Genomic DNA, 72,089 nt, shown 5'->3' with positions numbered 1-72,089 from the left:
TACAGATCCATAAGGGTCCATTTGGTTCCAAAATATAATTTAGCTGGGGACCCTCTGGAACCTCAGAAATCAGAATGGATCTTGCAGAGAGTTACAGCCCTCTAACAAGATGGCAATAATAATCAGTATGATTAAGTATTAAATCACCATTCATCATGTTCTGAAAATACATCTCAGCAGTGATCGTCACTACCACTCCTTCCATGTAGGGGCGTCAGATCTCTTATGTTCAGGGAATGCTTGTCCACTTCATGGTGCCAGGTAAATTAATTCACATGTTCATGACTCAGGCTATATTATGCACACATAATTTAAGTATATATTTTCCAATTGCTTGAACTTACTTACTGAACTTTATTTGTTTATTTTGATGGGGAATTTAGTGGCAAAGTGAGTTTAACATTGTTTAATGCAATCAAAAAGGACTTTTCTGTTTGAACATATGGGCTGTCAAGGCCAGAAAGTCATTTTTGCCAATCAAAACCATATGCTTTACACTAATGTCCATACAAATCATCAATCGATTTGAACAGTGATTTCAGAAATCAGAATGGATCTTGAAGAGGGTTGCAGTCCTCGACAAGTCGGAGATAATAATCATTCATTATCTCATGAATCGCCATTCATCATGTTCTGAAACTTCATTTCTGAAGTAACAGGTAAGGATGTACCTCACTGACAATACCTTCAAGGTGGGCGTCAGATCTATTATGTTCAGGGAATGGCTGTCTAGGTCATGGTGTTAAAGTCACCTGTTTTTACTCATGTATTTCACACATAATTAAAATATATTTCCCTATTTGCCAAATTGGTCAAGTAAAGCAGTGGTTCTCAACCTTTTCAAGCCATGAGCCCCAAAATAACCACATTGTTTTAACCGGGGACCGCCACCCTGACAGTACCACAGATACAAGCTCACACCGCCTCGTGTTGTGAGCTTGAAGATCGGCTATTTTCAAAATATTTGTCTCTTAAATTATTGCCAATGTTTGACCAGTTTTTATAGTATAGTTTGTTCATTACTTTAGATGCAGTAATGCATTTAGGTATTAAAAAGGTTACTTAATTTGTCACCTGGGGACCCCCCCAAAATCATGTGGGGACCCCATTGGGGGTCACGCCCCCAAGTAAAGGAAGAAAAAGGAAAAAAAAACTTTTAATGGCTAAAGATATTTCGTTATTACATCTCTATCATTTCACACTGTGGAAAGTTTTGCAATAGTAATATTTGTTGCATTACATTAATATGCATATTTGAACGCAGTAGGCTATTCGTTTTTTTACAGCCACCATGATAAAGCTCTGTTTACAAAATGCTGTAACCCCTCCAACTGCATATACTTTACCCATTTTCATCTGTTTTTATTGTATTGTGACACTTGCTTTGGCAATGTAAAAGTATGTTTTCTCATGCCAATAAAGCTCCTTTGAATTTAATTGATATAAAGTTATACATTGTGTAACGTTACGTTACTAATGTAACCACATTCTGACAGTACTGTTGAATAACTACAGGCTCAAATCACCACTATTTTTTTTAGTTCTGTCCATGAAGGGTTTCATAGCCACATAATGCTTTCAACAGTGATTTCAGAAATCAGAACAGATCCTGAAGAGGGTTGCAGTCCTCGACAAGTCGGAGATAATAATCATTAACTCATGAATCCCCATTCATCATGTTCTGAAACTTCATTTCTGAAGTAACAGGTAAGTATGTACCTCACTGACAATACCTTCAAGGTGGGCGTCAGATCTATTATGTTCAAGTGACAGTTGTCTAAGTCATGGTGCTAAATTCACCCGTTTAATCATGTATGTCACATGCCATTTCAATCTCCCTACACTATATCAAAACAAGGGCTATTAAGATTTTGTATTTTAAATATTTTTGAACTTTTTTGTAGGCTATAATATGGATTCGTTGTACCTGATGTTGTACTCTATATCAGTGGTTCTCAACCAGTGGTCCGGGGACCACCGGTGGTCCTTGAGCGGGTTCCAGGTGGTCCCCAGCTAAATGATGGAGAGTTGGTAACCAAATGGACCCTTTATAGATCTTTAACTCTTGAGAGTGTAAAGTGAAACCAAATGGACCTGTACATTTACGGCCTCAAGAGTTAAACTATTGTTAAACATTTGCATTACTTAATTTACAAGAAGTCTACACAATTAGAGGATGTAGAAGAATTATTATTTTGATCAATGCTTGCCTGTTATCTCTCCTAATGGTACCAACAGCATGGAATTATTATATTTATTGGCATTTAATGCCAATAAATATCCACCGTAGGCCTATCCTTCAAGCAACAATATTTACTTTAAATTCAAAACACCTTACCAGAAACCTAGTTTTCAAAACATTCTCAGAAATCAGAATGACAGTTTTAAATATTAGTTATAAGAAGGGTTTCAATAATCTTATAGTGCTTTCAACAGTGGTTTCAGAAATCAGAATGGATCTTGAAGAGGGTTGCAGTCCTTGACAAGTCAGAGATAATAATCATTATGTCATGTATCTCCATTCATCATGTTCTGAAACTTCATTTCTGAAGTAACAGGTAAGGATGTGCCTCACTGACAATATCTTTCAAGGTGGGAGTCAGATCTATTATGTTCAGGGAATGGCTGTCTAGGTCATGGTGCTAAATTCACCTGTTTTTTTACTCCTGTATGCACAAACAATTTCCTATTTCAAATCAATACAATCTTTTTTTAATAGCTACAATTATTTTGGTATTAAACAACTAACAATCATTTCACACTATGGAAGGTTTTGCAACAGTAATACTTGTTGCATCACATTAATAAACATAATTTAATGTAGTCTGATATTAGTTTTTGTTTGTATTTTTGCCATCATGAAAAAAGCTACACATTGTGTAACATAGCCACAATCTACCTTTGCATAACTAAATGCTGCCAAAATAACCAGAAGATTGTGGCTTTTGCTTAAACCTTGAAAAAGTAATAGAGAACGGTTTCAATAAGCATATTGCTTTTAACTGATTTCCGAAATCAGAACAGATCTTGAAGAGGGTTGCAGTCCTCGACAAGTCAGAGATAATAATCATTATAATTATATTCTTTCAGCAAACGTTTTAACTCAAATCTTTGCTCCTGGGTCCCTGGAACAACATATTTTCAGATGGGGGTCAGGGGACATACACATAATATTTGCGGGGTCCTTGACATGAAAAGGTTTGAGCACCACTGATATAGATAGATAGGTTTTTCAGAAAACTGTTAGGATTTAGAAGACATTTGCAGAATCGGGTCCTCAGGTCAAACCTCCAACAAGCACCAAATATGTGCTTTGTCTTATGAAGACAACCCAACTCCTACATTAAAACATAATTTGAGTTCATGCTTTCAATATTACTTCAGAAATGAGAATGGATCTTGCAGATAGTTAAAGCCCTCTACAAGATGGCAATAATAATCAGTATGATTAAGTATTAAATCCCCATTCATCATGTTCTGAAAATACATCTCAGCAGTGATCATCACTACCACTATCTTCCATGTGGGGCGTCAGATCTCTTATGTTCAGGGAATGCTTGTCTACTTCATGGTGGTAAATTAAATCATGTTTATGACTCGCGTAGGCTATATTATGCACACATAATTTAAGTATAGATATTCCTATTTCAAAACGAATAAATGTTTATATTACTTTAACTTACTTACTTTACTTTATTTGTTTATTTTGATGGGACAAGCATAACATTACAAATAAATGCAATGTAAATACACCGGAAATTAAACATCATTATAATAAATTTAAAGAAGAACAAAGTATGCACATGCATAAAGCGAATGGCAAATCGAGTGGCAAAGTGAGAGGAAAAGTGAGTTTAACATTGGTGACCAAATTTGACTGAGGGCCTGTCATCGCGCAAACTCCTGCTTTTCACCAGAAGAGAAACAATTTTTTTAAATTTTATTTTATTTTCGAAATTAGTTAATAGCACAGGCAGACTCTTCTAGAGCTAGAGCTTGTCTGAAATAAGTGTCAGAGCTCAAATGTAAATATGAAATAAATGCAGTTAGAGACCACAGAAGTGAACCTTTCAAGACTGTTTTCTCAACTCGCTGTTTCTCTGCAAGACATTACCCTATAAGCCATATCTCCAAAACTGGTGGGTCAAACTGAATAACCAATATAATGTCAATTTGAAGCTCCAATGGCAGTCCCTCAGTCAAATTTAGTCACATTATTTGTTTAACGTCGTTTAATGCAATCAAATAGGACTTTTCTGTTTGGATGTATGGGCTGCCAAGGCCAGAAAGTAGTTTTTTACCACTCAGTATGCGTTCCCGCATAACTTCCAGAAATGATGATGATGTCACACGCATACCCTTTATTACATTAATATGCCTGAGTGATATTTGTCTTTTTAGCCATCATGAAATTTGCCCACATTCTGACAATGTTGAAAAACCAACAGATCAAAACTGTATGCTTTCCACCAATGACCTGCTAAGGAATACTAATCAAAAAGTAGATTGATTTGAACAGTGATTTCAGAAATCAGAATGGATCTTGAAGAGAGTTGCAGTCCTCCACATTTAAATACATGTCCCTATTTGCCAAATTGGTCAAGTAAAGCAGTGGTTCTCAACCTTTTCAAGCCATGAGCCCCAAAATAACCACATAATACCCCCACCCTGACAGTAGCACAGATACAAGCTCACACCGCCTCAGATTGTGAGCTTGAAGATCGGCTATTTTCAAAATGTTTGTCTCTTAAATTATTTGACAATTTGGCCAATATTTGACCAGTTTTCTTATAGTATAGTTTGTTCATTACTTTAGATGCAGTAATACTCTTTTTTCCCCCTTTTATTTTTTAGGTATTAAGGTTACTCAATTTGTCACTTTACCATCACCTGGGGACCCCCCTAATAATCATGTGGGGACCCACCTGGGGGTCACGGCCCACAGGTTGAGAACCACTGAAGTAAAGGAAAAAAGAAAAAAAAAAACGTTATATTTTAATGACTAAAGATATTTCGGTATTACACCTCTATCATTTCACACTGTGGAAAGTTTTTCAATAGTAATACTTGTTGCATCACATTAAAGGACCACTTCACCACTTTTCAACTTATCTTCATATAATAGGTCCTCACTAATAATCATGATAAAATGGCACGATTTCTTCCTACTCAGTCTGTGTCTCATAGGACGGTTGTGGTCAGTTTAGAAACCCGTCCACCAGTGACATCAGAATTAGGCAGATTTTATTTTAGATTTGTATTATTTATCTATTTATATAGTTAGCAGCAATGTCAGCCTAATACGTAAATAAATACATACATAATGCTATAGCATTATCAAGTGTTTTAGACCAGTGGTTCCCAAACTTTTTCATGTCAAGGACCCCCAAAATGACACTAATTAGCCCACGGACGCCCCTTTGAAAAGATATGCCAGGGACCCCCATGAGAGAAGATTTTTACGGCTCTAGCAGTGATTCTCAACCAGTTTCATTTAAATTAAGGACCCCCCAGTTTGACATGCATTTGTCTACGGACCTCAATTTAATGGCATTTCTATCTCTAGGACCCCCAATTCATATTGTAAAATCAAAGTTAATTTAACTCTGAGAGTATAGCCTAGAAATGGAACGAAATGGACCCAGCAGTTAGGGTCCATTTGGTTACATCTGTAGTCTACACTCTCTGGGTTACAGAACCATAAGGGTCCATTTGGTTCCAAAATATCATTTAGCTGGTGACCCTCTGGAACTTCAGAAATCAGAATGGATCTTGCAGAGAGTGACAGCCCTCTAACAAGATGGCAATAATAATCAGTATGATTAAGTATTAAATCCCCATTCATCATGTTCTGAAAATACATCTCAGCAGTGATCGTCACTACCACTGCCTTCCATGTAGGGGCGTCAGATCTCTTATGTTCAGGGAATGCTTGTCCACTTCATGGTGCCAGGTAAGTTAATTCACATGTTCATGACTCAGGCTATATTATGCACACATCATTTAAGTATATATTTTCAAATTGCTTGAACTTACTTACTGAACTTTATTTGTTTATTTTGATGGGGAATTTAGTGGCAAAGTGAGTTTAACATTGTTTAAAGCAATCAAATAGGACTTTTCTGTTTGGACATGTGTGCTGTCAAGGCCAGAAAGTCATTTTTGCCAATCAAAACCATATGCTTTACACTAATGTTCATACAAATCATCAAAAAGTATATCAACTTGAACAGTGATTTCAGAAATCAGAATGGATCTTGAAGAGAGTTGCAGTCGTTGACAAGTCGGAGATAATAATCATTCATTATCTCATGAATCGCCATTCATCATGTTCTGAAACTTCATTTCTGAAGTAACAGGTAAAGATGTACCTCACTGACAATACCTTCAAGGTGGGCGTCAGATCTATTATGTTCAGGGAATGGCTGCCTAGGTCATGGTGTTAAAGTCACCTGTTTTTACTCATGTATTTCACACATAATTTAAATATATTTCCCTATTTGCCAAATTGGTCAAGTAAAGCAGTGGTTCTCAACCTTTTCAAGCCATGAGCCCCAAAATAACCACATTGTTTTAACCGGGGACCGCCACCTTGACAGTACCACAGATACACAGGTGTGAGTGTGAGATACAGCTCACACCACCTCGCGTTGTGAGCTTGAAGATCGGCTATTTTCAAAATATTTGTCTCTTAAATTATTTGACAATTTGGCCAATGTTTGACCAGTTTTTATAGTATAGTTTGTTCATTACTTTAGATGCAGTAATGCATTTAGGTATTAAAAAGGTTACTTAATTTGTCACTTTACCATCACCTGGGGACCCCCCCAAAATCATGTGGGGACCCCATTGGGGGTCACGCCCCACAGGTTGAGAACCACTGAAGTAAAGGAAGAAAAAGAAAAAAAAACTTTTAATGGCTAAAGATATTTCGGTATTACACCTCTATCATTTCACACTGTGGAAAGTTTTGCAATAGTAATATTTGTTGCATTACATTAATATGCATATTTGAACGCAGTAGGCTATTCGTTTTTTTACAGCCACCATGATAAAGCTCTGATAAAATGCTGTAACCCCTCCAACTGCATATACTTTACCCATTTTCATCTGTTTTTATTGTATTGTGAATTTGTGACACTTGCTTTGGCAATGTAAAAGTATGTTTTCTCATGCCAATAAAGCTCCTTTGAATTTAATTGATATAAAGTTATACATTGTGTAACATTACGTTACTAATGTAAGCACATTCTGACAGTACTGTTGAATAACTACAGGCTCAAATCGCCACTATTTTTTTTTAGTTCTGTCCATAAAGGGTTTCATAGCCACATAATGCTGTCAACAGAGATTTCAGAAATCAGAACGGATCCTGAAGAGGGTTGCAGTCCTCGACAAGTCAGAGATAATAATCATTATCTCATGAATCCCCATTCATCATGTTCTGAAACTTCATTTCTGAAGTAACAGGTAAGGATGTACCTCACTGACAATACCTTCATTCAAGGTGGGCGTCAGATCTATTATGTTCAGGGAATGGCTGTCTATGTCATGGTGTTAAAGTCACCTGTTTTTACTCATGTATTTCACACATAATTTAAATATATTTCCCTATTTGCCAAATTGGTCAAGTAAAGCAGTGGTTCTCAACCTTTTCAAGCCATGAGCCCCAAAATAACCACATTGTTTTAACCGGGGACCGCCACCTTGACAGTACCACAGATACACAGGTGTGAGTGTGAGATACAGCTCACACCGCCTCGCGTTGTGAGCTTGAAGATCGGCTATTTTCAAAATATTTGTCTCTTAAATTATTTGACAATTTGGCCAATGTTTGACCAGTTTTTATAGTATAGTTTGTTCATTACTTTAGATGCAGTAATGCATTTAGGTATTAAAAAGGTTACTTAATTTGTCACTTTACCATCACCTGGGGACCCCCCCAAAATCATGTGGGGACCCCATTGGGGGTCACGCCCCACAGGTTGAGAACCACTGAAGTAAAGGAAGAAAAAGAAAAAAAAACTTTTAATGGCTAAAGATATTTCGGTATTACACCTCTATCATTTCACACTGTGGAAAGTTTTGCAATAGTAATATTTGTTGCATTACATTAATATGCATATTTGAACGCAGTAGGCTATTCGTTTTTTTACAGCCACCATGATAAAGCTCTGATAAAATGCTGTAACCCCTCCAACTGAATATACTTTACCCATTTTCATCTGTTTTTATTGTATTGTGACACTTGCTTTGGCAATGTAAAAGTATGTTTTCTCATGCCAATAAAGCTCCTTTGAATTTAATTGATATAAAGTTATACATTGTGTAACGTTACGTTACTAATGTAAGCACATTCTGACAGTACTGTTAATAACTACAGGCTCAAATCGCCACTATTTTTTTAAATTATGTCCATGAAGGGTTTCATAGCCACATAATGCTTTCAACAGTGATTTCAGAAATCAGAACGGATCCTGAAGAGGGTTGCAGTCCTCGACAAGTCGGAGATAATAATCATTATCTCATGAATCCCCATTCATCATGTTCTGAAACTTCATTTCTGAAGTAACAGGTAAGGATGTACCTCACTGACAATACCGCTAAACAGTCCTCAAAACTCTCATGTCATCCAGTGACTGTCGTCACAGTCATGGTTGTAACACCGGATAGTTGTATCACTTATTTTCACACATAAACGCCAATACAACTAAGTTAGGTCGACATGTAACATTAAAACAAGTTTAACTTGATGTACTTTACGTTTATATTGTTATTTATGTGCGACACCCAGAATGCTTTGCGAATGTATTTGCATATCGTCAGGAACGCCTGACTTTTCATTGGTGTTTTATTACATAAACTAAAACTAAACGTTTCTCTTGAACGGAGCTTTCTAAAACCACTCTTATGTATCCTTAAACCACATTGTAACTTTATATGACCATTTAAACCACTTTATATCTTTATATGCCCGTTTTCACGGAGTTTTTTGGCGTCTTTTTGATTAAAACGCGACCCCGCTTCCACATCGACATGTGTGACCCATTGAATTGTGTGAACCCGGGACGTTGCCGTTTTGACGAAATCACAAAACAGTCACAGAATTCAATGAGTTACAAGTTACGGTGTAACACCCCGGAAAGAGCGGGGTTTTATAATAGACAACGTTGGGTCGAGCCGACTCTGTACCACAAGGTGTCGCTGTATCACATAAACCAGTGGTTCTCAAACGTTTTCATGTCAAGGACCACCAAAATATACACTAATTAGCCCGCGGGCCCCCATTTGAAAATATATGTCAGGGACCCCCATAAGAGAAGATGTTTATGGCTCTACCACTTTCATTTCAAGGGCCCCCGTTTGACATTTTGATGAATTGAACAAGGTGGACCCTCATGCTTAATTGGGTCGTCCACTCACAGTTAACAGTCTTTGTATTGAGTTTGTGCTTGAAATGTACTGTAATTCTGCAAACTGTTAATAAATATTTCAATCAATCAATCAAACATGCATCAGGCTACGCTCGGACCTCCACTTAACGGGACTCCAATTTATATTTTACATTTAAAAAACAATGTTAATTTAACTCTGAGAGTGTACAAATGGATATAATATAATTTAGTTGGGGACCCCGTGGAACTCCCTCAAGGACCCCTGGGGGTCCCCGGACCCCAACCATGCAATGGCAATGACACAGCCTACTCTATGTAATAGTTATAAAAGTAGTTTGCATAATTATTCTAAACGTGAACGCAGGTCATCTCTGACCCTGTAAATCATTTAAACATATATATGTCTGTGACGCAGATATAATAAACACGTCAAATATAGTGTTGTTTTGAACGGGTCGTCTCTGTCATTTTATTCTGTATATAGTTCATTGTGTAATAACAACAGAATACCTACCCTGCTGAAGCCTTCTCAGTTTGTGTGTCAGTTGGTCAACACTAGGCTCCGCCATATTTCCATCTCCTGCTGTGGGTCAATACAAATATATGAACGTTAATATAATAAAACACAAACAAACACGAACACATTCAAAACCAAAGCACAAGTCTTTAGGCTGTGGCAGAGTGTAGAGTAGCGACACGCTTTGATCTCACGCCTATTCCAAACATTGGAAGTTGGAACTATCCCATTGAGATAGAATGAGCACTTCCGCATTCCGTTGTTACAATGGGAGTCAACGCTAGTGTCGCCACTCTCTCACTATATTACTCTGGGCTGTGGTAACTTGTTTCACACTAAACAATAAAACCTAACCTGGTTTCAGCGGTGAAAAAAAGTCCTGGATGTCGAAACCTTGACGGGGAAATAATAAACAATAAAGTAAATTTGATATTTATGCAAACCATAATATGGAGCATTTCTCAAACATTCTGTCAGTGATATGTCAGCTAGCTTAATGTTACTATAAACAGTGTTGATGTGAAATTTTATCAAATATAATACAATTAATTTTCCGTCTAATGTACCTGCTGATTTGCTCATGTTTATCAGTTTATCTGTGTTACAGAGGATAGTCAGTCGTCTCTGTATGTTGTCTAATGTCTCGCGCCTAAATCTGTCTCACGTGCACGGTGCACCCCTAAAAACATCCGTCTAAAACAGTGGTTCCCAAAGTGGGGTCCGGGGACCCCTATGGTCCTTGAAGGAGTTCCAGGGGGTCGCAAGCTAAATGATAGTTTGGAACCAAATGGACCCTTATGGGTCTGTAACTCTGAGTGTACAAATGGAACCAAATGGACCCTCTAACGGCCGGGTCCATTTGGTTCCATTTGTAGGCTATAGGCCTACTCTCAAGAGTTAAATTAACTTTGATTTTACAATACATTGGGGGTCCCAGAGATAGAAATGCCATGAAATGGGGGTCTGTAGACGAATGCATGTCAAACTGGGGGTCCTTAATTGAAATTAAACTGGTTAAGAATCACTGCTAGAGCCGTACAAATCTTCTCTCATGGGGGTCCCTGGCATATATTTTCAAATGGGGGTCCACAGGCTAATTAGTATAATTTTGGGGGTCCTTGACATGAACACGTTTGGGAACCACTAGTTTGGGATACTTGATGCTATAGCAATTATGTATGTAGGCATATTTATTTACGTATTAGGCTAACATTGCTAATAACTATATAAATAGATAAACGCATAAAATATAAAACATTTAAGTCATGTTTTAATCCATTTTTCTCCCAAAACATATACATTAACAATATTTTTAATGCATCGAGAGCTTATCCATTTTGGAAGAATGTTCCAACTTTTCGCCTGCAGGCTATGACATGCCTAAATTAATTGCTTCCTATTTATATTGATTATCAGAAATCTCTATAGTATACACAAATATAGTTTATTCTGCTTTGTATAATAGACCTACTGCTTCAATTGATATAAATGACTAAATACACCGATTAACTGCTTGATGTTTATATACTACTAGTTTTGGATATAAATTGGTATATTGTACAAGATTATAAACACGTACAGTAGGCCTATGTCAACATTTTTTTGTCTTGTACCTTTTGTATCATAATAAATAAATACATCTGAATCCGTCATCAGAGCAAAGCATATAATGCACAGCTCGTTTTGTAGAGTGAAATGTAGTTTGCGCCAATCTAATATATCTAATTAAGACTTTGAAACTCGACAGCCCTGCAGTGTAGTTACTCTCTCTAGGTCGTCAGTACGTACAGTCAGGGAGTTTTCACATCATAGTTCTCCATTAAATAACCCTAAACTAGAACTATATCCCAGAGAGCAGCAATGACACTTTGTTGCATAAAACAATATCAAGTAGTTAATAATCAAGTAGTTAATAAACACACTAGAGACACCACTTTTACATTTCATTTAATGAAAAGCGAACAGCAGTATAGCGGAATGCAATTCCAGTTTTAATTTAATGCAAATATACAGTGCAAACAGACCAACGTAGCCCAAAGTGACTATCTCTATACACATCAAACCACTAGGAGTTGTATATACACGTACACATTAGTTGAGATACAAACACAAGAGTTAAAAAAGGGTTGTCAAAACAATACCGCCAACACCGTGTCTCTCTGAAACAGAAACATCGAGTGTGCCGTGTGTGTGTGTGTGTGTGTGTGTGTGTGTGTGTGTGTGTGTGTGTGTGTGTGTGTGTGTGTGTGTGTGTGTGTGTGTGTGTGTGCGCGCGTGTGTGTGCGCATTGGTAGCACATGCAAACATGAGGGGCGGTCATCATGCAACAGGTGAAAAATACAAGGTGAAATCACCGTTTAAAAGACATTTTGATATACATTTTGAAACGTACCATGTGTGTTGCACACGACCATGGCATTATCTTAACAGATCAATTCAATAATAATTGTTGTGGTACAGTACGACAGTACGTACTACAGTGGAGTGTAATAGTCGTTTGATGATTTCAAAATGGACCTCAATAACTATTCCTTCCAAACGTGACATTTTGAGATTTCCGGTACGTGACATGCTAATCCTCCCATGTTTTAAGCAGTCCTACCTGTGTGACATAAATTAAATCCATTCCATTGAAAACATGTTTTGTACATTTGAGTGCATTATTCCTCAGCTTTACAACAACAACCAAGCAACCCGCGGTATACTCTACAGCAACTTCCAATAAATAGATTCATAATTTATCACTGGCAAAAAATCTTCAACTCTCTACCCTTTCACTTCACATTAGTTCTTTAAAAATTACAAGCGACTACTAGCGATACTTTGAACAGCTGGGTATAAAAGTGATGAGAAATATTAATAATACTTAAAATTGTTCACATTATGATGAAAAGAGAAAAAAAAAACAGCACTTAGGTTCACTTTACATAAAAGATCAGACAAAGTGGGGTTAGTGGAAAAGAAAGAAAGAGAGGGAAAGAAATAAAATATAATACCAAAGGATGCTACTTTGAAGACACTCAGGTATTCATCATTTCAAATGATCAAAATCCGACTTCTTTAATAAAAGATATCCAGTAAGAATATATACAGAGACTATATATTCTGTGTGTGTGTATATTTGTGTTAGATCGTATACATCCAAAAACGAAACCCTCTTTTGTTTTCTCCTTTCTTTATACGCCATTTAAAAGAGGTTTGCTCTTCGCTAGCTAAGATGCAATGCCTGAGCTACGCCTCTCCCTCCATGCCTAGAGGTCAGAGATTAGGGGATGTGGTTAGCATCGTAGTATACGGTCAGGGAACACACGACTATTTACAGCAATGTGTACAAGCAAGCTAGGACAGGACAGGACAGGACAGGACAGGAACCCCCTCCGGTGCTTCTGAAGAAAACGTGGGACACATCTTTAGAGGTGTTTTGTTTGTTTGTTCAAAGTTGCCATGCAGAGTTACTTTACAAGTCAAGGATGGATAGGGAAACCTGGGGGATAAAGGACATATTTGTTGTTCTAAGTTAACAGCTTCTTCCCTTCAGACATTCGGCATGGCCGCACTGCACTCATCCGAGTGCCCTCCCTTCTTCGCTCTCTCGCTCTCTCTCTCTCTCTCTCTCTCTCGGTTCAATCTCTCCGCAGCAGCGCAAACACACGCTGCATGGCGAGGCAGAGTGCCAGGCACACAGGGGCATGGATGGGGATGGAGGGCTCCGCTAACCGGAGACCGATGGATGGGTAGAAGTTCGACAAGTCATCTGTGTTAGTAGAAGCCAAGAGGGCGGTTAGAGCAAGCACTATACTGGTCGATAATGGCCCAATGGGGGGGGGGGGGGGGGGGATAAAGGGAAAGGAAAAGAGCGATAGTAAAATGTTGTCATTAAAATGTTTTTCAAAATAAATAAACCAGTGTCGTTCTCCCAGCTGCATTGCCAGATACACCATTTTCTTCCTCCATAGCCCAACCCAACCTGCTTTCAAAAAAGGAAAGATAAAAACAAAGAGCTATGTGATGAAACAGGAACGTGAGGAGTGTGTGAGATGGGGGAGCGGGGAGGTGAAATTAAGAAGAGAAAACCAAAAGGCTTTGAGGAGAGGGGGGAGACTTATTATGATTCAGCATTCAACAACGAGGAGAGGTTTTCTCCGTCTCTCTCTCCCTCTGTCCGGTCTGCCAAAGGTCAGGAGGTCGCCGTGCCCTCATTCGCGGCGCCCCACGAGGGCGAGGATGTAGAGGAATATGTTGATGATGTCCGTGTAGAGGTTGAGGGCGGCGAAGATGTACTCCTCTGGACTCAGAGCAAGCTTCTTGTTGCCCAGGAGCAGCTGGGTGTCCACCGCCAGGAACTGGAAGAGAAATTAAAAGCAAGCAAAGTGTGGAATCAAGACCTTTTGCAAGGGAAATATAAATACATAAAGATATAACACTGGCAAAGGTCCCAACCTCACTTTGAGCACAGAGCACTTTATGAGCAATCAAAAAAATACAAATCAATTCTACTTTATTAACAAATTAACTGCTCCTGGCGGAACGTTCCGTTATAAGGAATCCAACTAGCAACTGCTTCTGGCGTAATGGCAGTCTGCGGTTGGCTCTGCGTCCAGCAGGAGGCAGTATATGGGTTAAGTCTCTGTCTAAGGAGTCTTTCTTAAAACTATACAGTACGCAAGCGAGCAAGTAGTTTTCCTTCATGTTGGGGCGGCAGTGGCTCAGGGTTACTTGAGTGGCCGGTAGAACAGCCAAATGGGAACCGCAAGGTTCCAAGTTCGATTCCGGGCTCCCCCAGAGTTAAGTGTCAAAGTGTCCTTGAGCAAGACGCTGAACCCCTAATTGCTCCCGATGTGCAGGTTGGTGCCTTGCATGGTTTCCTCCGCCATCTGTGTGTGAATGTGTGAACAAGTTTTTGAGACCACTGCACCTGTACTGAACCCAGAAGAAAGAAGGGCTCAACAGTTTACCCTGTCCTCCACTGAAGAAACATTTGTTTCACACCACACATTATGTTGACATGCACGGTTAATTGCAGGGTTAAATAGAGAAGAATGCAAGGTGCATTTTGTAAAATGACAAAATGACAAGAATTGTTGTATTTTGTGCGGTCGAGGTGACATGAACAAAAAGCCTGATAAGATGGGAGTGAAATGCAGAGACGTTGCTGTGTCAGTGAAGGAGAAAAAAAATCACACCTGTGTGAACTGAGTGGTGCAACTCCCCTCTCCTCTCTCTCTCTGTAATTAGCACTAGGCAACAGTGCAACACTATCTCTCTCTCTGTTTCTGGCACAACAGCGCCACTTTTGCCCCTACTGGTACTCATAGCCACACACAGGTTAACACATAGGTTAACACGGACATTGCTGTTCCTTGGAGTGGTTGCACCACTCAAAAATGTGTATGTTGATCCAAACATACTGAGCACAAACAATGTCTGTGGGGGAAAAAAAGATACAATCTGACTCGAATATTACTGTTGTTGCAAAAATAGCCGATCTACAAGCTTGAAATTGAAATGCTGAAATATGTTTTGCTATTTATCAATTGGAATCCTGAAAAGTAAAATGTTTATTTAATTTCAAATGCCTTTAATTATAGTTATGTTAACTTTATGAACTAAACTCACATTTACATTGGACACAAAAAAGACAATAACATTTTACTAGTCATTTAGCTACATATATAGACTAGAAGTAATTGAAGCGGGTCTTGTTTGCATGTTTGGAATTGTAACAGCTGAAATCAATATGTCGTCAGTATTCTGATATTAACCTGCGGGCCGCATTAAGTGAAGGTGGGGGCCGCATGTGGCCCCCGGGCTGCCAGTTGCCCATGTACTGAAATGTAGGTCAGACTCAAGACTTCAGCCTATTAACTTCTCTTCCAGCGCTGGAGTCAAATGGGTTTTTTCTTTCTGGCTTTGTGTGCTTTATATGCTGCCGAGGAAAGTTGTGACCTCGCTCTCTGATCTCACAGTAAACCATTCACTGCTTGGCGCTTCGCTCAGCAGCCTGACGTCATTGTGCACGAGCAGAATGTGAATGTGAGTGTGGAGCAGACATGTCTGAAAGTAGCTGAGGGAAAAAGCTATGTTATTTTAGCCACAACACCGTGTCCGTTGTCATTCTCAACATCTGCGGTGCAAAAGAGGATCAATTGACCGTATGCAGACCTCATGCGGCCATCTTGCCATATACGTTAATGGCAGGGTGGCAACTATAGCCTCAATTTGCCAACGACAGCCCATTCATCCATACAGAAAAGTCCTATCTGACTGTATTAAACTAGCCAACATTGCAGCTGTACGAGAAGCTTGAATTATCCTCTTTCTACCTACTGCAGAGTGTTTGTTTCATAAAAATCTACCGTAGACATGTTATGAGCTACTTCCGGTCAAGAAATTCATTGCAGGTGATTTTTTCCCCCCCCTAAATGTTGGAGTTTGGAAGCGCTCGTTGGATACCACTCAACGGCCCATGCGTACCACCTGTTTTCAATTTGCACATAATGCAGGAGGCAGCAGGATGTTGCTTTGCTGAAATCGAGCGCTTCCAAACTCTGACTCTGCACCAGTGTTGTTTTTGGCAGCGAAATTTGATTTTAGTTTTAGTCATAGTCTTTTGAATAGTTTTCACTTAGTTTTAGTCACATTTTAGTCACCTGGAATGTTTTAGTGTTAGTCTAGTTTTAGTCGACTAAATGTCATGAGATTTTAGTCGACTAAATCTACGGTTGATTTAGTCGACTAAAATGTATTTTGGCGGGGCTTGATGCCGTCGTAATGACTGTTTTTACACTTGCTGAAAATAGCCGATCTACAAGCTCACAACGCGTCGCAGCGCGACGCGTTGTGGGCTTGTAGATCGGCTATTTTCAGCATGCAACCAAGTGTAAAATGACTTATACTGGATATCTTGTCCACTAGTCCCTTCCTAACATTTTAGTCTAGTTTTTATTTGTTGACGAAATTGTCGATATATTTAGTCTTAGTTTTTGTCATCATAGATTAGTTTTTATTTAGTTTCTATTTATTTTTTGTCAATGAAAAAAGGTAGTCGACGAACATTTTTTTTTTAGTTTTAGTCGACGAAAACAACACTGCTCTGCACTGCCAAGACACTCAACTCTCCCCACCATAGATCAGTGGTTCTCAGCCTGGGGGGGGGGGGGGGGGGTCACCAGGGGTTGTCACCAGACTTTTTTAATACCTTTTAAAGAAGGCAAAGAAAAAAGACCATCACTGCATCAAAAGTAATCAACCAACTTTTCTATACTATGACAACTGGCAGAGATGGGCATGTATTTTCTGTATTTTAAAATACAATAAAAAAAGTATTTTAAAATACAAACAAAAAAAGTATTTAAAATACATGCATTTCAAATACATGTCCATCTCTGACAAACTGGTCAAACATTGGCCAAATTGTCAAATAATATAAGACGGAGGCAAAAGGTTGTGAGGTGTTGTGAGCTTGTAGATCTGCTATCTTCACAATATAACATCTGTGGAGCCGAGAACGGAACGTCCCGACTCCTACATTCCAAGTGCTTATCGATGAAGTGAATTCATTCTGTGCAGCCTTGAATGTGGCACAAAATGTTTTAAAAAGTGCATTCCATCTGGACACACTCGGGGAGCTCTTTCAGTCAGAAAGAGACTACAACAGAGCTCTTTCGTTGTTCAAGGGTCTTTTCTTAGATACGGAGAGCCACAGTGTATTGCTTAAGGCGCGCGAAACACGGTTCTTGTTTTTGAATGCAAGAGAAGTTTTTCATGCAAAAGTCTAAAGAGTCGAAATTGACAGTGAAAACAGAACATTCCAAAGAGAATGTTAAGAGAACTATGCGTTCCTCCTGCCCAGTTCCATCAATGCAAAGCCTTTGTGTAAAGGACAACTTTAGTTATTTTCAACCAAGGTTCATGTTTTAGGTTGTTATTAGAGGAAGTAAAAGATGTGTATTATTATTATATTTTTTTCATTTGCTGCTTTCTTTCGTTTTAGCGATTTTAGCTACTTTTGACAGTGGGGTGGGGGGCTAAATACATATTCTTTATCATAGTTCTTTATCATTATTTACCATAGAGCACCGGAGTCTGACGTCAATATCGGTAGAGGGCGCAAATCCACGGGTTCATGTACTTTTTATTTGCATTGTAATCCCCATAGTGGGATTTTAGATCGCCTCATATAAGTACTGCGTTTGAAAAACGCAGTACATAGTGAGTGAACCTTCTGATGACCTCTAAGCCACTGACAAGGTGTAAGCCACTGACAAGGTGACAGCACAACATGTCATTAACTGGATGCATTAAATGATGCATTTTGACAGCTCCCTTTGTCCAGCACACTTTACATGAGCAGTACAAATACATTCACCCATTCACACATGGGACAGCAGAAGGAATGGAAACCACGCAATAAGCCAACAAACAGGTTACCCTGCTCAACGGGAGGAGTTAACGGGGATTCGGTGTGTGTTTGCTCAAGGACACTTTTCCCCCCAAGCGGCCACTCTTACCTCTTGAGCCACTGCATCGCTGTTTGTTGCATGAATTACTTTGGTTATGCGTAAACCTTTCCACCTCGAGCAAACGTTTTAAAAAAAGGCTTTTGTTGCAACTTTACAGTATGTCAAAAATGTACCATTCCACACTTTGCTAAAGCATGTTGACGAGCCTTACACAGGTGAAAAGCAGGGCCCCCAGCGAGAGTTAACGAGGGTTACAAGGTTAGACTTATAGGGGTTAGTGTTCTAGGGTTTAGGGCCTTACACAGGTGAAGAGCAGCGCTCCCAGAGAGGCATAGTGTTAAATGGTTAGTGTTCTAGGGTTCTAGGGTTTAGGGCCTTACGCAGGTGAAGAGCAGCGCTCCCAGAGAGATATAGTGTTAGAATTATAGGGTTCCATTTTCGTCACCGCTAAACCCCTTATCCCTAAGCTACTTTGCAAAACATTTTTGAATAGTTAAAATGGCCAGTCTCAAGCTCACAACGTGTCAATGTAGATTGGCAAGTTGAACTATTCGAAAATATTTTTCAAAATAGTAACAAAAAGGCAAAGAAATTCAGGGATAAGGGGTTTAGCGGCGACGGAAATGGAGCCCATAGGGTTCTAGGGTGTAGGGCCTTACGCAGGTGAAGAGCAGTGCTCCCAGCGAGGCATAGTGTTAAATGGTTAGGGTTCTAGGGTTTAGGGTCTTACGCAGGTGAAGAGCAACGCTCCCAGAGAAGCATAGTGTTAGATTTATAGGGTTCTAGGGTGTAGGGCCTAGAGTTCTCAATCTCTGCCCGAACCCGACCCGGCCCGACATTTTCGGGTAGGGTAGGGCCCAAAAGGCACGATAATTAGTCGGGCCGGGCCGAGCCTCGGGCTCTGTGATGTTCCGTGATTATTATTATTTTTTAAATAACTGTATTATAACAAAATGAACAATTCTGTTGTTTGTGTAATGCATTTATTTAATATGAAGAGGGCTGAGCTGGTGAATGTTGGCGATTACCTTTTACAGTTTAGGCTGTTATACTATTATGTGACTGAACCGGTGGAGGAGGAGGCGATGATCAGCAGCAGCGCACCAGAGAAGTTACAGAATATGTGGTTGTTGAACTTGCTACTGCTGGCTGGCCTCTGGTTTGCGAGCCAAATGAGCTGCTTATTAGTGCTCAGCACCAAGTATATAACTTAAGTTAACTTGCCATATGCTTAAATGTTTTATAAGACCATCGATTCATCCGCAATAGAGCACCGAAGTCCTGACGTCACTGCCCTCTACTATCAGTAGAGGGCGCCAGTCCCTAGGTTTGTGTATTTTTTTATAAGCGTAATCTCCATAGGGGGATTTTAGATCGCCTCATATAAGAACTGTGTTTGAAAAATAAACCGATCACCCCAGCCTTTTCACTCATATGGATATGAAGCATCGACTGAAGGTGGAAATGTACAAATATACCCAAAGAGTAACAAAATAAGCGTTAGAAACGAGCCAAACAACCCAGAGACTACATTTCCGGGTAGGCTGCTTCTGCCCGCAGCCCGTCGCACAACAGAAACTGAACGTTAATTATGTTTATTTTAATTTTAATTGTATTGATATATAATGTATCGTGGTTAGTACGAGTCGAGTCACCACCAGCTGAGCTTACGTCAACGAGGAATCTCAGGAACGCAATATGTTGACAGCTGGGCGTGACGTATATGCTCAGCGACATTGCATTCATATGTAGTTTCAAGGCTTTTGCGGTCACATTAATTCCATTTTCTCCAGACACTGGCTGTATCAAATATGAATGGACATCATTAACGACGCACAGCCACTCCCATGACAGAAAGGCCGGGGTGGTCGGTTTATTTTTCAAACACAGTTCTTATATGAAGCGACATAAAATCGCCCTATGGAGATTTCAATACAAATAAAAAAATACACGAACCTGTGTGTTGGTGCCCTCTACTGAAAGTGACGTCAGACTCCGGTGCTCTATAGCTCGTTTTGGAAACGTCGGGGCTTAACGAGACACTGCTGTCTCGTTGAACCCAGCTGGGTGAATAAGCTAAATTAGGCTACCTAATCAACGTCACCACTCACCACGGTAAATGATCCATATAACTATATGAAAGCGCTAATGTTAATGTTCACTGCATAGGCTACACGTAATACAGTTCCATGATGACCAAGCAATGTTACAGTCACACTGTAGGCTACAGCTATTTGGTTTCCAAATCGTATCGCAGCGCGCTGTAGGCTACAGCTATTTCATTTCCCCATCGTAGCGCAGCGCGCCTCGTTGTGTGCCCGCTGCCCAAAATAAAAGATCTGCAAGCTGTCGACACGCCATCGAGCGGCATGTTGATTGTTTGTATGTCTGTTCTTTTGGTTAGGCAACGCACATTACGCGTGGTATGTGGGTTTGAGAGGCAATGATTAATGTAAACTATACAGTAACCTAGTACTAGTAGATTATAGCCAAGTTGACAGTTGTCATAATATTGTATAGCTCTAAGCTCTGAATCGGGACTGTTGCACAACTGTGAATGATGAAAAGGTAAATGGTAAATGGTGCATTTATATAGCGCCTTTATCCAAGGCGCTTTACATAGATTGTGAATTGTTAGAATGTTGGAAATGGAACATTATCAGCCAATTAACGTGAGTTACATAAATCCTTTATTTCGGCGACTTTTAGTGCGTTCTCTGACACACTCGTCTCAATAATCCACGGCGCCGCGGCCGTATAGTGGCATTTTTCTTTTTTTCTCTTTTTTTCACTCACAGGTTTTCGGGCCTGACATTATGGTACTTGTTAGGGTTGGGCCGGGCCTCGGGCCGACCCAGTTAGGGTAGGGTAGGGCCGGGCCTTAATTTTCAGGCCCGATGAGAACTCTAGTAGGGCCTTACACAGGTGAAGAGCAGCGCTCCCAGAGAGGCATAGTGTTAGATTTATAGGGTTCTAGGGTTCTAGGGTCTTACGCAGGTGAAGAGCAGCGCTCCCAGAGAGGCACAGTGTTAGATTTATAGGGTTCTAGGGTCTTACGCAGGTGAAGAGCAGCGCTCCCAGAGAGGCGTAGTTTTAGATTTATAGGGTTCTAGGTTTCTAGGGTCTTACGCAGGTGAAGAGCAGCGCTCCCAGAGAGGCGTCGTGTTAGTTAGATTTATAGGGTTCTAGGGTCTTGCGCAGGTGAAGAGCAGCGCTCCCAGAGAGGCGTAGTGTTAGATTTATAGGGTTTAGGGTCTTACGCAGGTGAAGAGCAGCGCTCCCAGAGGCATAGTGTTAGATTTATAGGGTTTAGGGCCTTACGCAGGTGAAGAGCAGCGCTCCCAGAGGCGTAGTGTTAGATCTATAGGGTTCTAGGGTTTAGGGTCTTACGCAGGTGAAGAGCAGCGCTCCCAGAGAGGCATAGTGTTAGTTAGATTTATAGGGTTCTAGGGTTTAGGGCCTTACGCAGGTGAAGAGCAGCGCTCCCAGAGAGGCGTAGTGTTAGTTAGATTTATAGGGTTCTAGGGCCTTACGCAGGTGAAGAGCAGCGCTCCCAGAGAGGCGTAGTGTTAGTTAGATTTATAGGGTTCTAGGGTTTAGGGTCTTACGCAGGTGAAGAGCAGCGCTCCCAGAGAGGCGTAGACGATGTGAAGGATCCTGTTGCGGAAGAAGATGCAGAGGATGGAGAAGAGCACCAGCACGATGAGGCAGACGAACAGCACGCCCCGGCACGACGTGAAGTCATACTTGCTCTGGGGAGACAAAAGAAAAGACCAACCAACGTTGAAGCCTGATACATATTACTTCATTGTATGTCATGTCGTGCGCCGGAAATAACACGAGCCCCAAAATTATTTTTTTGCCACGGAAATATAAGAGTCTGTAACTCTGGGAGTGTACCAATGGAACCAAATGGACCCTTAACAGGTCTGTAACTCTGGGAGTGTACCAATGGAACCCCATCCCCTCTAGAAACCCTGAGAGAACCACTGTCATAGATAGATAGATAGATAGATAGATAGATAGATCGATAGATAGATAGATAGATCTACAAGCTCGTAGCGCGACACTCGGCACCGCGCTACGAGCTTGTAGATCTGCCATTTTAGAAAAATCGTGATAATGTGGCGCAAATCTTTGAATATATATTCTTTCAGACCGAACGTTTATAACTCAAATCTTTGCTTCAAATACAAATAATTCTGGGATTCCTTGACATGAAAATGGTTGAGCACCACTGACATAGAAACATATGTTTTCAGAAAACTGTTAGGATTCACGGGACGGTAACCCCTTTTGGTGTTTTAAGCATTACGTTATACTTTAGCTATTGAAAAATAGCAGATCTACAACGGTGCCTATTTTTGAAAAATCGTGAAAATGTGGCACAAATCTTTGAATGTATATATTCTTTTTTTTATTTTTTATGTTTTTTTTTTGGTGGCTTTCGCCTTTATTTTATATTTTTTATGGAGGGACAGACAGTAGGCTGACAGGAAATGGGGAGAGAGATGGGGGGGAAGACATGCAGTAAAGGCCGTCGGGATCGGGAGTCGAACCCGCGGCACACTGCAAGGCTGGATTACCAGCCAAGGTGTGCTTGGACCACTGAGCCATGGCCCAGGAATGTATATATTCTTTCAGAACGAACAAACGTTCTCAAATCTTTGCTTCTGGGGGGGGGGGGTCCCTGGAACAACATATTTCCAGATGGGGGTCGGCGGCCAACATGCATATATATTTTGGGGCTCCTTGACATGAAAATGTTTGAGCACCACTGACATAGAAACATGTTTTTCAGAAAACTGTCGGGATTTAGGAGACATTTGTAGAATCGTCCTCGGGTCTAAACGGTGTACCTGTAAGGAGAACGGCGCCACCATGTGGACACACGGTGTTAAGACGTACCTGTAAGGAGAACGGCGCCACCATGTGGACACACAGTGTTAAGACGTACCTGTAAGGAGAACAGCACCACAGTGAAGCAGACCACGGCCGTGATTCCCACGGCCATGATGACGGTCTCCGTGTTGTAGAAGCTGGCGATCATCCCCACCATGTAGGACAGGCTGAGGGTCAGGATGGACTGCACGCACGCGCGCGCGCACGCACGCACGCACACGCACACGCACACACACACACACGCGTTAATGTCACTTACAACCTAGTCTCGCGTAGCCAGACGAGACAACTATTCCACAATTCTACGCCATAGTGTTTGAGCAAATAGACGTAGTGTCTATTTTACGCCATGATGATGTACGATGATAAGAGCGACCCTCACTTCGCACGGGTGTGATTTGTAATGCCTATCCTGCGGCAAGCGGCAAGCTATATACTATGCTTAGATTATTTCGATTTATATTAGGATAAATTTGCACGACTGTGACAGACAAAATGCCAGCGGGGAGGACGCTTCACTTCTGCTTTTATCACTCGCTCATGATCAGAGCTTCCGGTGCTCCAGACGGAAGTCATACAGCTACTGTGATACAGCTAAATGCAGACGCAGTGCAGACGAGGCCAACCACATTAGCCTCTGTATTAGCCGCAGCCTTGCCATGCTCTTTTCCTCGGACACCACCGATTCAAATGCAAACGATGGGACTATTTTCAGGCGGATTTTCGATTCTTCAAAAAGGTTGGTGAAAAACGTCAGCAGGGAAACAGGAGTTAAAGATTGACTTGTAACGCAGTCAACGTGTTAACGGCATAGTTCAATGTTGGAAAATGAGACATAAGAGAACACAACGTGGTCGGTGTCGTCGGTAGTTAAACCATTTTGGGCGGGAACTCCTTTTGGTGTTAGCATTATGTTATGCTTTAGCTATTGAAAAATAGCAGATCTACAAGCTCATAGCGCGCCACCGAGTGGCGTGCTACGAGCTTGTAGGTCTGCTATTTTTGAAAAATCGAAGAACGACTGACATAGAAACATTGCTTTTTCAGAAAACTGTGAGGATGTAGAAGACATTTTTAGAATCTGATCTCAGGTCAAAATGGGTTAAGTTACCAGGGCGATCAGGTTCCAGGGGTGCTTGCGGCGGAACTCTCCGCAGCAGCTGAGGACGATGAGGGACACGAAGAAGATGGCGTAGGACACGTAGTACGTCCACGGGTTCTCCGTCACAAACGTCTTGGCGTCCTCCACGAACGTGAAGATGGCCACGAAGGAGAAGGTGACCATCAGCTGCACCGTCAGCACCAAGAACACCTGGGAGAAGAGGAGGTATAACATTAGTTTTTGTATTCATCGCTTGAACAATTATTTTAAAACTTTAGCTGTTGTAAAATAGCAGCTCTACAAGCTTGTAGATCTGCTATTTTTTTTTTTTATCTTGAAAATGTGGCGCAAATCTTTGAGTATATATTCTTTCAGAGCGAACGTTTTTAACTCATATCTTGCTTCTGGGGGGTGTCACTGGAACTACATATTTTCAGATTGGGGTCGCGGGCAATTACTGTACATATATTTTTGGGGTCCTTGACATGAAATATTTTTGAAAACCACTGACATAGAAACGGGTTATTCAGAAAACTGTCATGATTTAGAAGACATAATTCTTTTGGAATTTAATGAATGGATTAACACAGCACCAGCAACACCTGGGAGAGGGGAACCATGAAGGAACATTAACCCATTTTGGGCGGGAACCCCTTTTGGTGTTAGCATTATGTTATGCTTTAGCTATTGAAAAATAGCAGATCTACAAGCTCATAGCGCGCCACCGAGTGGCGCGCTACGAGCTTGTAGGTCTGCTATTTTTGAAAAATCGAACTTTCAGGATATAGAAGACATTTTTAGAATCTGATCTCAGGTCAAAATGGGTTAAACTACCTGTAGTCCAGCTGCTTAGCTCCAATATATAAAGGAATCGTTCAGTTTGTGATAAAAGCATGAAATCTGGTACACATATAGCCAAGGGCATCCCAAACATAATTGGATGTGGAGGCATCCTGAATTTTCAACATGGCACCCATGGCAGCCATTTTTCATAATGCCACCATTGACATCCTATTATAAGGCAATATTTTCTAAATTTCCTTATGCTTTAAGTAGCATGTGACATATCAAACTAGGGGGTTTTCATGATGCTGAATCTATTCCAAGCATTAGTTTTGCATAAAAACACTTATTGGGCTAAATTTGGCGATAGCAACTTGCCCAACTGTGCTGATGTCAGCACATTTGGGCAAGTTGCTATGGCCAAATTTAGCCCAATTTGGCCAATTAGCCCAAACTAATGCTTGGAATGGATTTAGCATCATGAAAACCCCCTAGTTTGATATGTCACATGCTACTTAAAGCATAAGGAAATTTAGAAAATATTGCCTTATAATAGGATGTCAATGGTGGCATTTTGAAAAATGGCTGCCATGGGTGCCATGTTGAAAATTCAGGATGCCTCCACATCCAATTATGTTTGGGATGCCCTTGGCTATATGTGTACCAGATTTCATGCTTTTATCACAAACTGAACGATTCCTTTATATATTGGAGCTAAGCAGCCATTTAGAATTTGACCTCTCCCGGGCCTCAGAGGTCAAATCAGACTTGACTCCACATCTGAAAATACACCTCATGGTATCATCTAACTATGGTAAAAGTTTCATGCTTTTTTGAAAAAGTGCACAATTTTTTGGTAATCCGCTGTACTACTGGTTAAATTCTCTCCTACTGGCCAGGGGCCACAGTAGCACTACACAGATCAGTGGGCTTTCAACCCTGTTCATATCAAGGTACATTATCCATTCGGCATTTTTAGCCACGGACCACCAATTTGATGACATTTAGACTCCAAGACTTAGAATATTTTGTTATCGTCTACTCTAAACTGAATGTCTTCCATCTTCATCTTTGAAACACTCCCATCGTCCAACACCTTCTCCCTACCGACGGTCACCCTCGCCATCACCGTCTGGTTCCCCCGCTGGGCTGCAGGCCAAGCTGCAGCCCTGTTTAGGAGTAGGGCTTTGATGAGGGGCCAGGAAGATCATGGCTGACCCTAACACACCCTGCAGGCCTTTTTGCCACACTCCCCTCAGGCAAGAGGTTGTGTTCTCTTAAAGGGGAAAACCACCCATTTTCAACATTTTACTATGTCATTAATATACCTTAGAGCGGTTGTGTGGAAATAATAAAAAAGTCCCCCCATTCTGTGTTTCCTAGAACTGTAATTATGAAAAAAATCATTAACATGGTGAAACACATCTTGATGACATCATCAAGATGTGTTTCACCATGTTAATGATTTTTTTCAGACCTCTAGTTCTAGGAAACACAGAATGGGGGAACTTTTGTATTATTTCCACACAACAGCTCTAAGGTGTATTAATGACATAGTAAAATGTTGAAAATGAGTGGAATGCCCCTTTAAGACTGTGAAGGCCAGACACTCAAACAGCCTTTTCCCCACTGTCAGGGGATATTAAGTAGCATGTGACATGTCAAACGACGGGGTTTTCATGATTCTGAATCCATTCCATTCCAAGCATTAGTTTTGCACGAAAAACACTCCTTGGGCTAAATTCGGCCATCACATTTGTGATGACGGCTATGGCTGTTTTTAGCCCAATCTCAATAAAGCCCAATAAAGGCTTCTGATTCTGACCTTCTAAACTAAATGTCTGTCCATCGTCCGTACCTGCTTTACGAAATGTCTTAGATGGTCCCTACCTTCTAAACTACTTTTTATATATGTGATGTATGCCATGCTTTTGTTATTGCTTAATGTAAGTCGCTCTGGATTAAGAGCGTCTGCTAAATGCCTAAATTGTAAATTGTAAATTGTAAACCAGACTTTGACGATGGAGAGGGCCACTATATTTCCACACTCACTCCCTAGGGCCATATATTACTGTCGTAGCAAAAATAGCCGATCTACAAGCTCAAAACACGTCGCACTGCGGCGCGTTTTGAGCTTGTAGATCGGCTATTTTAGCTATATTCGAATTGAAATCTTGAATTATTTTTTTGCTATTTTTGAATTGGAATCCTGAAAAAATGTTGATTTCAAATGCCTTTAATTATACTTGTGTTGAGCAATGAGCTACTAATTTAGACTGTGGTAATAACAGCGGGTCATGTTTGCATGTTGTGGAATTGTAACAGCTGAAACCAATATTATAATCAGTATTCTGACCTGAGGGCCACATTAAGTGAAGGTGGGGGGCGCCGCATGTGGCCCCCGGGGACGCCAGTTGCCCACCCCTGTCTTAGGGCCGATTCACACTCCTATTTTACCGCTGTTTCGGCGCTGTAGTGCCGAAATGATTTCGGCTCGCCAGAAATTTTCAGTAGCACCGAAGAGCCGACTTTAGGACGGTACCCGCCCCCCCCGAACCTCAAATGACGTCACATTGTAGGTTCTACAGAGCCGAACAGACTTTTATTCGGCTCTAAAATAGGAGTATGAATCGGCCGTAGTACCTTCCTGATGAAAGCCTGTCGGATGCTCTTGTCCTCGAAGCCGGAGTTGGTGAACTCGTCGTTGTCATCGTAAGACGGTGGGATGTCGCCGTAACCGGGGCTGACCATAGGCGCTGGAACAAAACGAAAAGGAAAGAAAACAAGGTTTAAGTTAACCCATTTTGGGGCGGGAACCCCTTTTGGTGTTTTAAGCATTATTACGTTGTAATTTAGCTATTGAAAAATAGCAGACCTACAAGCTCGTAGAGCTTGTAGATCTGCTATTTTTCAATACGGTTTTCAATACGGTTTGAAAAACGTGAAAATATTTATTTCAGAAAACTGGAGGATTTAGAATATTTTTTTAAAATTTTGAGGTCAGGTCTAAATGGGATATGTGCTGTCTAGCTATTGAAAAATAGCAGATCTACAAGCTCGTAGCGCGCCACCGAGTGGCGCGCTACGAGCTTGTAGGTCTGCTATTTTTTTTTAAACCGTGAAAATGTTTATTTCAGAAAACTGGAGGATTTAGAAGAATTTTTTAAAATGTTGAGGTCAGGCCAAAATGGGTTAACTATGTGCTAATACAGTGGGTTTCTCAAGCATTATGTTATAATTTAGCTATTGAAAAATAGCAGACCTACAAGCTCATAGCGCGCCACCGAGTGGCGCGCTACGAGCTTGTAGGTCTGCTATTTTTTGAAAAATATTTATTTCTGAAAATTGGGGAGAGCAACGGACTGACCTCCTGCTTCCGTCTATGCATGAGTCGGTTCTTTTCACCGGACAGGGGGGGGTTTCCCCGGTTGGACGTAGCGCGTGGAAGGAACACGTTATTCCAACCCAGCAGTGTTAATTCTTTTCAGCATATTTTGATTTAGTCCTAGTCTTTTGAATAACACACATTTAGTCCAATTTTAGTCTTCTGAAATTATTTTTTGTTAGTCTAGTCTTAGTCGACGAAATATCAAAAACCTCATGTCGACTTAGTCTTTAGTTTTAGTCGACAAAATTAACACTGCAACCCAAGTTCCTTTCTCCTCCATCAGGCTTGGATCAATGGAACTAACGTAGTATACCCAATACGTGGAATCGTTTCTAATGATTTGTATCACAAAGAAAAACACCTTTTTAACCCATTTTGGGCCGGAACCCCTTTTGGTGTTAGCATTATGTTATGCTTTAGCTATTGAAAAATAGCAGATCTACAAGCTCGTAGCGCGCCACCGAGTGGCGCGCTACGAGCTTGTAGGTCTGCTATTTTTGAAAAGTCGAAGAACGACTGACATAGAAACACAGCTTTTTCAGAAAACTGTCAGGATGTAGAAGACATTTTTAGAATCTGATCTCAGGTCAAAATGGGTTAGAGAAATAACAATAAAAATGCTATTCCCTCGCGGCCCAGCGGTGGTCCCCGGCCCCCCACAGGTTGAGAACCACGGTGCTAGGAAAATAAGCAGCATTGTTGTTTTGGACACAGGCCACCTGACTCAAGCATTGATCACATATCGATCGAACCAGTGAGTCATCATTACGGTGCGCTCTAGAACACTTGTTTCCCCAAACGGTGGGGCGGGACCCATTTGTGGGTCGCCGGCACATTTTTATAGGTCCATTTGTTTTTTGTTTCCAACATTTTGTTTTTAATTCATATTATTTCAAAAACATTTACAAAAAAAAAAAAAGTATTTTTTTTTCATGAATTGAAAACAAAACTCAAAAGAAAAAAAAATCTAAGAAATTCCATAAATTAGAAAACAAATGTTTAAGTAGTAGTGAATATAGTAGCTCACAACGCGCCGCTTCGCGCCGCGTTGTGAGCTTGTAGATCGGCTATATTCACTAGTTTGGGTCCCGGGGCAAACGTCTAATTTCTCTTTTTGGGTCACGATGATACCATTTGTACACTAAAAAGCTTGGGAACCCACTGGTCTAAAGACTAGACTAGAGACTACAGATGCACGCCACGGTTGGTTCTCTCTGCACAGCTCACATGGAAACGGCAAAGCTTGCAGGATTCCTCCGGGTAATAATTATAGGTCCGCTTTTTTAAAGAGAAAAGAAAATTGCCACCTAAACGAAGAAGGAACGTTCCATTCCAAACCGGTGCTCTCTTTCTCTAACCCATTTTGGGCGGGAACCCCTTTTGGTGTTTTAAACTAAGCATTATGTTATGCTTTAGCTGTTGAAAAATAGCAGATCTACAAGCTAATAGCGCGGCACCGAGTGCCGCGCTACGAGCTTGTAGGTCTGCTATTTTAGAAAAATCGTGAAAATGCCTTAAATCTTTGAATATATATTATTACAGAGTGAACATTTTAACTCAAATCTTTGCTTCTGGGAGGGTCCCTGGAACAACATATTTTCAGATGGGGGGGGGGGGGGGGGGGGGGGGGGGGGGGGCGGAGGCATATTACATATAATCTTTGGGGTCCTTGACATGAAATATCATTTTTTTTATTTCGACGTCAGGCCTAAATGGGCTAATGGAAAAATAAAATGAAAAAACTACTGGGCTTTAGGGAACAGGAGGAGGAGAGTCAACGTTGAGGGAATTACAAAACGCTAAACGCTGCCTCTACTGAAAAGGTTTCTCTACGTTTCTCTAAGAAGCATTGGTTGATATTGGTCACTGTACCTTCTCCTCACCCGACTGACTTTCCTTGGAGATGTTTGCGGGACACAGGCGTACAACCAGAAATAAAATAAGGCTTAAGTGGTTTATCAGACTAATTACTAAACAATCTATTCACATTTTCTTGCTTCGGTTTGTTGCTGCGTATAATCCGTATATACACGTATATATATATATATTTTAAAACTACATATATTTGTGTGCAAATACAATTGTAACGTAGCATTAAGTCTTGTCGTCCATCAAAAAAAAAACGTTTGTCTGCCTTCTGAGAGGAGAAAGAGAGAACAAAGAAATGAAATAACGAAGACAGCGACAGACAGAGAGAGAGAGAGAGACTATATAGAATAGGAACAGAAAAGGACCAGAGAGAGAGAGAGAGAGAGAGAGACTATATAGAATAGGAACAGAAAAGGACCAGAAAGAGAGAGAGAGAGACTATATAGAATAGGAACAGAAAAGGACCAGAAAGAGAGAGAGAGAGACTATATAGAATAGGAACAGAAAAGGACCGGAAAGGAATAGAAGAGAGGCAGAAAGGGCCAAACCACCGTTTTGGTGAAGAGGTCACCACCGAAAAAGTGGCCAAGCTCTTCACCTAAAACAGGAGCATGAATAGGTCTTAACAACCCATTCTGGGCACTGGGCAGGAACCCCTTTTGGTGTTTTAAGCATTACTTTAGCTATTGAGAAATAGCAGATCTACAAGCTCATAGCGCGGCACCGAGTGCCGCGCTACGAGCTTGTACATCTGCTATTTTTTTTTAAATCGCGAAAATGTGGCACAAATCTTTGAATATATATTATTTCAGAGCATACGTTTTTTTTAACTTAAATCTTTGCTTCATGGGGGGAGGTCCCTGGAACAACATATTTTCAGATGGGGGTCGGCGGCCAATTACATACATTTTTGGGGGTTCCTTGACATGAACATGTTTGAGAACGACTGACATAGAAACATGAGGGTTTTTTTCAGAAAACTGGCAGGATTTAGAAGGCATTTTGTAGAATCGTTTGTCAGGTGGAAATGGGTTAAGACTCACCCGTGGGGTCTGCAGGGTAGCCGCCGGGCTGCATGGGCCCCTGCTGGTAAGGCATCTGGGGGTAAGGCCCCGGCTGGAAGCCCATGACCGGCTGCCCGTAGCCCGGCTGCCCGTAGGCGGGCGCCGGCGGCTGCCCGTAGGGTGGCGCGGTCGGCTGGCCGAAGGCGGCGGCCGAGGGGAACGGCCCCCCGGGGCCCGGGCCGTAGTTGGGAGGGGGCATGGCGAAGCCCGGCTGCGGAGGCCCGTACATGTTGTTGTGGAGTGGGTTGTTCTCTCCCATGATGGGGAAGCCGCTCTTGTCCGTCGACATGGTGGTGGTGGTGGTGGTGGGGCGCTGGCCGGCTCACTGCTCACTCCTACAGAACAGAGACATGTGGATATTTACACACCAGGGGTGGGCAACTTTGACAATGGAGAGGGCCACCATATTACCACACTCACTCCAGAGGGCCACTATAGTTCCACACTCACTCCAGAGGGCCACTATAGTTCCACACTCACTCCAGAGGGCCACTATAGTTCCACACTCACTCCAGAGGGCCACTATATTTCCACAATCACTCCAGAGGGCCACCATATTTCCACACTCACTCCAGAGGGCCACTATAGTTCCACACTCACTCCGGAGGGCCACTATAGTTCCACACTCACTCCGGAGGGCCACTATAGTTCCACACTCACTCCAGAGGGCCACTATAGTTCCACACTCACTCCAGAGGGCCGCCATATTTCCACACTCACTCCAAAGGGCCACTATAGTTCCACACTCACTCCGGAGGGCCACCATAGTTCCACACTCACTCCAAAGGGCCACTATATTTCCACAATCACTCCAGAGGGCCACCATATTTCCACACTCACTCCAGAGGGCCACTATAGTTCCACACTCACTCCGGAGGGACACCATAGTTCCACACTCACTCCGGAGGGACACCATAGTTCCACACTCACTCCAGAGGGCCACTATAGTTCCACACTCACTCCAGAGGGCCACTATAGTTCCACACTCACTCCAGAGGGCCACTATAGTTCCACACTCACTCCAGAGGGCCACTATAGTTCCACACTCACTCCAGAGGGCCGCCATATTTCCACACTCACTCCAAAGGGCCACTATAGTTCCACACTCACTCCGGAGGGCCACCATAGTTCCACACTCACTCCAAAGGGCCACTATATTTCCACAATCACTCCAGAGGGCCACCATATTTCCACACTCACTCCAGAGGGCCACTATAGTTCCACACTCACTCCGGAGGGCCACCATAGTTCCACACTCACTCCGGAGGGACACCATAGTTCCACACTCACTCCAGAGGGCCACTATAGTTCCACACTCACTCCAGAGGGCCACTATAGTTCCACACTCACTCCAGAGGGCCACTATAGTTCCACACTCACTCCAGAGGGCCACTATAGTTCCACACTCACTCCAGAGGGCCACTATAGTTCCACACTCACTCCAGAGGGCCACCATATTTCCATGTTGCATATTTTGCTATATTTGATGAATTGAAATCCCCCCCCCCCCCCCCCCCCCCCCACATTAGTCCTGTGTTTCATAATTGTTTAGGACAATATGTAAAAGTATGTTTTGGAGTTGAAAAAAATTGCAGATTGATACAAAAGCCATACCAGCCCTGATAAAAAAAAATCATATTTTAAAACAAAACGCCAGACGGCAGAGGGTTAATCTTTACTTTTATGAAATATCTGCGATCGTCAGGATTTTCTGGACGATTGAACATGCATTCTATTGCTAACTTCAAATACTCAAAAAACAACGAATAACCGAAAATAGGCTATCTACAAGCTTACAGCACGTCGCAGTGCGACGTGCTGTAAGCTTGTAGATAGCCTATTTTCGGTGCAAGACATGACAGGCTTCCATAGAAGGAGACAGGCTGAATTCTACATGTGATCCAAATGACTGAAATCAGTCGTGGCGACTGAGAATTTTGATCTATGAGCTAGGGCATTCACTTCTAGTCATTTTTACTAGTTGCCTAGTTTAGTTTACTACCTATTATGTAAAAAAAATATATATATTTGTTCATTTAAAAACTGTGTACATTGGTGACTATAACTATAACCTACCTGATCTTGAGACCTACAAAAAAAATTAAAAAAAAATTACTTATTTTAGTCAACTAGTACCAACAAGGTCGACTAGTGGATTTACTAGTAGACTAGTCGAAGTGGCTTAATGCCCTACCATGAGCACACAGCGATGGGACAGACACTTCATTTACACTGCACTAGTCTCCTAGCAAAACGGTCAAATACAATGGTAAATGTTGCATTTATATAGCGCCTTTATCCAAGACGCTTTACATAGATTGTGCATTCAAACACACATTCACACACCGATGGCGGAGGAAACCATGCAAGGCACCGACACCAACCTGCACATCAGGAGCAATTAGGGGTTCAGTGTCTTGCTCAAGGACACTTCGACACTAACTCTGGGGGAGCCCACAGGGATCGAACCGGGTCCCATGCGGCCACTCTACCCCCTGACCCACTGCCGCCCCGCCTAGCACAGAGCAATGGAACAGAGAGAGACAGACATGTTATTAATATTATTTAACCATTAATTCCACAAAAATGTCTTGTAAATCCTAACAATCTTCTGAAGCAGCATTCTCTATCTGGGTTCCATTTGATTGGAATGAGCTCCACAAGTCCTTAAAAATAAATCCTTTCTTGGGTCAATTCAGGGAAATGAATTCTAGCACTTTTTGAGTGGTGCAACCACTCCAAGGAACAGCAATGTCCTTATGTCCCTATGTCCTAACCCATGGTTCCCCAATAGGCGGCCCGCGGGGCATTTGCGGCCCGTGGAGCGCCCCCTTGTGGCCCATGGAAGAATAAAAAAATAAATAAAATGTTTTGTTTTCGTGGGGTGTCCCAGATATAAATGGCATTAAATGGGGGTCAGTAGCCTATGCATGTCAAACTGGGCACCCCCTCAAGGACAGCTGGTGGTCCCCGGACCACTGGTTGAGAACAATTTTTAATTAATTAATGAAAAAATAAAAACCCAATTTTTCGCACGTGCGGACTCGACTCGGGAACCCTGTCCTAACCTATGTCACAATGTTTAGAGTACCAGTAGGGGCAAAGGTGGCGCTGTTGTGCTAGAAACAGAGAGAGAGAGAGAGAGAAACAGAGAGAGAGAGAGAGAGAGATGTTGCACTGTTGCCTGCTAATTACAGAGAGAGAGAGAGAGAGAGATGTCTGCTAAATGCTAATTCCCCCACACAGTAACTCTGTCATTTCTCGACCGTTTTGGACGCGGGGCGGCTCGCCGGAACCGGGCTGGCACCCTGGGCGCGTTCATGTGGGTCTGGAAGTTCCGGGGACCCACCGGGGACCCCCACACGGAGTTGCACCACTCAGTTCACACAGGTGTGATTCTTTTCAACAATGTAACTGCTATAATTCATTCTCGGCCCATCTGTTATAGTTATTTTAGTCTTTGAGTACTTTCGGTCTTCAAATTCATCCATTTGATATTGCTGTATGTGTTTAAATGTATATCGTTGATTTGGTGTTGTGTATCTCGGCTACATTGACAACGAGGGCCTGCCCCTCAACTGTACTTTACGAGTTTAAATAAAGGTTATGATGATGAAGTATTTGCGTACAGTGCAGTAACGCAAATACTTCATAGCTTCAATAGCCAAAGTGCAGTGCAACTTTGGCTACGCAGTAAGGCAGTAAGGAATCCACGGATTTGACATGTAGGATTAAGCAGGTAGTTGAATCAAATAGAAATCCATTCCCCACACATACACACACTGAAAGAGCAACAACTACAAGCTTTGAAAAACGACTTTTCAAGCGGACGAGACGTGGTATATGTAAGGAACAACAGCTCCATCTCCATGTCATACTACAACAGAATGTCTGCTATTTAAACATTCAGTATAAGTCACATAACCCTAACCATCATCATGTTGTCTGAAGTGGCGAGGAGCCAAACGCTACATCTGACTGATTAGAAAACGGCGGACCAAAGAGAGATGAAAACGGTTTGGTTGAAGGGTAAACCATGAAACTATACGCACACACGCACGTCACGCAGGCACGCAGGCACGCACACACACACACACACACACACACACACACACACACACACACACACACACACACACACACACACACACACACACACACACACACACACACACACACACACACACACACACACACACACACACACACACACACACACACACACACACACACACTTGTACTTAAACTGAGCTCTCCTTTTCTTGCTCCAGTGCTAACAGCGTTGCCATGGACGCCTGTGGTGACTTCTTGGAAATATAATGCATTATTAATCGGACTAGCCTGGGAGACGTAACTGCAGTGTCGTCACAGACACACACACACACACACACACACACACACACACACACACACACACACACACGCACAAAGAGGCATTTTAGACACCTTAAACCTGAGGTCTTTCCGAGAAACTTCACACAAGGGTTACACACTGGCATTCCGAAGGCCGCTATTCCGACGCATGGCCATTCTGACTCGCCCCGTTACCAACCCTGTCCCTAACTAACCCTAACCATTACCAACCCTGTCCCTAACTAACCCTAACCATTACCAACCCTGTCCCTAACTAACCCTAACCATTACCAACCCTGTCCCTAACTAACCCTAACCATTACCAACCCTGTCCCTAACTAACCCTAACCATTACCAACCCCGTCCCTAACTAACCCTAACCATTACTAACCCTGTCCCTATACTAACCCTAACCATTACCAACCCCGTCCCTAACTAAGCCTAACCTGAAGGTCAATGTGATGCAGTCTGAGATGTTTTTTAACCAGCTGTCTTTTAACCTGAAGTAGAAAACAAACTACAACACATTATAAAAAATATATATATATTCCCCTTTAAAGCCAAGGCCTATACAAGTCCTTAGAACAGAGCTTTGGCAGGGAGGAGAAGGAGGGGGTGAAGCCAAAGCCATTTCCACAAACTGCTGACTTCAAACGAGTGGGCACCAGCAGTACTGTTAGGAAGCAGAACAGCAGACTTGTGGTCTGCTGTGTGTGTGTGTGTGTGTGTGTGTGTGTGTGTGTGTGTGTGTGTGTGTGTGTGTGTGTGTGTGTGTGTGTGTGTGTGTGTTGAAGAAGATAGATTTTCACTCAAGACCGAAACGAGACATTTGATTGTCTCTCCGTGATCTGGGGAGGTCACGTACTCACTAGTAGACACTAGTGAAAACCACAGTTCTACAAGCTCTTACACCAGGGCTCCACCGGGCGCGTCAGCGTCGCGTCTCCGTCACCGTCAGGGAATGTTCCCTTTTTAAATCAATGAAGGGTGGCTCCACTGCCCGCGTTGCGTTGCGTGACGCGTGCATTAAAATTGAACCGGTGCGTTTTTTGACGCACGCGACGGAGACGCAACGCGGGCAGTGGAGCCCTGGCGTTACAAGTCAATACGGGGCCGAATAGACCCCCCCCCCCCCCCCCCCCCCACCCTGTATGACACAATGCATTATGGTGTGATATAATAAACCCATCAAAGCTTGTCGTTATGTCGCTTTAACCCATTTAGACACCGAGGATGATTCTACAAAATTGTCTTCTAAAATCCTGACAGTTTTCTGAAAAACTCATGTTCTATTTCATACCTACTGACCGCCAGAGGGCGGTGATTTCATCACCTGGATATACATCGCGCGCACGCGCAGAGGTCGAATATTAATACCAACACTGTCACTCGTGACCCCCTGTGGGCGTGAGCCACCGATATAGGTGCCCAGTTCACAGGGTTCATCCTCTTTCATCTTTTCGCCTTTGAGCGCAGGTCGATTTATTTATTGAGCTCCTGCTACTATGCCCTTCGAGGCTGTATGGGGGGGCTCTCGACGCCGGTCATGCCTATAAGCCTCGTAACCGTTCGGTTGGGGCTACCTTGCGTCCTCCAGAGGCTGCATGGTTGGCGGCGATAATTTTCCGCCGGGCTCCCAGGTCCAACTACTATGTTGGACTTTATTTTCTACAGGTAAGTTGCGTGTTACTTTACTTGCCCGGCGGGCGCGCCTGCTACAGCCTAGCGTTATTTTCGCTTTGCTGTGTGGCGTTACATTGGGTTGGTGACAGTGTTTGTTCGCTGAAATCCAACCTGTATGATTTGTTGAATTGTCGGTGGCGGCAGTGGCCGTCCACCCTCCCGATTAATGCATTAAGGGTTAGCGGTTGTGTGTTCACTAACTAAAAGCTAACTTTGTATTTAATGTTTCGTGGTGACTGTGTGCTGTTAGTGTGGCTCGCAGAGGTGTGCTTCGCCTCGACAGAGCGACCGCGGCGGCGCTTATTTGACTATTGATCAATACTCACGTTGAATGGCCGCGGCACGATGCTAAAATGAACAACAACACAGCAATGTTTTATGGCGTTGGTAACTATGGGCTCATAGAGGCGTGCTTCGCCTCGATAGAGCGACTGCCGCGACGCTAGTCATGTTGAATGACCACTCCTCTCCACGTGTTTTCTGCAGAAGAGTGTGTTTCACTCTGTCGCAGACGTGCAATCAACCACATATATGTGGTGCTTGGTTGCAACGATGTCTACCAAGAGGAGGTTTGTGTGGTCGTGACGTTAATGAGCGCTCCTCCCCAGACGATTTCTGGTTAAGGAACAAACTTTTTCAAATGCATGTCAAGTTGTAAACGCAGCTCAGTGCTGACTTGCTAGTTTGTTTTGCTCGTTATATCAAGCAGGAATATGACAATGTTGTCACAGTGTGCTTAACGTCACAGCTTAACTTAAGTGTGTACTGCTATCTGAGATAGGCATAGTGCTTGTATTTCATAGCTTGAGTGTGATCCGCTCAGCTGCTGTTTGGGTAATACTTGTTTGTGCTTGGCAGTACAATTACTAATATAATGGTTAAAGCGTCTATCGCTTTACCATTGCGTGGTTATCAAACTATCTACTTGGCAGGGGCAGTGGCATTTACAGGCATTACATTTTGAGCAGGCAAGAATTACATCTTGGCCAGGCAGAAAATGGATTTGGACAGGCGGACGCCTGTCCTCGCCTTATTGTAGATACGCCACTGGGCATGTGCTGAGTGCTCTTCCCTATGTCTGCATAGTATTGGTAACATGTACTGATAAGTTGAGGTGAAGAAAATGCAGCACTCATTGTATGTCCTTTTGCATGATTTTTATTTACCTCTGACAAGAGTGAACAAGCTTACGCGTTTCGGCCTGTATGGCCTTCCTCAGCGTTATACATGTACATAACATGTACTGATAATCAATATCAATAGGCATATAATGCTGTGCTTATTCCTATTTGGACTAGTCCTCATTAGCTGCCTTTGCAGCAACTGCCCTGATCCGTCTTGGGGGCAAGACAACAGGATACATTGGCGGGTACATATGTAGTGTACTTGATACTGTAGCTTTTGCTGCATTATCACTGACACTGGGGGTGTGTTTCGCTCCATTGCTGTCATACTGTGTGCTGGAGTGGTCTTCGCTCTTCGCCATGTCTACTGTACATAGAAGTACTGTAGCTTGAGTGATCATGCTCTTTTGCTGCATTATCACTGACACTGGGGGTGTGTTTCGCTCCATTGCTGTCATACTGTGTGCTTGAGTGGTCTTCGCTCTTCGCCATGTCTACATAGTATTGTTGACATACTGTGTGTACTGATGGTCATTTTCACCAGCACCGAGGGCATGTTCCGCCCCGCCACTATCATATTGTGTACTTGACATAGGCATGAGTGGTCTCCGCCATGTCTGCATTGTATTAATGACATACTGTGCGTACAGATGATCAATAAGCGTAACGCTGTGGCTGACTGGTTCACTGGCATTGAGAGTGTGTTTCGCTCTGCTGCCATTCTCTGAAGGTTACGCAGTAACCATGGTTATAAGAGATATAAGCGAGGCATGCGCGAGTACGTGCTTTTATGCCCTCTTCGAGAGGGCGCGTGCTACGTCATGACGCAAAAGAGGCCCATTCTCTTATATACTTAATAGAATGTGAGTGTACTATAAGTACTTCTGTTGTCCGCGCCCAAGTTGGGACGCGTCCCATAGCGAACTGCTGAGGGTTAGATCTTCGTATAACCACGACATTGTGTACCTGGTACTCACTACTGCTTTGACATGTGCAGTATACTGTGATTACTTGCTATCATAGCTTGAGTGTACGTCGCTCTGCTGCTGCCAGATATTACCAATATGCTTGGTATTAAAATGGTTGTATATGACAGTCCAAGTATTTGGCTTTCCCACTACTATGGCACTACTTGACACTGTAGCTTGAGTGATTTTCGCTCTTTCGCTACAACTACATAACCAGTAGTATTTAGAGTGTCTCGCTCTGCTGCCGTTCATGGATTAGTGCAACATGCTGGTCCTCTCTGGTCCCACAGAGGAGGTCCATTACTTGCGCCTGTAGTCGGGTTTCGACTTGGTCGCCGGACACAGGCTATGGCTGTGGTTCATTCTTCCATCCATCTCCAACCGCTTATCCGTAGTCTGGTCGCGAGGGAAACGGCTCCATACCGAGAGCTGCAGACTTCCTCTCCAGAGCAGCATTAGTAACTTCATTCTGGGGGATCCCGAGACGATCCAAGGCCATTTTGAAGATATTGCTGTTATTGTGGCTGCATACCGCTGGCACGTATGCCAACTGTGTTGGCCGTGGTTGTGGCTGATTTGCCTCCCACAAGGATGCTAGCGTTGTGAGATGATGCTCTCTCAACTAGGGGACATTTCAAGGTGGTACCCTTGGCCACCAAGTTGCTCAGGTTAAGAACGTCTTAACCCATTTAGGGCCGATGCTGTAAACACCTTCTGAATCCGGACCTAGGTCTCGGAATGATTTCAAATGTCGATTTGATGAATTGAGAAGAGTATACATATGGCTATATACTTTACATAGCAGCGGCAACCCAGACTTGTTCCTGTCTTAATGGGTTGATACATGGGTGCTGCTCTTTTCCTGCTGTTTCCAGAGCCGCTACTCGTGGTCTGTGATGAGTAGCACTGACCTTTAGATTGCCTTCTGGGGGTGACCAACGAGACAGGGTCCCTAACCCTGGACTTAATGCCAGCATTGCTTCTCTGGTGGTGTCACTAGATGAAGCCTTCGAGCTAGTATGGCTATTGCCCATGGCCGCACGCAGTGTAGTCACTGGTCTGCCAACTAGATCCATGCCACGGCAGCTGGACTGGGACGTGTTGGACGGTCCCTTAATGGTCACCTCATCCTGGCCCTCTGGCCTGCGCGCATTGATGCGCAGGCACGGCACCTATGGGTGATGCTTGTTCTAGGCGTTAGCTTACGTGGTAACTAACTACCCTGATGATGTTGGGGCCTAGTGTGGCCCAGAGGGGAGGCCACGGCGGGTTAGTGAGCCCGCCTGGCGACCCAGAGCCCCTGGATGTCCCGGGTTCAATGCCAGATCCGGCCAGCAATGTGTCCATGTGTGTCCCGGTATGAGCCCCTAATTGCTCCCCGAGCGCTGTAGAATGGCTGCTCATTGCTCCTAGTAGCAATAAGATGGGTAAATGCAGGGGACACATGTTGCGTATGTGCAACCGTACAGCTGAACTAGCTTGCACATCAATTATAGACTCAGCATTCTAACAGGCCCCACTTTCAGGGAAGTACAGTGGGACACTTAACACTCTGCCTGTCGTTCCAGGCCGGATGTTTGGGCCTGCCACCCAACAGACCTTGCAGCATAGTGAACAAGCAGTTTGGTTCAACTGAAGGTTTCTCCTTGATTCATGATGTGACTGATGACGGTGGTGGTTTTCGCCTGATCCTCGATCTCAGACCTACCAGCTGCCTCTGGTCATGTATGCTGGGCACAGTGGATGTGCTCCAGGCGGTGCCATATTGAGAATGGTCTGCAAGCATGGCCTTGCTTAAACTCTTAGAGTTAATGGGGGGCTGACGGACAGCTTCCACTGACCTGTCTCGTCTTGGACGAGTACAGTGCTGCCAGCCAGTCCCTCTGGTTGTTGGGCACACCGAAGCGACGTAGACAGTTGCTTCTCTAGGGCTGCTTTCATTGCACCCTTTTACATGTTCTGTCTATAATTTCTGGGCCTCGAACCCCAGAATTCTGCCTACCACCGTGGATACGGTTGGGTTACTGTTTCAGTTATGTACAGGCATTTAAGCGTGCTTCGCTCTACTGCCTACCATCTCCAGCCAGTGTCTGTGATGTACTGGGCCAGTGTGCAGTGGACTTGGCCCTTGGGATGTTTAGACTTTGTTCGTAACATGATATGTCAACAGTCTATCTTCCGACCCACTAAGGGGTTGCGCGATCCAGTCAGTCTCTGCAGGAGGTCTTGCCTCATCTTGCTGGTTTCATAGCAATGCTCTTGTTGCAATGCTCAATGATGTTTCGTATCACTGGACATATGTACGGCAGAGCAGGATCTTTGGCCTTGAGCGCTTGGCGCGTGGCCAACTGTAGTTCTCCCTTCCGGCGCTGACCGTTAGGGCAGGACACTCTGGCCCACCCCTGGCCAGGCGACTTCTTGTAAGTCTTCTCTACACTGCCACTTTTGGTGTCGTGTATCCTTCACAGGATAGGCAGAGGCAGTCTCACAGTAGTATGGTGCCACCATACCGGTCAGGAAGTATGAGTTTCCATGTTTCCGCCTCAATTTGTTTTCATATTGGGCGGGCTATACGCGACTTGAGGTTCGTTTTTGGTTACCACTGCAGCCGAATCATCTACTGCAGCTTCTCGATGAAGTGCTTTGGCCTCCCCACAGACAGAATCCCCTGTCACAGTTTAGGGAGAGGGTGCATTCTCACCCGGGTCACCTTCGGCTGCGTAAACTGACCACTGACAATCATGCCTATTGTCCGAACCCTACTTGATTCTTGTGCATCCTGCACCAGGGCGTTGCACGCCAACACAAGTAAACTGTGGTTTAGTTGAGACAAAGCACCACCATGTTGCTCTGTGTTTTCAATACCTGCCTGTGATATTGGCAGCCTTAACCTCTCCACCAGGAGAGTAATTGTGATTGAGAACTGTTGTGCCCAGTACGGGCCCTGAGAGCCTATTATGTTAGACCTACCACATGCACTTGGTGGTCAGAACGGCTCTTCATTGGCTATGATGGCTCTAATAAAGGTTGCGCTCTCTCTGGACAGCGCCTGTCACACTTTATTGTGGGTATGCCATCAGCCATGCTGACGGGGCGAGCAATCGCCCCCTACCATCTGGTACGAGGTACCACTCTACCAGGTTTGGATGGACTTTGTCCCCAGCCCTTGGATCGGGCCGTTCTCAAATGGCTATCTGCTAGTACCATTTGCCCTCACTGCGACCCTACGGAAGTGAGTAGGTTGTCTTCAGGCCCTGCCCGGTGCCTGAGACTGGGATGCCGATGGGTCTGGGTTTACCATTCGCCAATCCCTCTTATGTCTTCAAGGACTTTCTGCCTTTCACGTTGGCTAGCCTATAATTTTTAGTTTGCTCCACAGGAGCATTCTAGTACCTGCCTATTGCGCCCTGTCCGGGCTCTGTGGCACGGCATAGCTGTGATGGCTGTTTGGTTGTGTCTGTGATAAAGGGCACAGGAAGGGCTGTGCCTTGATTCAACAGAGACTAACGCAACACTTAGAGGTACTTTGATTGTTGCGCTGAGGTAGATTTCTTCAGTAGGCCTCAAGGCCTCCCCAGAGGCATTTTGACATGCCAGACCAGGGGGTGGACATTTGTGCTGCAGTGCAGCCAAATGGGCTCCATCTGTTTTGGGCTTTTGCCAAGAGTCAGCCAACCTGACTCTCCCTCACCCTGTGGTGACGGCTGTTTGGCTGTCCATTAGATCTGCAAACCGACCTCGGTAAGCGCAGATTCCTCGTGACCATGTTGGTATGAGTCATCCAGGTGATGAAATCACCGCCCTCTGGCGGTCAGTAGGTATGAAATAGAACGCAAGTTATGTATATAACTATGGTTCTATGAATACCGGATGACCGCCAGAGTTCATTGTCACTCGGAATCCCGACGAAAAGATTTCATGAGGATGAACCCTGTGAACTGGGCACCTATATCGGTGGCTCACGCCCACAGGGGGTCACGAGTGACAGTGTTGGTATTAATATTCGACCTCTGCGCGTGCGCGCGATGTATATCCAGGTGATGAAATCACCGCCCTCTGGCGGTCATCCGGTATTCATAGAACCATAGTTATATACATAACTTGCGTTTCCATGTCAGTCGTTCTCAAACATTTTCATGTCAAGGACCCCCAAAAATATATGTAACTGGCCGCCGACCCCCCGTCTGAAAATAGGTTGTTCCAGGGACTCCCCCAGAAGCAAAGATTTGAGTTAAAAACGTCCGCTCTGAAAGTATATATATTCAAAGATTTGCGCCACATTTTCACGATTTTTCAAAAATAGCAGATCTACAAGCTCATACTGCGGCACCGAGTGCCGCGCTAAAGTATAACATAATGCTTAAAACACCAAAAGGTCACTGGTGGTCTTACAAGCCTCGGCTACTGCAGGTTTCTCTCACACAAATGCAAACCAAGTTCAGCCGCACAGTGCACGGCGGACCAGCGTTGATTTCGTCGACTAAGAAACTAAGACGAAAAATGTTCCTCGACTACCTTTTTTCACTGACGAAAACTAAATGGAAAGTAAACTAAATGAAAACTAAGCTATGATGACTAAAACTAAGACTAAATATATTGTCAATTTCGTCCACAAATAAAAACTAAGACTAAAATGTTAGGAATGGACTAGAGATCCAGTATAAGTCATTTTACACTTGGGTTGAATGCTGAAAATAGCAGATTGCAGATCTGCTATTTTCAGCATTCAAACCAAGTGTAAAATCAGCCATTACGACAGCATGGCCTTGGCCCACCAAAACACATTTTAGTCGACTAAATCAACTGTAGATTTAGTCGACTAAAATGTTATGAAATTTAGTCGACTAAAACTAGACTAACACTAAAACATCCCAGGTGACTAGTAAAATTTGACTAAAACTAAAATTAAGTTTCATTCCAAAGACTATGACGTAGACCAAAATAGAAATATATAAATATATATGCCTACCCAACTATGGGTAGGCATATATATTTAAATATATGCCTACCCAACTATGGGTAGGCATATATATTTATATATAAATTTATATATATAAATATATGCCTACCCAACTATGGGTAGGCATATATATTTATATATATATATTTATATATATAAATATATGCCTACCCAACTATGGGTAGGCATATATATTTTCAGTTGAGAGCAGTCGGAGAGGTGGATTTTCAAACAGTCATAACTCTGGTTCTAATATCGCTGTCCTTGGTGGATTTTCTGCCATCCACATTTTGAGATTTAATGTGTGCCTTTTCCCTGCGATGCTGGCACCATGTTAAAGCTTCTGACGAGAGGCGAGGGGCTGGTGTGTGTTCTAAAACTGTGTTTTTTTTCCCCCTGCGCATTTGTATGGGGGGGGGGGGGAGGGGCGGGTTAACACAGTGGAGTTAAGGTGGCCTTACACTAGCCGATAATCGGGCATTTGAAATCTGACAGCACCACACACTACAGGATAATCGGAGCGGGGCCGAGCAAATATCAAACATTCTTGATGTTGATCGGGCCGATCCCGATCGCGCGCGGGGGGTTCCCGATTGAGTCGGGCACCCCCCAGCGTCAAAAATGCCCGATTATCGGCTAGTGTAATGCCACCTTTAGAGTGAAGAGAAGTGCCAGTAACGGTACTGTAGCGCTACCTGTTCACCTGATTATAACTTTACTTTACTTAACTTAGAAAGGTGATCTAAGAGTCTAAGTCTATGATTGTGAGGTTTAGAAATGCACCTGTTACCATGGTGCAATCATGCCACCATGTTAATTTGCATAATTTGCATACATTGTGAAAGAAACAAGGTCAAAATAAGGACCCAACACCATAGATAGAAGATAGTTGGCTAGCATTTTTCCAAGTAGCACGTGTGCGACTAAGTTGAAAAATCTAGTAGCACACAAATTATTTTAGGAGCACGATGAAAAGTTATCAAATAATGTGTTTTTGAGGGGCGCTAGCCCCTCCTATATACAGCTGTAGTCCCCACACGTCTCAATATCTTGACAATGAAAGGAGAAATTAGGTCAAAATTCCGCTAAATATGATGTAAATTAAACATCAAAACATTAAACGCCATTGACATTGAAAGGACAATGTATGTCATATGTAAACGAGCAAATCAGCTAACCAATCACAGGCAACAGGCATTCTGATTGGCCAATATGAGATGATTCATGATGATGTATGATGATAAGAGTGCCCCTCACTTCACACAGGTGTGATTTTTCTTTAATACAGTGATATGAGGTAGGGGGCGGGCAATATGAAAAAATATTATCACAATATCTTTCAGAAATGATCACAATATTGATATTCATCTGGATTTGTTTGTTTTTATATAATCTATATAATCAATTTGTTTTTATGCTGATAGTCTATTAGTTTTGTATGCAAATAGATAGAGGGATAGATGGATAGATAGATGGATAATCAATTCATTTTATGTTGCTCATGTATGGATGGATGGACAGACAGACTTTCTATCCGTTTTTATCCTGCTGTTCTATCGTGTGAGATTCGGTGCAGGGCGCAGGCTACTCGATGGTACTATTAGTATTGTAACATTCTCCTTGGCTTTGACTGCTTCAGTTCAGACCATCGTACATAGGCTATACACCTCGGCGTGGTGGAAGGAGGTAGCGGGGGGATCTTTGCCTTTTTTCCGTCGCTCGTTATGCAGGCTACTGACTAATATGTACCCAGCCAAGTCATTCGTATTATCATTTGCGCTGCGCACACGATTTTGTAAGTGAGGTGCTGAGCGATGGTTGTTTTGGTAGAATCCGTGCACACGTGCACTCTTTGCGTGCACGGCCGCACGCTGTTTCACCCACGTTTGGTTAAAAGTTATCGAGTGATGTTTGAACATTAAACTTTCCAAATAACTTTAGTATTCAACGTGTCGGGGTCCTAGCAACTCCTTCTGTGCTATCACGCTATCCTGCTGCGTTCACTGCTGACAGGGAAGAGAAGTACTGAGCAGCAACACATGGAGGGGCGGGGCGGTTGGAGCAAAAGGGACAGATCTTCAAATGAACGTCGCATTGAGTCTCGACACGTTGTTAGCTTGTAGATCTGCTCTTTTTGGCGAACGACACCCCCGTACTATATAAATATAAATGTAGGTATAGAACCGCGACTATAGACTGTGCACTTGCTGTAGAGCCTTGTCTTTATCACGATTGAACGGTCAAATGCTGTAGTCGCACGGGTGCTACAAAGTGAATTTGACAACTCGCACGGTGATATTTTAACTCGCAAATGCGAGTACCTAGTCGCACTGTCGAGCCCTGGGCACATATACAGTATATGGCCCTACCACAACAAGGCATACACTAGAAGCAAAGCACAAGAATAGGGCTGTAGAAGCACACATGAAAACAGTCCTATTTCCCAACCAGAACCGTTCATGTGCAGAGTCAGAGTCAGCAGCAGAGTCAGCCGCAAAGGTATTAGTGCAGCCACGCCCAGCAGCCGGCGAAAACTAGAGTTCTCAACAGGCCCGAGAATGAAGGCCCGGCCCTACCTGGCAGGGCTCCAGACTGAAGTTTTTCACCAACATCCCGGAACCGTCCCAAAAGACAATTTGAACCGTCCCAAAGTGAATGTACTGTATACGGTCCCGATTTATTTGTATTTTTAATGTTGATCATCATTCTAACCATTCACACTAATGTGAGGGCAGAACATATAACGGTTATTTAAAGACTTCCAGCATTGCTTTTGAAAGTGACAAGGAATCATAATAGGTATCAAGGTATCATAATAACCCTTGATAAATGCATTAATCCTTGAAGTAAATGCCTTCTTAGAATCTTTAGATCAGCCCCAGAGGAGTAACCACATTGTTTGGAGGGGTTGCCAGTTGCATTTCTGAATATGTGCAAAGTAATGAAAATCTGAATAAAAATAAATATATCCATGTGTTCTATGTTAATATTTTAGTCACAATACAGAATATTTAGGTAATTAGTAGGTAAAAGCTTTCGGTCTGCTTGTGTGGCACTGAAAACTTCAGTTTTTCACTGACGTGCGTCAGAACCTCAGGCTCAGACACAGGGCTGATCAATGCACAGCCTCAACTTGCCCACTGTGATCTTCTCACTTGCGGGTCGAAGTTGTCAGTGTGGGGTGTTAGGGTAACACCTCCGGTGTCAGGTGTGTGATATCTTTTTTTATGGATCTTAATAATCTTACCAATAGCAGGATGCATCCAGCACATTGTTCCATGATCCACCGTCCACAGGCTGTTGAGAGCCACTGTTTCATGTACAGTATTAATTTGCGACAGTTTCCTTACATATGTTAAGTTTTGGCTGTTATCATATGAAAGTTTTTGAGTGGTGCAACCACTCCTATAGACAGCTATGTGTGTGGCTGGGTCTGTCCCTGTGTCCGAGCACGAAAATAGCGTTATAGCGTTTGTTCACCACCAAGTGTCACTGTTTCACAGCCTAACACACAGACACACACAGGCCAGGAGGGGAGGGCTTGTACAGTACAGTACAGTACAGTACAGTACAGTACAGTACAGTACAGTACAGCACAGCACGGGTTCTCAGGACACTGCCCCCGCTGCGACCCTTAGATCTCCATATATGGAGCTGACCCGTTCTGACATTCCATCTGTTGATCTGACCTAATGAAACCCTGTACACTCAAGACACGCTCCATATATGGCCAGTACAGAATTTATTCCATATGTTGATCTGACCCCCCATGCCCAGCAATCTGAAATTCCTAGTCATTTGGGCTCCTAACTGATATGAATGAGATCTCTTATTCTTATAGGTATGCTGATTTTAGACTGGATGTGGGGGCCACCAGCACAAATGGCCATGCTAGAACTTATGGCCTGCAAGTGTGTACGGACCTGCAAGCTTTCAGATTGCTCCTGCCTTGCCAACAAATTAAAGTGCACAGAAATGTGCAAGCTACAAACCTGCAGCAATCAGAAGGAAGAGGAGGAAGATGAAGTGAAAAGTGATTGATTATGTGATGATAATGATGATGAATACTGAATAATTGATATTGATATGACAGTGATGATTATGATTACCGGTATGTTGATTGATTGAGTGAGTGAAAGACAGATAATTCTTCATTTTTCCCTCTGTGTGTTATTCAAAAAACAGATAGTTGGTGTCTTTGAAGGCTGATAACTGCAACTAAGCTACCACTTGGGAACTGCGATCATGTTGAAATATTATCTAGGGATATAGACCTTTAAAAAAAAACATGATAGCATTTGCCACCTTGAATGTCCCTCACTAGTGAAAATTCTGGTCTGGGCCCATGGACTACTGTAGAAGGCCTGGGGTCCAGGGCCAGGGAACGGCCGTAACCCCAGCCCTGGAGTCCCGGGCCGGGGAACAGCTGTACCCCCAGCTCCCCCTAACGGACCGCCCCTGGGAACCACTGAACTAGAGCAGTCACACAGATAATCAACATTATTACGTACGTCCAAACACCGGCCGCCGGTCCAAATAATACCCTGGCCCATGTGTCTCTCACCGCCTGTGAAATGTGCCGTCGTGTAGCTGAACCGCACCACCATCGCTCTGCATCCAGCTGTCTTTTCCCTGCACTGCTCCCCAAGCCATGCTCAACAGCCGTGAGTCATGATGCAACCAGCCAGCCAACGGATCTGCTGTGCGTCCCCGCTTTGAACGCTGGACGCTGTGGACAGTCGGTCACAAGATGGCCACCAGAGACCATGGGGGGACCACCAGAGACCATGGGGGGACCACCAGAGACCATAGAGACCATGGGGGGACCACCAGAGACCATAGAGACCATGGGGGGACCACCAGAGACCATAGAGACCATGGGGGGGACCACCAGAGACCATAGAGACCATGGGGGGACCACCAGAGACCATGGGGGGACCACCAGAGACCATGGGGGGACCACCAGAGACCATGGGGGGACCACCAGAGACCATAGAGACCATGGGGGGACCACCAGAGACCATGGGGGGACCACCAGAGACCATGGGGGGACCACCAGAGACCATAGAGACCATGGGGGGACCACCAGAGACCATAGAGACCATGGGGGGACCACCAGAGACCATGGGGGGACCACCAGAGACCATGGGGGGACCACCAGAGACCATAGAGACCATGGGGGGACCACCAGAGACCATGGGGGGACCACCAGAGACCATGGGGGGGACCACCAGAGACCATGGGGGGGACCACCAGAGACCATGGGGGGACCACCAGAGACCATGGGGGGACCACCAGAGACCATGGGGGGACCACCAGAGACCATGGGGGGACCACCAGAGACCATGGGGGGGGACCACCAGAGACCATGGGGGGACCACCAGAGACCATGGGGGGACCACCAGAGACCATGGGGGGACCACCAGAGACCATGGGGGGGGACCACCAGAGACCATGGGGGGACCACCAGAGACCATGGGGGGGACCACCAGAGACCATGGGGGGACCACTAGAGACCATGGGGGGACCACCAGAGACCATGGGGGGACCACCAGAGACCATGGGGGGACCACCAGAGACCATGGGGGGACCACCAGAGACCGCGTAGCCAGTCTGGATCTCATCTGGGTTTGGATTTGTCCAAGGGGCGGTTACAAAAAGATTCATACTGACATACTACAGCCAATCAGAGCAGCGCAGCCCGCTACGTCACACACATACTGGGCGCTGGTTGGTCCTACACTACTGCTGGTCCGCGACATACGCCATAGGCCTGATTGACAGCCCATGCATATAAACAGAAAAGTCCTATATCTGATTGACAGCCAATACATCCAAACAGAAAAGTCCTATACACTGACACGAAGCTAGACAGGAACGCCCAAAAACGTCACATCCGGTTTTAGCCTGGGGTAAGAATTTTCTATGGCTGCCAATGCAACTTGGTCCAATCCTTAATCACATACGGACAAACATCTATGCCGATGCTATCTAACTTGCGGAGGTAGCGTGCCTTGTCCACGGGCAACAGGTCTTTCAACGTATGGCATTGCAAATACGTTTGATAATCGTTACTCTGCTCAATATCGTTTTGAAAATGCCGCAAATTGCATTGCAATGAACGAGCGCAAATCACAACTTCCCCCGGGGGTGGGCGGAGTCACAGTTTGAGGCACTGATTACGCGCCGTGGTGTCAGTGTATCTGATTGCATTAAATGACTTGCATTAAATGACTTAAAAACAACATTAAACAACAAGTCATTAAATTACTTTAAACACAATTCACTTTGCCACTCGATCTGCCATTGCCTTTATGCATGCGCATACCCTCCATATGCATCGCAAAGGCCGTTTGAAGGCTGCCTAGGCGAGGCTATAGAGCGTCGCAGTCACCCCCTCTACCATGGACCAGGAAATGATTCTCCGTTCATTTTCCTCATAGACATTTCAGAAAGTATTTATTTAAAGACGTTTACGCTGCGGACAAAGCCTAGATGCCCGGACCATTAATGCCCTACTACTTCATCACACAAGAGAGGATGTGGATATTGTGATTATTATGACATTATTGTCATAATAAGTATTATAAGTATTGAGTATTTTTTTTTTACAAATTAAAAATAAATCTGATTGATATTATCATCACACAATGACATTATCATTAAAATATCAACAACAACAAAAACCACTCCGCCCAGTGAGCCTAATCAAAACACAAAGAAATCATTGTACTCCCGTGACGAGTACAGTTAGCAGTCTGTCAGATGCAATACAACAGGCTGAAAATAGCAACCTTTAAGACAAGAGTGGGCAGTCTGCATTCTCCCGCTGGGTTAGGTCAACTATAATATATCTTTTATTGTTTTTACAACATAAAAAAAAAGAAATTGTCATCATAAATGGTAAATGGTGTATTTATATAGCGCCTTTATCCGAGGTGCTTTACAGAGATTGTGCATTGCATTCAGCCATGCACACACACATTCACACACCTTTACATAGACATTCACCCATTCACACACACACATCCACACACCTTGCGCATCACATTCACCCATTCACACACCTTTACATCGATTGTGCATTACATTCACACACACATTCACACACTGATGCCGGAGGAAACCATGCAAGGCACCAACCTGCACATCGTTGAGCAATTAGGGGTTCAGACTAGAGTCTTGCTCAAGGACACTTCGACACTAAAGGCCCCTACACACTGCAGGAGTTTTAAAGTTGTCGGCGAGTCATCAGATCGTTCACACTGCAGGAGTCTTTTTTTTTTTTTTTAATCGGCTGTCATTATATCTTTGTGGCTTTCACACTAAACGATTGATCGCCGACCAGGGATCACACACTGCAAGAGTTCACCAAGATGCGATCCAGACCCGATACATATAGGCAGCGGCTACATCATTGGTTTTTTTATTCCAATTAATTTTGACATGCACAACAGGGGTCTCTCTCTCTCTCTCTCTCTCTCTACCTCTCTCCCCCTCTCTCTCTCTCACGTCAGATCGGGGGTTTTGTCGGCGAGCGCCAAAAATGCTCCCCGACAGCATAATCGGAGCAAATATCGGGCAGTGTGTACGAGCCATAACTCCGGGGGAGCCCACAGGGATCGAACTGGGTTTGCTGCTCATAATAATCAAAATGTGGTGTGGCGTTTAAATCAAAAGACAATGGAAATCATTAACTTGACCGTCCATCCATATACAGTGGACAGCAATGACTATGGATTATATACGCAGGTTGTATCCTGTATGAGTACAGTAGCACTAGGCTGGTCTGAGTCTCTCAGTAACAGTAAATGTGTCAAATGTAAAAAGCTCAGGTTCAGGTCAGGTCAGGTCGTAAACAGCAGCAGCATTAACAGAGAGGAGAGGAGAGGACCGTCTACACGACAGTAAACAGCAGCATTAACAGAGGGCTGGATGACAGTCTGCGCTCTGCAGTAAGCATATAAAAGCACAGCTTTGCTGACCGGAGTGACCGCACCGCACACCACAAGCTTCCGGCCCTCGTGCTACGCTCACCACTCCGCCTTGACAGCCCCATACGTCCACACAGGAAAATCTGATTGAATTAAACAACGTTTAACGACACTTTGCCACTCACTTTATGCATATTCAACCTATTGAAATAACGTTTGTTGGAGTTACCTTTCTAATTTGTACTAAATTACAACAACACACTATGACTGAAGGAAATGCCCAGATCGTCACCTGCCCTGGACTTTTGCCCTCAAAACATGGACAACACGCCCCTGAAATCACCAAATCCTAGGTCTGTACTCTGTACGAGAGACCAAAGTGACTCTCTCTCTCTCTCTCTCTCACTTCCCCTGGAAGAGTACGTAACCACGGCACGTAAGTAACACAAGATGAGCCTTATTTCAGTCACGTCCAGTCAGTGGGTGGTCAGCCCAGCAATGGGATCAACTGATAGACTGCGTAACTAAAGCAACCGTGACCAGATCGAGACGTGACACAGTCCCATCATCTGATACTGTCGCCATTGGGGTGGGAAACTTGTATGTCCAAAACCATTCCTTTTTTCTAGCCGATCTACAAGCTCACAACGGGTCGCGATGAGACCGGTTGTGGACTTGTAGATCTGCTATTCTCACTACTTTTCTGCTAAACTCTCGCGTGATAAAATAAGAGCGTTAAAGTATGTACAGAAAGTAAGAAAACTATGGAGATACGGTTTCCTGGCCGACATCAGTGATATGCTCTCCATCTACAGTACGTCCAATCGTCTACGCATGTGATGGAAAGTATTTCCCCAGAGCTTTTTACACAAGACGGGATTTTTCTCGGTGTATGCTACAGATTAGCTGCACACGGTGTGTCACTAAAGATGTACTGCAAAATGATATGACAATTTATTCAAGAAAGAAAGAAAGAAAGAAAGAAAAATAAACTGGTCAAAAATAATTGCTTGGTATAATCCGATATAAAACCCATCAAAACTGAAACTGTCTACCTAATGAATGAATGGAAAGTTGGAAACCATTCTGAAGCGAATGTTTTTTGCGACACCTACGCAGTGCACATGTTCCCGTTAGCAAGTGGAACATATTCATCGACAATGACATGACAATTTCCAGCTGTTCATCTTGAAAGTAAGGAAAAGGTTCAAAGGAACTACTCTTTTGCTTTCACTTGTACAGTTTAAACTCAACAGACCTAGGCCAGGGCTTTCACTTGTACCGTTTAAATGGTAAATGGTGCATTTATATAGCGCCTTTATCCAAGGCGCTTTACATGTACAGTGCATTACATTCACCCATTCACACACACACATTCATACACCGATTGCGGCGGAAGACATGCAAGGTACCAACCAGCACATCGGGAGCAATTTGGGCTTCAGTGTCTTGCCCAAGGACACCTCGACACGTAGACAGGAGGAGCCGGGATTCGAACCGCTGACCCACGGATCATTGGACGACCTGCTCTACCTCCTGAGCCAGACCTAGGCCAGGGCTTTCACTTGTACAGTTTAAACTCAACAGACCAGGACAGGGGTTCCACTGGGCTAGCCAGGAAGCCTCGTAACACAATTTAGACAAGCAGCAGCAGCAGCACAAGACAATAGGCAGACCAGAGACACCCCCCACCCCCCTTCCCTCCCTCCACCCTATATGACATGTAGCCTGCATGAATGAAACAGCTGCACAAAGCAGCCTGTGGGGCCTACAGCCTACACGGAGGCCTATACAGCCTACGTGGAAGACTACCTGCTTTAAATATGTAACTATAAGCCTATCATGAGGCCTACACGGACACCTACTGCAGGTGTAAACACCATATTTAAAGCAGGTGTAAACAACTGCTTTAAATAAGGTAAATAATGGCAGGGTTTCCCCCACAATGTTGTTGGCATGGCGCTGCGCCATGCTTGAAATAAATCGCGCTATGCCAGCTGGCATTTTTTTGTTTGTGGGGGGCTAGTGAATCATGGTGTGTGTGATATGAAATGTCCAGTACCTCCCCAGTGCCTACCCAGTGTCCCCCTGAGTGCTTCCCCAGTGCCTCCCCAGTGGCACATAAGTGGTATATAAATGCACCATTTACCATTTAAATGGTGCATTTATATAGTGCCTTAATCAACGGCACTTTACATAGATTGTGCATTACATTCACACATACACACACACACATTCACACACCGATGCCGGAGGAAACCATGCAAGGCACCAACCTGCTCATCGGGAGCAATTAGGGGTTCAGAGACTTGCTCAAGGACACTTCGACACTAACTCACGGTTCCCAAGCTGGGCACCAGTGGCTCCGAGGGAGAGTAGCCGTGTGACATAGCAGACTATTTGAAAGTAGACGATTTACAAGCTCACAACAACGTGTGGCATAGCATTAGCAACACGTTGTGAGCTTGTTTGTAGATCAGCTATTTTCAAAACATCTTGGGGAAGAAAGTGAGTCCCCATTATAGAAACATTGTGTGTGGGTGAGTCCCCATTATAGAAACATTGTGTGTGGGTGAGTCCCCATTATAGAAACATTGTGTGTGGGTGAGTCCCCATTATAGAAACATTGTGTGTGGGTGAGTCCCCATTATAGAAACATTGTGTGTGGGTGAGTCCCCATTATAGAAACATTGTGTGTGGGTGAGTCCCCATTATAGAAACATTGTGTGTGGGTGAGTCCCCATTAAAGAAACATTGTGTGTGGGTGAGTCCCCATTATAGAAACATTGTGTGTGGGTGAGTCCCCATTATAGAAACATTGTGTGTGGGTGAGTCCCCATTATAGAAACATTGTGTGTGGGTGAGTCCCCATTATAGAAACATTGTGTGTGGGTGAGTCCCCATTATAGAAACATTGTGTGTGGGTGAGTCCCCATTATAGAAACATTGTGTGTGGGGGAGTCCCCATTATAGAAACATTGTGTGTGGGGGAGTCCCCATTATAGAAACATTGTGTGTGGGGGAGTCCCCATTATAGAAACATTGTGTGTGGGGGAGTCCCTTCCATGGCACAAAAATACTTTCAGTTGAGAGTCCGACCTGTGTGGCCAACTATATATTTGACATACACATATATATATATATATATATATATATATATATATATATATATACAATGAACACTGCAATTTGGTGCCACGGTGGCCCAACAAACTCAAACAAGTCCAGGAGTGCATGGTAGTCTGGGTCCATTTGACATAATGCAGAGTCCAGGATGCTGAGAAAAGGGGGACAGGGAGAAGCATATTGCTTATCAAACCTCTACCCCTGATTTTCAGATTGCATAAATATCAGTGTTTTCAGATTGCATATCAGTGTTTTCAGTAGACGCCAAGTCTGCACGGATGCACGCGCACACACGCACACCTATATATATTTTCACAGCCATATCGGGCTTTTCATACAGTGGGGCTATAATTTGTGCTCTTCAACGGGATGATCAACTTGTCAGTGGAGCTTTTTAATCAAGCATTGCCAGACTTTGGGCTACATGTGGATCTTTTATCAAAACGGATATTTTCGTCCTCCCGTTTAAAAAACATGCCCCATACGACTAAGGTACTGTATCTGTGCCCACACACACAAACTCAGAAGTGCATTGAACACAGGAGGAAGTGTAGGCACTACGGCTATATTACATTTGATTTTATAATTTACACTTGCCAAGTACATACGTAGGCCTATAGCATATTTTAAAGAAGGAATAAAGTACCGCATTCTAAAACCCACCTAAATTGTGTTTGGAAGTGGAACACGTTTATTGCATGCTGACAGACGTCTGTCAGCTTGTCACGCTATGAGCGTAATAGGGATGCTCCGATCAGGATTTTTTTGGGACCGATACCGATCACCGATTGTTTCTCATGATCGGCCGATACCGATAGGTAGGTCCGATACTGATCTTGTGCAATTTGTCAAAACTGTTCCTGTGTGTGTGTGTGTGTGTGTGTGTGTGTGTGTGTGTGTGTGTGTGTGTGTGTGTGTGTGTGTGTGTGTAATGGCTGGGGGATGCAGCAGCTATCAGCTAGGCTAGCATGTTAACGGGACGACAGGTGCAGCCTTTATGTAATTTGTGTGGGGAGGAAGGGGAGAATGTTTTTAGGCCCGTCACAAAATGCAAAATGATGTTATACTCTATATCTGATTTATACCACTTAAATGGTGTAAAAGATCAGTTTCTCCAGATAGGGTAAAGGGTAAATTGACGATCACAGATAGGGTAAAAGCCGATCACCGATCAGAGTGAATATCGGTATCGATATGGCCAATCACCGATCGCTGGCTGGATTATCGGAGCATCTCCAGTGCGTAAATCTCCAAATCCCGACACTTGATCTTCTCTCTCCATATAATTGAAAAAATATGTTTCTGATTCATACACCCAATGACCCAAGACACTTCATCATTGCTCTGGCAAGTGAGAAGTCACGGCCGCAACCATGCAGTTGTGAGCTAATAAATAAATGTATGTCGCGTTAGAACGTATTATGTGTATAGGCAATAAAGGACATATAGGAACAGCCGCGCGCACATGCTTGGTCAGCAGGCACAGCGACAACGGAATGCAGTCAAGGGTGCGCCCTTTATTACCTAAACAGGAGAGAGATGTGCCGTACATGACTCTCTCTCTCTCTCTCTCTCTCTCTCTCTCTGAGGAAATGCATGATTCTCACATCCATGTGGCACGTGCATGCGCTGGTGTGTGGTGTAGCCGTCAGACCAACTTCCCGCACCGCACGAGAATGGTTTCACATGCATGCACAGGCCACACATAAGACTTGTTGTTGGTGTCCTGCGCAATGGCATTTGGCCATGGGTCTCTTTATTGGTTAATAATAGCCACAGTTTCTCTGTAGCGGTCGGCAATTAATTAAGCTATTCCAGCTTCGCCCTCGGCATACAAGTGAAATCATCTGGTGGCCACCGCGGACTGGACTAGTAGGCTGATATTTTTGAGTGGTGTAAACCACTCCTACAACTGGCTTTGTTAGTGCAGAAAAAATGAGCATGGTTGCTATGTTCACCCGGGTGGTGTAAACCACTCCTACAACTGGCTTTGTTAGTCTGTGCTCAAAAAATGAGCATGGTTGCTATGTTCACCCGGGTGTGATTTCATTACGTCAGACATGATTTCATTACGTCAGACAGGCTATATAAGACCTTACACCACTCAGTTCACACGGGTGTGATTTTTTTATATAGAGTGGAGACTGGAGGTGGGAAGAGGGGGAGGAAAATCCAAGTTCATGTTCAAAGCCATTTGTTTCCAAGTCATAATAATAGGCTGCTAATTAATGAAATGTCCCACGCTTGTCATTCTGCGGTGATTTTTGGATCCAGCGCACCATTTTCTTCCTAGACAGGAGTAGGCTTTTGACAGCCGATGGAAGGAGACCTCATAACAATAAAATAAACAAATACATATAGGCCAATAGGCTAAATTTCATATAGCCTACCGGGCGAGAGTGAGAGAGAGAGAGAGAGAGAGAGAGAGAAGAGCGCTAATGCTAATGCAAGCCCGACAGTTGGTTATAAAAGGTATATATTTTTTTTAGAGAGAGAATTGAATCACATATAATAGGACATTAAAATAGACAAGTGAAACACTATAACACTTTGAATAAAAAAACAACAACTTTGAGGCGAGTTTATGGTCGACTCAACGCGACGTGCCGAGGAACACCTATGGCGCACGGTGGATGGACTGGAGGTCCTGTCGGAATGGCACTACAGTATGTCGAAATGGCGGTATGCAGAAATGGGGTATGGTCGAATTTCCAGCATGTAACCGGGGGCAGTAGCCTGGCAGGAGGGGGATGCCCGGCATGCCACGCCACGCTGTCTCAGCAGCAACTCTAGCCATGTCAGATCACGCACAGACATCCTGTTCATTGTTCACCCTCACCTTGTGACAGACGACTGTTCACCCTCACCTTGTGACAGACGACTGTTCACCCTCACCTTGTGACAGATGACTGTTCACCCTCACCTTGTGACAGACGACTGTTCACCCTCACCTTGTGACAGATGACTGTTCACCCTCACCTTCTTGTGACAGACGACTGTTCACCCTCACCTTCTTGTGACAGATGACTGTTCTTCACCCTCACCTTGTGACAGATGACTGTTCACCCTCACCTTGTGACAGACGACTGTTCACCCTCACCTTGTGACAGACGACTGTTCACCCTCACCTTGTGACAGATGACTGTTCACCCTCACCTTGTGACAGACGACTGTTCACCCTCACCTTGTGACAGACGACTGTTCACCCTCACCTGCTTGTGACAGATGACTGTTCACCCTCACCTTCTTGTGACAGATGACTGTTCACCCTCACCTTCTTGTGACAGATGACTGTTCTTCACCCTCACCTTGTGACAGATGACTGTTCACCCTCACCTTCTTGTGACAGATGACTGTTCACCCTCACCTTGTGACAGATGACTGTTCACCCTCACCTTGTGACAGATGACTGTTCACCCTCACCTTCTTGTGACAGATGACTGTTCACCCTCACCTTCTTGTGACAGATGACTGTTCACCCTCACCTTGTGACAGATGACTGTTCACCCTCACCTTCTTGTGACAGATGACTGTTCACCCTCACCTTGTGACAGACGACTGTTCACCCTCACCTTCTTGTGACAGATGACTGTTCACCCTCACCTTCTTGTGACAGATGACTGTTCACCCTCACCTTGTGACAGATGACTGTTCACCCTCACCTTGTGACAGATGACTGTTCACCCTCACCTTGTGACAGACGACTGTTCACCCTCACCTTGTGACAGATGACTGTTCACCCTCACCTTGTGACAGACGACTGTTCACCCTCACCTTCTTGTGACAGATGACTGTTCACCCTCACCTTGTGACAGATGACTGTTCACCCTCACCTTGTGACAGATGACTGTTCACCCTCACCTTCTTGTGACAGATGACTGTTCACCCTCACCTTCTTGTGACAGATGACTGTTCACCCTCACCTTGTGACAGACGACTGCACCACAAAGCACAGCTTGCCTTCACCTCACTCACCCGATGCTTCAGTTACTGGACAAATTTTGTTAGAAAATACAATTAATTCGATTCAAGTTGGATTTACAAAAACAATAATAATCATAAGAAACGATAACAAAACAAATCAAACAAAGTAAAATTACAGTCAATTTGGTGATGCACATGCAAATTAATTGTCCAGGATCCCCGGACGGACAGGGCAGGGCAGTACGCTTGCAAGGCCCTACGGCCCCTAGTAAAATGTCAAATCGATCAGTGTGCAATATGGACCATACCTGCCTGCGAGGGCTTGTTTTTTAAATAGCAAAGTTTACTTTAAGATGTGTAAATAAGAACAGTCACTTGGCAAGCCGCTAGCTTACCAGCTGTGTGTGGGGATAGTTCAGAACTTTGAACTTAAGCTGTATGACTTGCCATTAATATAGTGGTTGCAACTGTATTAATTGATTGCCCGAGTCCCGTGGTGGGAGTTCTGCTCTGGTTTTGGTGAAATATTAAGTAGTTCCGGTCATTTTGTGGGGGGCACTTGGGGCCACGCAGTAAAAGTAAATTAATTCACAAAACTAACGTAATTTGTATTGTTGACCTATTTTTTAAAAATATTAGCACTTTCGTTCAACTTTGACCCCTCTATCACTATTTTTTGGACGTAGTGATATGGACACAAAAAACATAGTTCCGTGTGGTAGAGGGGTAAAAAATGAACGAAAGTTGCACTAATATTTTAGAAATAGGTCAACAATACAAATGACGTTAGTGTTGTGGATTAATTTACTTTTACTGCGTGGCCCCAGTGCCCCTCACAAAATGACCGGAACTACTTAATATTTCACCAAAACCAGAGCAGAACTCCCACCACGGGACTCGGGCAATCAATTAATACAGTTGCAACCACTATATTAATGGCAAGTATTTCATGCAGCTTAAGTTAAAAAAAATCTGAACTATTCCTTTAAACAAATTGCTCTTCTCAAACGAACCCCAAATTGGATCGGATTAACGATGAACTAGTAGATTCTCATATAAAAAGACAGATCGATGCAAGATGGTAGACCGTTCTCCTGTCCAACTTTCCATCCGTCCATTGACTTGTTTCTCTAATAGTAAAATGGAATGAGCCTCATAAAAGCCCTGTCGGGATGAAGCAGTAGTTTCCATGGCTGCTGCTATAAAGATTCACTAAAGCTGCTACACTCTCTCATCTCGGAGCAGACGTATCGTCCGTCCGTCCGTCCGTCCGTCTCTCTCACTCCTTTACTGCCTGCAATGATGATAGTCTATCTGACTGAATCAATCAACCATGGAGAACAACGCACACAATCAATCCCTCTTGTTACAACATTCACACACACATTAAATCTACACATGGACACACACAGAGGATAGGAAGGAAGCAGGCAGGGCCTGTTTGTTTCAGCTGAATGTGTTTAGTTCCACAAGGCATCATGCTAACAGGACAGCAACAGAGGAACTGTTTGTACTTTAGACGTGTTTACATACTCTGAACTTCTACCCCTGATCAACTACGACTAGTCACACTCCCTGTAAACTAATGAAAAAGACACAATGGACCGGGTTAACCAGGAGTACAGTAGTAGTAGTAGGGTGTTAAAAGCAAGGTACTTTACTGGGAAAATACAACTGAAAATCAGTCGGTGGAAGCAAGCAAACACTACACTTTGTTTTTCATCACTCTCCGTTTTCTGGATTTAGTTCAATCTATGCGAGCTAATGAAGAGCAATGCATTTGGCGGTTTTCCTCATTGATTTGGCCTCAGTCATGCTCAGTCAGACAGTCAGCAGCGAGCCACCAACTCATACTGTACGAGCCCTATAGACAACTTACTGTACACCAAGTCATACTGTACGAGCCCTATATATGACCACCAGGACTGACATGACAACTTACTGTACACCAACTCATACGAGCCCTATATATGACCACCAGGACAACTTACTGTACACCAACTCATACGAGCCCTATATATGACCACCAGGACAACTTACTGTACACCAACTCATACGAGCCCTATATATGACCACCAGTGTGTCCACACTGCAGTGCCAGGTAAGGCCAGGGCTCCACGGGACGCGTTGCGTCTCCGTTGCGTGCGTCAAAAAACGCACCGGTTCAATTTTAATGCACGCGTCATGCGTCACGCAACGCGGGAAGTGGAGCCACCCTTCATTGATTAAAAAGGGAACATTCCCTGACGCTGACGCGCCCGGTGGAGCCCTGGTGTAAGGGTGATCAGATCCGATTCCAAACTGTTCAATTTGAGGCACAGAAGTATCGCTTGTGCGCAGTGTTGATAACGACAACTAAGACGAAAAATGTCCGTCGACTACCTTTTTCCACTGACGAAAACTAAATGGAAACTGCATGAGAACTAAGCTACGATGGCTAAGACTAAATGTATTGACAATTTTGTCAACAAATAATAACTAGACTAAAATGTTAGGAAGGGACTATAGTGGACAAGAGATCCAGTATAAGTCATTTTACATTTTACATGCTGAATAGCCGATCTACAAGCTTGTAGATCGGCTATTTTCAGCATTTCGACGGCATCAAGGCCCGCCAAAATGCATTTTGGTCGACTAAATCAGCCGTAGATTTAGTCGACTAAAATCTTATGATATTTAGTCGACTAAAACTAGACTAACACTAAGACATTCCTGGTGACTAAAATGTGACTAAAACTAAAGCAAAACTATTCAAAAGACTAGGACTAAAACTGCTGCCAAAAACAACACTGCTTGTGTGGTGGGACAAACTGGGACGGGACGGGGTTAGCAACGGATTAGTTTTACTTGCTATTTAAAGGCCTTGATGTCATATTCGACCAGAGGCCTAATAATATTGCCAATCATTTTGTTATTAAACTTTTTGGTCATGGGTGGTGGGTGGTATGGCCGACTTGGTACTGTAGCCTATAGGGGATATTTCTCATGTTATTTCAACAGGCTTTTAGAAGAAAAAAAGTCCTTCTGCACACCTACAGTGGACAGGTGCGTCGGATAACTGGAAGTAGAGGAAAAAAGGATCCCGCACAGCTGTCTTCACTTAGAATTCGATTTATTGAGCAACGTTTCGGTCGTTCAGACTTTAATCAGGCTTAAAGGGATAGTTCAGATTTTTTTAACTTAAGTTGTATGAAATACTTGCCATTAATATAGTGGTTGCAACTGTATTCATTGATTGCCCGAGTCCCATGGTGGGAGTTCTGCTCTGGCTTTGGTGAAATATCAAGTAGTTCCGGTCATTTTGTGGGGGGCACTGGGGGCCACGCAGTAAAAGTAAATTAATCCACAAAACTAACGTCATTTGTATTGTTGAACTATTTCTAAAATATTAGTGCAACTTCCGTTCTTTTTTACCCCTCTATCACACAGAACTATGTTTTTTGTGTCCATAAAAAGTTGAACGAAAGTCGCGCTAATATTTTAGAAATAGGTCAACAATACAAATTACGTTCGTTTTGTACTGCGTGGCCCCAGTGGCCCCCACAAAATGACCGGAACTACTTAATATTGACCAAAACCAGAGCAGAACTCCCACCATGGGACTCGGGCAATCAATTAATACAGTTGCAACCACTATATTAATGGCAAGTATTTCATACAACTTAAGTTCAAAAAATCTGAACTATCCCTTTAAAATAAAAACACGTCTTGCAGGAAAAGAGACAATGAGAGAGCTTTACAACAGAAAGCCAACTATTAGGGGACTCACTATTAGGGGCATTTGAACACTTAAAGGTGCGTTCAGACTTGAATTTAAATATTCGCCCCGGCTCGTCCCGTTTGTGCTGCGCCAGGCGCATCTTCTCGTCTTTGCATTGACTTTGTATGTAATCGCGCCGCTCTCACCGTCCAAGTCTGAACGCACCTTTAATGTATGCCTGCCAGTCACAGACGCACAATGTGGGACACAGGGACAGGGTCTCAATTTGAACACTGATGCCTGCCTGTCACAATGTGGGACAGGGTCTCAATTTGAACACTGATGCCTGCCTGTCACAATGTGGGACAGGGTCTCAATTTGAACACTGATGCCTGCCTGTCACAATGTGGGACAGGGTCTCAATTTGAACACTGATGCCTGCCAGTCACAATGTGGGACAGGGTCTCAATTTGAACACTGATGCCTGCCTGTCACAATGTGGGACAGGGTCTCAATTTGAACACTGATGCCTGCCTGTCACAATGTGGGACAGGGTCTCAATTTGAACACTGATGCCTGCCAGTCACAATGTGGGACAGGGTCTCAATTTGAACACTGATGCCTGCCAGTCACAATGTGGGACAGGGTCTCAATTTGAACAATGATGCCTGCCTGTCACAATGTGGGACAGGGTCTCAATTTGAACAATGATGCCTGCCTGTCACAATGTGGGACAGGGTCTCAATTTGAACACTGATGCCTGCCTGTCACAATGTGGGACAGGGTCTCAATTTGAACACTGATGCCTGCCTGTCACAATGTGGGACAGGGTCTCAATTTGTAGGACGCCTGAAAAGTCTTGGAAATGAGGGACTGTCCCACAGAAAGGTGGACATCTGGATGACTCGGCACTAATAGTAATTTTACCAACAAGCAACATATAGATGCCAGTATCTGCATCTAAGCTGCAATACCCTCCGTTGATGAAACAGAAAGGTCTTATTATCTGATGATTGTGTGCTAAAAACGACAATAAACTCAGCAGTATATGCATGATGCAATGAAGATAGCATCTTAACGTCGTTGCTTGCAGCTCTAGTAAGCATTGCCAAATCTCTGAAGCTGCTGCTGCTACTACGACCACTTGCCAAATACTGTGTCGATACAAACTGCATTACGGCACAGACTATTCTGCAGTGGACTGAAACTTCCCCTGCAAACGCAATTACTATTTATTAGACAGAATGACACAATACACATGCAGCAGCCACAACAAAACACATCGATATATCTGACACAATAAGCATGCATGCTAGTGGTGTGTGTTGCCTGCAACCTCACGATGGAGATGTACTGTACCACGATACAGAGGCCACAATACGTAATATATCTATATACGATATACGTTGATTCCAAATAACTACCATGTATTTACTACAAGAGCTCTTCTTTATTCTTCTGTATAAAAGGCAAAGCCTTTAAGTATTGCACAAATACAATAAAACACTTTCAGGCCCACAGAGGTGTTTAAATTAAAATAAAAGCCACCTCTTGGCTTTATTGTGTTTATATGACAATTAAACGGCATCGCACCACAACATCGATATAGCAGCTTCTGTATCGATTCACATATCGTCTGGAGGAGTATATATATATATATCGATATATTGCCGTATGGATTCATTGAACCCTGGTCCACCACACTAATGCATGCACAGGTAAATGATGAGCTACACAGGACAGGCGGGCCTGTCTGCATTGGAAACACATGCATCCATGCATCCATCCATGCATCCATCCATCCGATCTCATCATCATTTTTCGACCGCTGTCGAGATCATGGATTTCACAATGCCAAGCCAGACTTTCCGGTCCTTCATTGCCATCCCCAGTTCCTGCTTACTGATGCATGTGTCCCTAGCGATGACATCAGGGCTTGTGTCCGAACGAGAGTTTTTCTACCTCTGGTCTGCTTTGAGGCAGGATTACAGAGAAGAAGGGAAGATATAACCTCATTGTCAGCTCTGTAGCAGTGGCCGGCAAACTGTGTTCTTCTGGATCGGACTAGTGAAGAAACACGGGGAAGGTTGCCGTATATTAGATTAGTCGATGGGTGGCTCTTCCAAGAGAGATTTTGCGCTCTCATTAGAAGGCGGGTGTAAGTGCCATCCAGCCGTTTCTCTCATTTCTTTGAAAGTGTCCATTTATTGGGCATTTGAGCCAAGGACCACCATTTGATGATTTAGAGTAGACCTCTCAGACCGAAAGACTTAAATTAATGAAAACAATATTTTGTTGTCATCGGCCAACATGTTGTTGTCCACAATTCCATGCGGTATTATTTTATGTTGGCACCAAAGGAGAGAGAACAGGCAAAAAGTTGATCAAAACAACATTCTGTGTAGACGCAGATGTTTAACAATAATGAAACTCTTGAGAGCGTAAAATGAAACCAAATGGACCCTTAAGGAGGTCCATTTGGTTTCATTTTACACTCTCAAGAGTTAAAGATCCATCAGGGTTCATTTGGTTACCATTGACTCTCCATCATTTAGCTGGGGACCACCTGCCTGGAACCCCCTCGAGGACCACTGGTTGAAAACAAACAGATCTAGGCCTCACTGGTCCTCCTACTAATGTGTCCATAAAACTAGCATCACATGCTGTTGGAAAATGTTCACTAGAATATATATATATATATATATATATATATATATATATATATATATATATATATATATATATATATATATACACACACACACACACACACATGTCTGACAGTCAGAAATAGCATAAAGACCAAAGCAGAATATGATGTTGTCATCAAAGGAAATAAATAGGAGATAAACAACCCATGAGAATCCATTTGTGAGTGTGTGTGTGTGTGTGTGTGAGATGGCTGGGGGATGCAGCAGCTATCAGCTAGGCTAGCATGTTAACGGGACGACAGGTGCAGCCTTTATGTAATTATATACACAACAGACACACACAACACACACCATTTTGTAAATACATTTGAGGCCTCGGTCATATTCATTATTTTATATAGATATATATACATAGCTCATTCCCCATAGAATCTGTAACATTAAGCAGATATTGTTGATATATCTCCGTGTATATTTTGCGGCCATCATCATTCTGAATATTATTTGAGAATTATTGTGACATTATCGAACAAATATATCCAAACGCCCCTTTTTTATTTTTTAGAAACGGTTCAATAAAAAAAACTTATAAATGGGTGTCATTGTTAAATCAAACTTGAAACACATTATTTGGGTCGCCATCCATCCATCCATCCATACAGCCCAGCATGGTGCAACGCACAGCGACACCGAGAGCATCACACCGAAAGCGGTGACCTGGAGAATTCTGCGACGCCAGGGGGTTTAACTTTTTTAAATTTACGGTGAATTCAGCCAATTCACACATACAGAAACATCGACGAGAGGATGGATGGATGGCAACAAAAATAACTGAATTGATAATAATTAAAAAAAAAAAAAAAGTTTTGTTTATTCTAATCAAGAGATGTTACGGTCGCCTCCAAATTCGACAGGTCACCCATGCCGGTGTATCCGCTCTGGCGTCGAAAAGGAAAAAAAGAAAAACAACAAAACAACCATGTTGTTGGAGCCGCCGGTTGGCTCGGCGATAAATAATAAATACCACACAATAACGGACGACATTTAGAGCACAATGGCGTCGTCTATCGTTAAGAACTACTCGTATTCTTACCTGGTGTGTCGTCCTTTAGGGTCAGGAGCAGTACTAGTTATGGCTGTTAAATGTAATAACAGTGTGTGGAATATACAGTGAACGGTAACTATACTGTAACTGGAATGAACGCTCCTCGCGCTACGCACACATTCACTGAGAGAGCTGCCCGGAGCCGTGACGTCACCGACCTCACCACCACCGCGTCACGTGGTGCTGTGTGGGAATCTCCAATGATGCAATGAATCTGATCTAATGGTGTCAAAGTCTGAAGTCAAACTGAAAGAAAAACCCATCATTCATTCAATTCATTCATTCATTCATTCATTTGGCTATGTAGAAGTGTATGTGTATGTCTCTAAATGGTATGATGAATTGAACAAGATGGACCCTCTTGTAAACAAGTCTAGTGCTTTATTGGTCGTCCACTCACAGTTAACAGTTTTTTTGTATTGAATTGTGCTTGAAATGCACTGTAATTCTGGAAACTGTTAATAAATACTTCAATCAATCAATCAATCAATCAATCAATCATTCATTCATTCATTCATCAGTTTGTGTTTGTGGTTAAACTAGTTAAAACCAGTGGTGGAAAAAAATATATATATATTTTTTTAACTTGAGTAAAAGTATATCAATTGATACTGTAACATATTCTCCCACCCCCTTTTTCCCATACCATATATGTTTTTTTCCCCTTTTTACCTCCTTATCATGGTCATTTCCTGTTTCTGTGTATATTTGTAATGTATATATTGTAAGTCTCTAAATGTTCTGATGAATTGAAAATGGTGGACCTTAATTGTTGTAAACAAGTGTAATGCTTTTATGGTGACTGGTGTCGTCCACATTTAACAGTTTTTGTATTGAGTTGTATTGAGAATGTACCCATTCTGCAAACTGTTAATACATACTTCAATCAATCAATACTACAAAGTAAAAGTCCAGAAAAGTATTGTATCAAAATGCACTTAACAAAAGTAGGCTAATTCACAATGTTCCATTTCAAGTTTTCAAATGTATAAATTAACAATCTTTTGAAATGTTTTCAAATGGCCGATAGAGCTGAAGTGGTTTATGTTTATTGTTTCATAATCAAAATCTTAGTTAGACTAAAGTTGTCAAATAAACAATATTAGTACAATATTTGCATCCGAGATGCCTAATGGAGTAGAAGTATTTTAAAATGGAAGTACTAATGTAAAATAGGCCTACAAATACCTGTACTTAAGTACAGTACTTAAGTAAATGTACTTAGTTACTTTCCAGCACTGTCCGTCATCAGTGTGTGTTTGTGGTTAAACTTAAAAACAAAAGGGTTGTGGATGTTGTTGAAAAGCTCTGATAGTATCTGATAGTAGCCTAATCTTTGCTAGTGTGTTTTTGTTCAGTATTAAACAGACAGGGATCTCTGTCTGTCTGTCTGTCTGTCTGTCTGTCTGTCTGTCTGTCTGAAAATGGTGGACCCTGTTGTAAACAAAGTGTAATGCTATATGGTGTTGTCCACAGTTAACAGTTTTTGTATTGAGTTGTGCTTGCAATGTACCTATTCTGCACACTGTCAATCAATCAATCAATCAATCACTCTCTCTCTCTCTCTCTCTCTCTCTCTCTCTCTCTCCTCTCTCTCTCTCTCTACGATTCTCAAACCTTTTTAATTTCAAGGACCCCTAGTTTTTCCTATGCATTTAGAATTAGGCCACAGGCAGACCCCCCCCCCCCCCCCCCCCATGAAGCCATAACTCTGACAGTGTACATTATGGAACCAAATGGATCCGTAATAAGGCTCCCTCAGTTGCTGTAAAGTGACCATTTTGTATCCCAGAATCCCAGCTATGGATAATCTTTTACTGGACTCACATAAAAAAAGAAGGCCTGGTCCCCTTTGAGAACCACTGTCCGTCTGTCCAGCCTGACCCGAAAATGTAGTGCTGCAGAGACCCCTCACTCTCAAAGTCAAAGTCGTACGATTTGTCACACACGTTACCGCAGTGATATTTGTTCTCCGCATTTGACCCATCTCTTGGAGCGGTGAGCCGCAGCCAAGGAGCGGTGAGCTGCAGCCTTGTCGCGCTCGGGAATCATTTGATTAGTAGATTTGACCCCCCAATCCAACCCATTGATGCTGAGTGCCAAGCAGGGAGGCATTGGGTCAGATTTTACAGTCTTTGGTATGACCCGGCCGGGGATCGAACGCCCGACCTCCCAGTTTCAGGGCGGACACTCTAACCACAAGTCCACTGTCTCTATATAGGAACGAATGCTATCGCAATATAAAACGCAACAAAAACATCACTTACAGCCCCTTTAAGAATAGATAATATAGGAGCCAGCCACCCAAAATTGGACAGGACCTGTGATGTCATGCCGTACTTTTTATTTGTGGTTTTTTTTCTATTAATTTGGTCATTAAAGTCCACAGAATGAGAGGCCTGCTCTGCCGGAAAGTTCGCGAAAAAAGGTTATGACCATTTTTGTATACCACACCATAGACAACCAATAAAGGCAACATTTTTGAGTGGTGTAAACCACTCCTACAACTGGCTTTGTTAGTCTGTCTGTCTGTCTGTCTGTCTGTCTGTCTGTGCTCAACTACTTACTTAGTGTAATACGTATGTGACCTGTGTGCATTTTCTTCAGAGAGAGATGAAAAACAAAGGATACTTATGATGTACAAATATTACCTCATTGCTGTTATATAATTTGATCAAACAAAACAAAAAGTACTTTTATTCATTAGCTTTCAAAATGATTGACATCTTACTGCTACTGTAACATGAGCTGTAAATAGTATTATGTTTCTTTTAAAACCCCCACTTCCTAGTTCCTACCCCATGACCCACCCCTACTGGTGTGGAACGTACAATATTTTGCTTTGTGAGATGCAGTGGAGTTGAAATGTAAAAAAAAAAAAAAAAAAAATGTAAAGAAATACATTTTTCTCAGGTACAGCACTTGCGTAATTGCACTTACCGGTATGGTTATACTTTCCACCACAGAGATTACCATCTATTCTAATTATAGATTTCCTCCTCTCTGTGAAACTGCTTACTGTCGGTATTGGTGACACACAGTGGGCCTAAGCACACTTTAGCGGACAGCTGCGGACAGAAGAAGCTGTATTTTACATCATTTCCGAGTTTTTAGCAAGGATAGTCTAAGAAGGATAAGACGCGAAGACTGTACGGGCGACGCCATGTTGCTTTGGAAGGAAAGAAACATGCGCAGTTGTGCATGTCCAACTTCCTGGTCTCAACTGCGCATGTTTCTTTCCTTCCAAAGCAACATGGCGTCGCCCGTACGGTCTTCGCGTCTCATCCTTCTTAGACTATCCTTGGTTTTTAGACAGCTGGTTATTTGTTGAGGAGAGCGTTTCCGGGAATCTGTCCGTCGCAGCAGTCAGCCGCGGGGGTGGAGCTTCTTTTCCATCCACTTGTAGGTGCAGCCACACTATCGAAAGAGCTGCGCACGTTCTCGGCTGCGCGCAGCTTAAATTCTGAGTTTTTAGACAGCTGGTGGATGGAAAAGAAGCTCCACCTCCGCAGACTTTTTGCGCGACGGCCAGATTCCCGGAAACGCTCTCCTCCGCGCAAAAAGTCCGCGGAGGTGGAGCTTCTTTTCCATCCACCAGCTGTCTAAAAACTCGGAAATGACGTAAAACACAGCTTCTTCTGTCCGCGCATGGAATCTAAAGTGACATGTGATTTGTCTGTGGGCTGCAAAAAAAAGTCAGATTTGGTGCCGTTGACAATTTTAAGACATGTATTTCTATTAATTTTCTCATTAAAGAAAACAAAAACATTAATTTCCCCAATGTCTTAACTTCTAATAATAATACTAATCCATACCAACTTTTCATACAAGCTTCCAGTCAATGGAAAAAGCCAGGTAAAAGTGGTATATTGTAGATTGCTCTGGATAGGCTATCATGAACCCTCAGGAATGAAATGATAGATCAAATAATTAATGGGATGGGTTATATGGTCCATTTAAAGTTATTGCAATGGGTACATTAACAAACATTTTATATTTTAAAATGTTAAGTTTCAAATCTAACTTTACAGCCTGGGCCATGGCTCAGTGGTCCAAGCACCTTGGCTGATAATCCAGTCTGGCAGTGTGCCGCGGGTTCGACTCCCGATCCCGACAACCTTTACTGCATGTCTTCCCCCCCATCTCTCTCCCCATTTCCTGTCAGCCTACTGCCTGTCCCTCCATAAAATATATAAAATAAAGGCGAAAGCCACAAAAAAAAAAACGATTTAAAATGTAACTTTCCGATTAAATTAAATAATTTCATGCATTGGGGGGGAGAGCAGATGAAGTTTTGGGTATAGTTCCGGCAAGAACTTGAAGCTAATTTCACCCTTGACTATGAGAAGCTGAAATTAAATGCATTCATCTGTTTCTGTGCATGTAAGGCTGCTCTGGTAACTCTGAGAGTGTACAATTGGAATCAAATGAACCCAAGTGGAAGCTTTGCTCCCCACACACTTGGCAAACCTGGACTAATCAAATTTCACGGGAACAAATGATGTTGAAAAAGGAGGACATGATGATAAAGCAGTATAGGGTTATGTATAATTTTGGCTTAATCCGATACCATTGCTACACACTACTTTGGTGCTTAGTACTACTCAAAACACATGTAGACTAGATATGTATAGCCCCAGGCCCTGTCCAGGATCCCTGCAAGAGTATAGATCTGGTCAGTTGTTCTACGGCCAGGACGGAATCCACATTGTTCCTCTTGAAACTGAGGTTCGACAGCCGGACCCAACCTTCCAGTACCTTGGCGTAAACTTTCCCAGGGAGGCAGAGTAATGTGATACCTCTGTAATTTGGCACAGCACCCTCTGATCCCCCTTCTTGAAAAGTGGGACCACCACCCCGGTCTGCCACTCCCTCTGCACTGTCCCAGACTTCCACGCAATGTTGAAAAGACATATGAACCAACTCAACACCTAGAGCCTTCAACATTATACACTTCTCTGCAAGGTCATAGTTGACCGGTAACAGCACAGATGTCACTGGGGGGGGGGGTTAGCATAATATCATGAATGGAGAGGTCGTGCCGGGATTTTAAAGTGCCTGCTAGATTACATCATAGGC

The 72,089-nt window shown here is 43.4% G+C and overlaps 1 protein-coding gene across 1 annotated transcript; it reads right to left on the bottom strand.

Annotated features, from left to right (window-relative positions):
* Positions 1–11,853: 11,853 nt before the first annotated feature.
* grinaa (glutamate receptor, ionotropic, N-methyl D-aspartate-associated protein 1a (glutamate binding)) lies at positions 11,854–67,203 on the bottom strand. The gene is made up of 7 exons (XM_079522401.1): positions 66,999–67,203; positions 31,462–31,817; positions 27,805–27,917; positions 24,388–24,588; positions 23,332–23,460; positions 21,983–22,126; positions 11,854–14,255 (listed from the first exon to the last, which is right to left on the bottom strand). Exons 2-7 carry the CDS (start codon positions 31,769–31,771, stop codon positions 14,109–14,111), a joined length of 1,044 nt encoding a protein of 347 aa, XP_079378527.1. The 5' UTR covers positions 31,772–31,817; positions 66,999–67,203; the 3' UTR covers positions 11,854–14,108.
* Between the last annotated feature and the right edge of the window lie 4,886 nt (positions 67,204–72,089).

Source organism: Electrona antarctica (genome assembly GCF_951216825.1).
Source record: "Electrona antarctica genome assembly, chromosome: 15".
In the NCBI taxonomy this organism is placed as follows: Eukaryota; Metazoa; Chordata; class Actinopteri; order Myctophiformes; family Myctophidae; genus Electrona; species Electrona antarctica.
This window is presented reverse-complemented; position numbering and strand designations above follow the sequence as displayed.

Coding starts and splice junctions, on each gene's coding strand:
- grinaa (XM_079522401.1), bottom strand. CDS start 31,771: ATGTCGACGGACAAGAGCGGCTTCCCCATCATGGGAGAGAACAACCCA. Junction 24,589..27,804: donor GACAGGCTTTCATCAGGAAG/GTACTACGGCCG, acceptor CTCTTCTCCCAG/GTGTTCTTGGTGCTGACGGT. Junction 22,127..23,331: donor TGGTGCTGTTCTCCTTACAG/GTACGTCTTAAC, acceptor TTGTCTCCCCAG/AGCAAGTATGACTTCACGTC.